Source organism: Rhinoraja longicauda, chromosome 34 (assembly GCF_053455715.1).
Source record: "Rhinoraja longicauda isolate Sanriku21f chromosome 34, sRhiLon1.1, whole genome shotgun sequence".
Lineage (NCBI taxonomy): Eukaryota > Metazoa > Chordata > Chondrichthyes > Rajiformes > Arhynchobatidae > Rhinoraja > Rhinoraja longicauda.
This window is the reverse complement of record NC_135986.1, coordinates 20,461,472-20,533,216: the sequence shown is the minus strand read 5'-3', so window position 1 is coordinate 20,533,216 and position 71,745 is coordinate 20,461,472. Positions and strand designations below refer to the sequence as shown.

Below are 71,745 nucleotides of genomic sequence, written 5' to 3'. Positions count from 1 at the left end.
CCGGTGTGTAGGAGCCATTTTGCATATCATTATATTACTTTGTATCCTGCTGTATTATTTTTGGACACCAGGGGTTTGTCCTGAGATGAATGTTGGACTTTACGTAATGGACTGGGAGGTGCCATGGGCGGGGCTAGAATTATGAGTATAACTTGCCCAGCACTGACACGCCAAGAACCTGCTAACATAAGGTTTAAAGGCCATACAAGTCAAGCCTGCTGAGATAATAAGGTTTTAGCAAGTATTACAAGATACAAAGGAGTGTTGGTGAGAAACTAAGTTCTTACTACAAACTAACAAGTTAACGACGGAGATATACTAATCTGTTTTGTATTTTGCCTAACTAACTGCAACGTCATGAAGATCTCTTTGGTGTTGTTATTTGAGTCAAGATCCACCATTCCCATTCCTTCGTCAAACGGTAAGCTTTGGGGCTTCATAAGGAAGCATAAAGCTGGCCGTTACAGATATGTTGAGTACAATTATTGGAAATCAACATTTGAATAGTAATGAAGCAGATAGGGAATGTTTTCAGATTGGTTCAACAACAATCAGACTGCCTGCAAAAAGACAACCAAACCCGTATTGGCATTACTATCTTGTAAGTTAAAATGTTGTCAGTGTTTTGGTTACATTGTAATTGGATGTGTATATTCTTAACATGAATTGATTAAGACCAGTGATAGACAGATTTGATCAAAGCCATTTATTGTACCAGCAACCAGCCCAGATACCAGTCATCATCCTCTGAAATAAAGTGCATAGTTAGCAATTATGAAGTTGCTAAATTCCTTTAAAGGCCATTTATAAGTGCCTGAAAGGACTTCCAGTTGTTCAGAATCAATTAATTCTTCATGCTCACCCTACATTGGTCAATTCTTCATTATGTATACTTCAATTAAACCAACCATTATTGTTCCAAAGAAAACAATATCAGTTCCTCTCCCAAAATATGTTTGCCCTGTCACAGAAATATCATAATCAGGGAGTAATGGAAACATACAGTAATAAACTATTGGCCCACTGAGGCCACTCCAACCATCACCACCCACGTACACTAATTCTATTTTACACTCATTGCATTCCCATCAGTCCATCCACCCAAACACATGGGGCAATATAAAATGGCCAGTTAACCTACAAAGTCATAATGTTTTGGGAATTTAGCTCCAATACTCTCACAATACTGTATGCCTGACAATGAACTAACCTGCATTGACGATGACATCAATTTCCAGCTTTGTGATATCCTCTTGCAAGAGTGAAACCTTTTCATTCAGAACATCACTTTTCTTGTAATGTGTTCTTAGCTGTTTCAGATTTTCGTCTGCAAACCAAAACATTAAAAAATTGGAATAATGTAAAATCATAACTGTAAATCTGGATTTTTAATTATTTTCTGAATGAAAGACACTTTGACAAAAACACCAAGAAAATGATTGCTGGCCTCAATCTCCATAGAACATGCGATAGACAGTACAACACTTTGGGGCACCATGTCTGCACCAACTACGATGCCATGTCTGTACCAACTATGATATCACACCGTATTGGGGGCAGATCTCGAACAATGATGAGACACAGCTCAGAAAGGAGATGGATAGCTTAGAAGCAGAAAGGAGCCGGTCACCGATTTCAGAAAGCGAGGTGCTTGGCAAGGCAACTGCTCTGCCCAAGATGCAAGCCGCAGCAGTCATGGGCACAGCCCAATTCATCACAAAATCAGCCTTCCAAATCCCTGTTCTCAATTGACTCCATTTACATATTTATACTTCATGCTGCATTGGGAAAGCAGCCAACATTATCAAGGACCACGCACACCGTTGCCATTCTCTCTTTAACCCTCCCCTGCCAAGCAGATGATACAAAAGTTTGAAAGCATGAACCCCCATATTCAAGAACATCTTCTTCTCCACTATTATCATATTTTAAGGATATATTCCCAATCTTCTAATCTACCTTGTTTTGGTGTTGCAATTTTTTTTGTCTGCACTTTCTCTATAGCTGGAACACTGTATTCTGCACTCTGTTTCCTTTCTGTTCATGCATTTCCTGTTGTACTCATATGATCTGTCTGGACAGCATGCAAAACAAACTTTTTTGAATCTCGATACACATGACAATGATAAACCAATACCAAAAAAGTCCAGCGACCAGAACTGCAGACAATACTCCAAATGTGATCTAACCAAGTTTTATACAAGTGTAACATGATTTCCAAACTTCATTACCTAATGCCCCCAATGAATGATGGCAAGCATGCTGTGCACCTTTACCAGCATATTCATTAATGTTGCTCGTATCAGTGAGTTTTAGACTTCCATCTTGAGATCCCTTTGTACCTCTAAGGGTCCTGCCATTAATTATCAACTTCCATCTTACATTTGACCTCCCAAAATGCATTAAGCCACACTCATCTGGGTTAAACCCCAGCTGCATTTCCCTACCCAAAATTTCCAACTGATCTATACCCTGCTGAATCCTTTGATAAGGTGAAAATCAAACTGGCTTATTTGTTTTTTTGGTACCTCCCAAAATATTTTAAAGTCAATATAGCACTTTTAAAATGGAAACAGAAAACAAAAGAACATGGGTGTACAACAACTTTTGCTCAAGGCTTCAGTAAGTGCCTAAAATCATGGCATGCACACGGTGAGCTTGTTTTCTCTATTACTACATTTGCATAGAGTGCAGAACTCACAATTACCAGGGCACCTTCTCTAAATACCTTTAGATTTACTATGCAAACTAATAAAGAAGCTATTCTTTAAAAAAGAACCACTTTAGAACTGAAAACCTACAATTATTATTTCATCTACTGTATTCCATCCAAGGGTATCTTTGGAGTGCCAAGAACCTGTAACTATACTTAAAAATAGCAGCTTTAAGATTGGGTGACTAAATAACTCACATGCAAAGAAGTTATTATTAGTAGTTTACAAGGCAATCGAGAATGAAATTATTAAATACATTTGAACTCTGGCCAAAGCACTATTGTAACAGACACTATATAAATTGAGCCTTAATCTTAATTTAAAATAAATGTTACCTTGGCAATAAACACAATTACGTGATTTATTTTTCCCAATAATATAATGCATGGAATCCACCACGTGGAACATAGTGCTCTCCAATATCAAACTATTACATTGTCCATGTACAATTTCTGCTCCCTATGAACAATTTCTGAAGTACTTTTTTTAAATTTCAAGGACTGTGAAGTCTCCTAATTATGACATTAATTCAAACCACATCTGAATGATTCTCTTAATGGTTTCTGTTAAACCTTCCATAAGCAATTTGATCAAATTAATAATGTCTTTACAAGCGTTTATGTAACGCTTACCAAATTCTGGAAACCTATTGATCACTACCAAGTGATACAAATGAATCTGTTAGCAGTAAAACCAGTGTTCATGTTGCATTTCATTAAATCATTAAATCATTAAATCATTAAATCATTAAATCATTAAATCATTAAATCATTAAATCCATCCATCCATCCATCCATCCATCCATCCATCCATCTATCTCTCTATCTCTCTATATCTCTATATCTATTATATATACGACTAAAGGGGGAGGGGAGAGTGGGGGGAGGAGGGGGAAGTGTGGGGTGGGGAGGGGGGGGAGGGGAGAGTGGGGAGGGGGGAGGAGGGGGCAGGGGTAGGAGGGGGTGGGGGAACAGTGGAGGTAGGGGGGAAGGGGACAGTGGGGGGCAGGAGAGAGTGGGAGTGGGGAGGAGGGGAAAGGGGGTGGGGGGAGGGTGGGGAAAGTGGGGGTGGGGGAGGGGAAAGTGGGGGTGGGGGAGGGAGGGAGGGAGGTGGGGGTCAGGAGAGGGGGAGGGGGGAATGCGGCTCACTCAGTGACGACACCCTCTCCCCTTCCCTGTCCCCCCTCTACAAGGAATGGGCCCAACGGGTCCACTTGGTCTAGTAGTTTAATAAAATTCTATTGACTTTATGATATTTATGTAAAATTCCTTTCCTTTCGTGCGAGTGCAATAAAAGTTAATTCAAACAGTTATACAAATATTAGAATGGGTGCCTATTCTAGGATTTATTCCTGAGGTGTTTTAAAAATGAAATAGAGATTCCTTGATGTTGAATTAATTAGACTGTACTCTAATTCATGTTAATTTATCTACTTTCAACACTTTCTACTGTACTTGGACAAAAGTGTTACAAGGGAGTTCAGTGAAGATATGCTCAATGCAACGGCATAATTTTACATACACAATTTCCAGAATAAATATAAAGGGGGAGATAAGAAGATAGCTTGAAAAATTGAAGATAAGAAATGTAGAATCTGGTTCTGGTTCTTGTTGATTACTGCGAAACACCTCATAAGTGGTTATCTCGCGCAGGTCGGAGTGAGTAGAGTAGTGATTAAATTTTGAAGTGGGCCTTTTTGACCAAGTTGAGGAGATCTAGTTGCTCAATACCCTTTTTAAATGACTTAACATTGGGAGCAGCACGTGTGTTGGGTGGTCACATATTCCATTCCCTTATCGTCCTTGGGTAAAGGGAATATTGGTAGCAAAGTTTATTGAAATTTAGCGAGTTGATGATGTAGGGACCGGTATTTTGTCTTGTTTCATGGCAGTTGATGCTCTGGGATGACGGAAGATTTGATGGGGCATCAAAATTAATGTAAACAATATTTGTTGTATTGACACTACAAGAATATTTTTTCACCTTAACAATATTAAGATTGCTTTAAAATCATGCAATAATTATATTTGCAGTGAACGTCAGGGTTCAACAAAAGCAATCAAATAAATTGTTGTAATCCCAAAGATAATCACCTAATAACTAGTTGAGCACAAATATAAAACATGACAAATACAATCCAAACTGGTATTCTTTGTTTGGATGAACTTCGCCTTCTGAAGGGGGATGGGGGAGCAACATTATTTCTGAAGGTGTTTCATTTACAAGACAGCAATAGAATGAAAGGTAGAGACCCCAATTTCAATTCAAATAATCTGGCCCACAGGCTGACACCAGGAAAACAATTATGATCGCAAAAGGTAAGGTGCATTTTTTTAATCAATGGTCTGCCTATGTCTACAGGAAGAAGAAATTGCAATTGCCAACCTGGCCTGGCCAATATAATTCAATATCAGAGTACACACCTTGTTTGTGAAAGACTAGACTGATAACCAAATCATTTCTGACACAATTCAAGTGATACAGGTTTTATTTTAACCATTCATAATTATCCAATACTGATATTTTCACTCACTGATATAAAGATACAAACGTAGAACGCATTCACAGTTTAGATTGTACTCAGATTCCCACAAAATAAGCCATAATTGTTCCCTTTTTTTTTAAATGGAGCAAATTAAGTTTGGTATTTGAAAGTATTTGACAGTATAATTTTATTTGAACTTATTTTATAGTTCTTATTAGTCCTGGAGATTCAATTAAACACATTTTCAAAAGATTTTGCCAAAATATTACTGCCCGTTGCTGACAGCAACTTATGAACATCCAGATGAATGAAAATAAGATGGTCAGTAGTTAGATGCTGTGTCTGATTAATAACTGTTTAGGATGAAAACTGCAAATGTGGAGTGGGGACAGAAAGGCTACGTGAGATACATAGTAACAAAGATTCCATCATAAGTTTCAAGTAGTACCTGGAGCAATTCAGTAGTGCATAAGAATATAAGAAAAAGAAGCAGCAATAGACCACATGACTCCCAAGCCTGTATGTAGGTAATTAATGTAGATTGTTAATGGATGATATTCAGGGACTGATCCTTGTGACACCTCATTAGTCACAGCTTATTATTCAATCCTCGAGCTACACAAATGTAATTTATCCCCAATGCCATGAGGTATTTCCTTGCGCAGTAACTTTTTATGTGGTACCTTGTTAAATGCCTTTTAGAAATCCGAATACTTTACATGTACTGGTTCCTCTTTAACCATCCACAAAAAATTGCAGAAGTGATTTCCCTTTCACACGATTACAATCTTTGCTGCTTTCAGTTACAGTTTAATTTATTGTCACGTGTACAGTGAAAAGCTTTTTCATGTGTGCTAACCAGTTAGCAGAAAGACAATACATGATTATAATCAATCCATTTTCAGATACTTGATAAGGGAATAACATTTAGTGCAAGGCAAAGCCAGCAAAGTTAGCAAAGGATAGTCCTGCTTCACTCCAGTATGATTTTCTTAATGTCCTACCATTACTTCCTTAATTCCATCCTTTTCCTAACCACGTAGACTAACTAGCCTAGTTTCTTGATTTCTGTATATCTTCTTTATAACCAATATACCTGCGCTTTTTCCAATCTGTTGAGAATCTTCAGAGCTTTGGAAGATCATAATCAATACATTTCCTACCTATCCCTTGACCATGACCCCACCGACAAACACCAGACCTTTATCATCAGCACCATCACGGACCTCACCATCTCCGGCGATCTACCCTCCAATGCCTCCAAACTTATAGTTCCCCAGCCCCGCACGGCCCGATTCTACCTCCTACCCAAAATCCATAAACAGAACTGTCCCGGCAGACCCATTGTCTCTGCCTGCTCATGTCCCACCGAACTTATTTCCACCTACCTCGACTCCATCCTATCCCCCCTGGTTAAATCCCTCCCCACCTACGTCCAAGACACCTCACACGCTCTCCATCTCCTCGATTACTTCCGGTTCCCAGGACCCCACTCCCTCATCTTTACCATGGATGTCCAGTCACTCTACACTTCCATCCCCCACAAGGATGGTGTGGAAGCCCTCCGTTTCTTCCTCGACCGTAGAACCAGCCAATCCCCATCTACCAACACTCTCCTCCGCCAAGCAGAGCTGGTTCTTACCCTCAACAACTTCTCCTTTGACTCCTCCCACTTCCTCCAAACCAGAGGCGTAGCTATGGGCACTCGCATGGGCCCTAGCTACGCCTGCCTCTTTGTCGGGTACGTCGAACAATCCCTGTTCCGGGCGTACACCGGCCCCATCCCCGAACTCTACCTCCGCTACATCAACGACTGCATTGGTGCTACCTCTTGTACCACTGCAGAACTTACTGACTTCATACACTTCACTTCCAATTTCCATCCTGCCCTTAAATATACCTGGACTATCTCCGATATCTCCCTCCCGTTTCTGGACCTCACCATCTCCATCACAGGAGACAGACTAATGACGGACATTTACTATAAACCCACTGACTCGCACAGCTATCTGGACTACACTTCTTCCCACCCGGTCCCCTGCAAAAAGTCTATCCCCTACTCCCAATTCCTCCGTCTACGCCGCATCTGCGCCCGGGATGAGGTGTTTCACACTAGGGCGTCAGAGATGTCCTCATTCTTCAGGAAACGGGGCTTCCCCTCTTCCATTATAGATGAGGCTCTCACTAGGGTCTCTTCTACATCCCGCAGCTCCGCTCTTGCTCCCCCTCCCCCCACTCGCAACAAGGACAGAATCCCCCTCGTTCTCACCTTCCACCCCACCAGCCAACATTTCCATCACCTACAATGGGACCCCACCACTGGCCATATCTTCCCATCCACACCCCACTCTGCGTTCCGCAGAGACCGTTCCCTCCGTAACTCCCTGGTCCACTCATCCCTTCCTACCCAAACCACCCCATCCCCGGGCACTTTCCCCTGCAACCGCACGAGATGCAACACCTGTCCCTTTACCTCCCCCCTCAACTCCATCCAAGGTCCCAAACAGTCTTTCCAGGTGAGACAAAGGTTCACCTGCACCTCCTCCAACCTCATCTATTGCATCCGCTGCTCTAGGTGTCAACTTATTTACATCGGCGAAACCAAGTGCAAGCTCGGCGATCGCTTCGCTCAACACCTGCGCTCGGTCCGCATTGACCAAACTGATCTCCCGGTGGCCGAGCACTTCAACTCCTCCTCCCATTCCCAGTCTGACCTTTCTGTCATAGGCCTCCTCTAGTGCCATAGTGAGGCCCACCGGAAATTGGAGAAACAGCACCTCATATTTCGCCTGGGCAGCTTGCAGCCCAGTGGTATGAACATCGACTTCTCCAACTTTAGATAGTTCTTTTGTCCCTCTCTTCCCCTCCTCCTTCCCAGATCTCCCTCTATCTTCCTGTCTCCACCTATATCCTTCCTTTGTCCCGCCCCCCTGACATCATTCTGAAGAAGGGTCTCGACCCGAAACGTCACCCATTCCTTCTCTCCCGAGATGCTGCCTGACCTGCTGAGTTACTCCAGCATTTTGTGAATAAATACCTTCGATTTGTACCAGCATCTGCAGTTATTTTCTTATACTATATAATCAATACATTAATTATTTCTGCAGTTATTTCTGTTTTAATACACCTCGATGCAGGTCAATGGGTCCATGGAACTTGTAAGCCTTTAATCCCATTGTGTTACATTGTACTTCTTCAATGATAGTTTTGCTTATCCCTTTGTTTTCACTGATTTTCTACTATTGCAGAAAAGCCATTTCTTTAAGTTCCATTATTCTTTCCATCATATCATTCCTTAATGTTTTATTACACTTGTTTGGCGGCTCCAACTGTCTGTTTCTATATTTTTTGCCAATTTACTCATGCGATCTATTTCCTCCTTTACTTGTGTGGGGAGTGGATGGGAAAGTGGGATAACAGAGAACAAGTGTGAACGGGAGATCGATGGTCGGCGTGGACTTGTTGAGCCAAAGGGCGTTTCATGCCGTATCACTAGACTAGATTCAACAAGGCTGAAGCATTTACCACCACCGTCAGACAGAAGTGAATCTGTTTCCTCCCGAGAATCCCACCATGACAGAAGACAGTTTTCAGAAATTTGTTTTAACTAAATGTGATAACTAGAAAAAGACAAGGACATTGGAAACAGCAGAGATAGGGGGAACAGACAACATTTTGGCTGTAGTACTGAAGATCAGAATTAGATACAACTCCAGTCAAGCTGTTCCACTATAATTACAACAATGGCATCAGCCAACCATGTGGAAAATTGCCCATATCCATAAAAAGCTGCACCTAATCAAACACTTGGTCCTCTGTCTAATCCCAATCATCATCAAAATAATGGAATATGTCATTGACAATGCTATCGAATGACATCAAATGGCTATTACTCACCAACAATATGCTCACTGAGGACCAGTTTGAGACCTCACCACAGCTTTGGTCCAAACATGAAACAAAGAGTTGAATTCCTGAGCTGAGGTGAAAGAGTTTACCGTTGACGGGAAGGTCGCATTTAATTAAGTGTAGCATTGTGGAGTTCTGGTAAAATTGAAATCAATGGGGCTCAAGAAGAAAGTACCTAATGTGTTGGGAGCCATATTTCACATAAAGGAAGCTGATTGTGGTTGTTGGATGTCAAATATCCCAGACCTACAACATCACTAGTTTTCTCGGCAGCAAATAATTTTCATATATTTTATAAATAATCTGCCTTTCATCGTATGATTATAAGCATTTGTTCCTTCTTCCAAACGCCATGACAACTAAATCCCCAAAAATAATTTGAAGAAGTTCATCAAAAAGACCCCAGTCCAGTATCCTGCATTCCCATGTCTGCACAAATCAGCATTATGTTACTTGGTAGTTCAGCCAAGTGTGAAACAGGATGGTGGAAAAGTCAGGATTCAGTGGATTTGGACAACTAACTTTATCAAGTGACACGTGTTTGTAAAACTCTCAAGTGACACATAATTGTAAGTAAATTCAATCTAAAGCAAATGGATGGTTTAGAAAGCTTATTGGTTTTGGCTAGAAAATCAAAAACTATTGTTAATTAATCAATACAGGAGACTGCAAGCTTCTACAGAAATTGTCATGCGAAGACTGTATAGTACTAGGTTGAATATACCTTTGGTAAGAGCAAGGCGGGAGAAGAATACAAAACTGAAGAATAGAACACATATCGAAGTGAAAGAATGGCATTGGGAAGATTGCCAGATAGCACAGTATTCTGACATTAATGGTTGATATTGGGCTGATTCTCCCCAAAAAATGTGACCTGATAAGGAAAGCTGGTAATAATCTATATACTAAAACTCTCATTTGTTTGTTTGTTTGCTCCTGAACTACAGCCAAAACGGTACACGACAGCGCAACATTTTTAGGCCCACCTTTGGTGCTAATGGTAGAAGTTTAATTGAAATTGGTATTATATTTTTAAAGTTATTCACATTTTAAAGTTTAAATCGATCTCCTTGGGAAGGAGAGAGGGAGGATAAGGGGGGATGGAGTGGGGGGGGAGGGGGAGGGGGGTGGAGGGATGGGAAGAGGGGTGGAGGGAGGGGGAAGGGGAAGGGAGGGGGGAGGAGAGGGTGCTGCACCAATACAGGAGAGGTTTGGGCCCAACGGGTCCACTTGGTCTAGTATTTATTTGAGAATTAAAGGGTCTTATAAGTCCTTTAATATAGAATATAAAATCTTTTTTTAAAGAGAAATAATAAAGAATGTTAAAGTGAGAAACTAAGAAACAATCTCTTTACTCTAAAAAAAATGTGGATTAATGCAATATCTAATATCATTTACTGTCAAAGAGCTTAAAGGTCCCATATTCCATCCTTATTTCCCATTGAAGTTCTCACAGATCACAGAACGTTTCACCTGTTCTCGATGAACTGCAAGTACATTGAATGACACAGGTCTCGTGCTTCCAATTTATATTTAATGCCCGCTAATATAAATATACTGCACACTTGAGTAAAGCAATTGTAAAAATTACGTAAATCAGGAATAGACATACGAAAGATAGACACAAAAAGCTGGAGTAACTCAGTGGGACAGGCAGCATATCTGGAGAAAAGGAATGGATGATGTTTCGGGTCGAGATATATAATAATAATAATAATAATAATGCATTACATTTATATAGCGCTTTTCAAACACTCAAAGACGCTTTACAGGGATTACTAGAACATAGAGAAGAAAATAAATAGATAAATAAGTAAACAAACAGAAAAAGGAGACAGAAGGTGAGGTGACGGTCAGTGGTTGAAGGCAGTGCTGAACAGGTGAGACTTCAGTGATGTTTTTGAATGTGGTGAGTGAGGAGGAGTCTCTGACGGTTTGGGGTAGTGAGTTCCAGAGGGTGGGAGCAGCGATGGAGAAAGCCCTGTCCCCCCCAGTTTGGTCCGGATGGGGGGGGACAGAAGGTTGGCAGCAGCAGAGCGGAGCGTGCAGGTGGGAGTGTGCCTGTGGAGGAGGTCAGTCAGGTAGGATGGGGCCAGGTTATGGAGGGCTTTGTAGGTCATGAGAAGGATTTTGTACTGGTATAGGGACACAGGGATTGGTCCAGACCATCGAACCCTCTGATTGGTAGAAGGGGTGAGGTGGTGCGCAGGTAAAGGGACTGGGCAGTCTCGTTTAGTCCTCCGAAGGAGACAGTAAGATTTATGGTTGTCTGTCGTTTGGTGCGTTGATTGTCACGGTTGTTAATGTTATAATAAACGTCTACCTCAACGTACTTCGCCTACGACTCGCCATAGTGGTGACCCCGACGTGATCACAGATCACCAAGAAACCGATAAGTATGCGGGCCTCAAGTCGCTGCTGCTGAAAACCTTCGGGCGTAGCCAACAACAGCGGGCCAGCACACTCCTGCACTTACCTGAGCTCGGGGACCGACCGCCGTCGGTCCTCATGACGGAGATGATGACTCTAGCGGGAGAACACACCAAATGCCTCATGTTCGAGGAGGCATTCCGCGAAAAGATGCCAGAGGACGTCCGCGTAGTCCTAGCAGACGTTACTTTCGGGGACCCGATGGATTTCGCAGAAAAGGCGGACGCACTGGTCGCGGCAAAAGCGAGGCGCCCCGGGTCAGTAAATCGGGTTTCAACACAGGCGAGCGACCGACCGCGCGGCCAAGATGGTGCCCATCCGAGCGCCACTTTTCAAAAATCCCGCCAAGCTGCTACGTCGACGGCGGCCATTTTGAAACAGGCCCGCGACACAGAAACACACCAGCGCGGCTGGTGTTTCTTTCATAGAAGATGGGGAGCAGCGGCACGCAACTGTAGAAGCCCCTGCACATTCTCGGGAAATGCCTCGGCCGATCAAATGTAGAGGCAATCTCGATCGGCCAGAACCATCGCCTCTACCTGGCGGAGCAACATACGGGTACCGTTTTCCTCGTGGACACCGGGGCGATCATCAGCATTGTGCCTCCATCCTGCCAAGAAGCGCGATCAGGTAAGACCGGCCCCCCACTCATTGCGGTCAACGGCAGCCATGTCCGTACCTACGGAACACGGGACATGTCCCTGTCCTTTGGTTCCAGGACCTACAACTGGACTTTCATCATCGCAGATGTAGGCCAGGCAATCCTGGGCGCGGATTTCCTTTGGGCTTTCCCGTTAATCCCTGACGTCCGCGGGAAGACCCCGCAGCCGTCGTCCAGTAGCGTTGACCCCCCCGCTCCTTCGGTTTCCGTGTCATCCAGCCCGACCGTCCAGGCCGTCACTACGACCTCCGACCCGTTTGCTGCGATACTCGCTGATTTCGCGGAGCTCCTAGTCCAGCGATTCGACACACCTGCTGCCAAGCACGGAGTCGTGCACTTCATCCCCACGGAGGGACCGCCTGTTTTCGCCCGAGCCCGACGCCTACCCCAGGATAAGCTGGCAGTCGCTCGCGAAGAGTTCCTCACTTTGGAACGACTGGGGATCATACGCCCGTCAGACAGCCCGTGGGCCTCACCGTTACACATGGTCCCAAAAGCATCTGGGGGGTGGAGACCATGTGGCGATTACCGACGCCTGAACGCCATCACCACGGCTGACCGATACCCGATCCCGCATATTCAGGATTTTTCTGCCAGCCTAGAGGGTGCCACGGTTTTCTCAAAACTGGACTTAGTCCGAGGGTATCATCAGATCCCGGTTCGCCCCACAGACATTCCTAAGACCGCCACCATCACCCCGTTCGGGCTTTTTGAGTGGCTGCGGATGCCTTTCAGCCTCAAAAACGCCGCCCAAGCGTTCCAACGTCTCATGGACCATGTGGGTCGGGGTATGCCTTTTGTATTCATATATCTAGACGATATTCTCGTGGCAACTCGGTCGGCTCACGAACACCGGTCCCACCTGCGCTCCATATTCCAAAGGTTGCAGGACCACGGTCTGATCCTACACCCGTCCAAATGCCAATTCGGACTATCCTCAGTAGATTTCCTGGGCCATAGGATCACACAGGCAGGTGCCGTTCCCTTGCCCGAGAAGGTGGCTGCTATCCGCTCTTTCCCTCGCCCCGACACTATCAAAGGGTTACAAGAGTTTGTAGGTATGGTGAATTTTTACCACCACTTCGTCCCGGCGGCAGCCCGGATCATGCGCCCCCCTTTTCCAATGCCTCGCGGGTAACCCCACCGAGCTCGTGTGGTCCCCTGCTGCCGACGCGGCTTTCGCGGCAGCCAAGCTGGCCCTCGCGAACGCCACCATGCTCGTCCACCCGCGCTCCTCTGCCCCCACCGCCCTCACCGTCGATGCCTCCGGCGTGGCGGTGGGGGGCATCTTAGAACAGCAGGTTAACGGCCTCTGGCACCCTTTGGCCTTTTTCAGCCGCCAGCTCACTTGCCCCGAGATAGCTTACAGTGCCTTTGATCGGGAACTCCTGGCCCTCTACCTAGCGATCCGTCATTTTCGCTATTTTTTAGAGGGCCGCTTTTTCGTGGCGTTCACTGACCACAAGCCATTGACGTTTGCTTTTTCGAAGGTTTCCGATCAGTGGTCGGCCCGCCAGCAGAGACACCTCACTTACGTTTCGGAATTTACCACCGACGTTCGGCACATTGCGGGTAAACTAAACGCCGTGGCGGATGCCCTGTCCAGACCGGCGGTTTCCCCGGTTGCCGAGGTAAGTTCCGGGGTGGATTTCCAGGAGCTCGCGGAGGCTCAGCGCCTGGAAGACACCCCCTCCCTGTACCCCCACACCACCTCGGGATTGCGGTTGGCACAAGTAGCCTGTAGTCCCACGCGTACTAAACTCTGGTGCGACGTTTCCCTGCCGCGCACCTGACCAGTAGTACCCACTTGCATGCGGCGCCAGGTTTTTGACACTATTCACGGCCTGGCACATCCGTCCATACGGGCCACTTCGGCTCTGATTGCGGCTCGATTTGTCTGGCACGGGCTGCGGAGGCAGGTGGCCGCCTGGGCCCGCTCCTGCATTCCGTGCCAAACCTCCAAGGTCCACCGGCACACTCGGCCCCCCGTCCAGCAGTTCACGGTCCCAGCAGCCCGATTCCTCCACATCCATGTGGATCTCGTCGGCCCGTTACCCCACTCCAGGGGCTACACCCACCTCCTCACGGTAGTCGAGCGATTCACCCGGTGGCCAGAGGCGCTCCCGGTGGCCAGAGGCGCTCCCGTTGTCCGACATCTCAGCAGCCTCTTGCGCGCGGGCTCTGGCGCTAAATTGGATTGCCCGTTTCGGCGTCCCGGACGTCATCACTACCGACCGGAGCGCCCAATTCACCTCATCCCTGTGGGTGGCTCTGACTCAGCTGTGCGGGTCCCGTTTACAACAATCCACCGCCTACCACCCCCAGGCCAACGGGATGGTGGAACGGTTCCACAGGCAGCTTAAAGCCTCACTCACGGCCCGCCTGTCCGGACCCGACTGGGCCGACCAGCTCCCATGGGTTCTCCTAGGTATCCGCACGGCTCCAAAGCACGATCTCGGAGCTTCCTCGGCAGACCTGGTCTATGGCTCGCCCCTATGAGTACCAGGCGACGTTCTCCCTCAATGTTCCACCCCCCCCTCCCTCCATGTCAGCACTCTTAGCCGCACTCCGAGCGCGGGTGGGGTCCCTGGCCCCCGTCCCTGCTTCTCGTCACGGGGATCCCCCTTCACACGTCCCGCCGGCTTTGGGCGACTGCGAGTTCGTTTTCCGGCGCATTGATGCCCACCGCCCCCCTTTTCGGCCAGTTTACCAGGGTCCGTTCAGGGTAGTGAAGAGAGGCACAGTCACCTTCACGTTAGAAGTGGGTACACGACAAGAGGTCGTCTCGGTCCCGCCTCAAGCCCGCCTATTTGGACCCAGACCAGCCCGTCACAGCGGCTCAACCTCCTCGCCGGGGCCGCCCTCCGGCCGCGGCTCCCGTACAACAGTTTTCCCCCTCGCTGCCCCCGTTCGGGACCCCGCTTCCCCCGGTCTCCTTGCCACTGCCGCCTCCGGCTCCGGCAATTTCCCCTCCTCCCGCGGTGCCGGTTTCCCCGCCCCCACCCCAGGCAGGGCCCCCCTCTCCTCTCCGCACCCGCTCCGGTCGGGTGGTCCGGGCACCTGCCCGGTACCGCACCGAGGGTTCTGGGGGGTCATGTAGGGACACAGGGATTGGTCCAGACCATCGAACCCTCTGATTGGTAGAAGGGGTGAGGTGGTGCGCAGGTAAAGGGACTGGGCAGTCTCGTTTAGTCCTCCGAAGGAGACAGTAAGATTTATGGTTGTCTGTCGTTTGGTGCGTTGATTGTCACGGTTGTTAATGTTATAATAAACGTCTACCTCAACGTACTTCGCCTACGACTCGCCATACTGGATTCTCTGGGGGATGGGGAGCCAGTGGAGCTTGTAAAGGACGGGGGTGATATGGTCACGGATCGGGGAGTGGGTGAGTAGACGGGCAGCGGAATTTTGAATGTATTGAAGTTTACTGTTTAAATCTTCGGTTTAAACCAGCATCTGCAGTTCCTTCTTACACAAGGACGTACGGATGCTGTTCTAGAAAGGCATATGTGGCCCTATCACCAGGAAGGGTGAAAATGTGTGGAATGTCAAGAGTCAAGCGAGTCAAGTGTTTAATTGTGAAATGCTCCAAAACGGAACAATGACATTCTTACTTGCAGCCGCAAGAATGTAAATTAATATTAACAAAATAAAGGACTATAGAAATTATTGATTTTAACATGTCCCATACAGTCCAATGCTGAACAACGAGACGTAAACGCAAGCACAAATATTTATCTGCTCAGCAACCAGAATTTACCAAACAAATTATTGCATTGCTTAAGAAAAATGTCAATCAAATAATCCCGGCTATTTCCTGTCACGTGAAAAATACTTGCCCTGAAGGGAAGTAGTGAAAATTGAAGCCGATTCTGGTAAGGGGTGTAACGTAAATGCGAGACTATTTATTTTGCAGGTTTATTAATTGAATTCAAAGGGTGAAACTTTATTTAAGCCTACCATTTGCAAAATAGTAATTCTTCATCTTTAGATGGTCAAGTTGGTTTTATTTCCATTTTCAGTCAACGGGAATTGGCACCCCAGGTCGATGGAGGAGGAATCGAATCCCGCATCAGCATTTGACAAAGATCCATTCGAGCTCACAGTTGAACATGTCTATGATATTTCTTACATTATTGGCCGCGATTTAATGAAACTCGGCAGCTCGGAAGGTTATAGCAGGGTTTCCGAGATGCAATATAAGATAATCAGAGTCCTAGAAATGCTGGAGTGTCTGGTGAACAAGCACAATTTAACGGTGGAAACACTGAAAATTGAACGAGACAATCTAAGAACCGAGACGGAAAGACTTAACAGAGAACTTCAACAAGCAGTAAGCAATTCAAAACTAAATTTCGGGTCGGACAAACTTGTGGTAGACATCGATGACCCAGATCGCCCACGTTTCACGATGCAGGAACTGCGAGATGTATTGCAGGAACGGAATAAACTGAAGACACAGCTGCATGTTGCACAAGAAGAACTTGAGTGTTATAAGAACGGATTAATCGGAACAAAAGAATCTCAAATCGGAGAAATAAATAACTCTGGTCCGAGTGGTGGCAGTGAACAAACTATGATTAAAAAGCTATTTTCTCTTAGACATAGAAAACATACTTAAACCACTTGGACTCGGATGTTCGAAAGATTTGATGAGCACTTATAGAAAATAATTGTCTAACAGAATTTCAGTACTTTGAAACGATTGTATAGTGTTGTGAAAAGAATTTTTGATGTTTACTTTTTTACACAATTTTGCAGCTTGTAAATGATCTGCTTTAAAAAAAATTGGAGCAGAAATAAAAGGATAGCATAAAGAAACTGAAATTGTTTTAATTTCCAAGTAACTACTTTTAATAATATAAAACAAACTAGTAATTGCAGATTTTTCCTGTAAACGACACAAGTTATTAATACAGCAATGTTTCGCTCAACTGAAGCAATCTGATTTGATATGTCAAGGAGAACTTTAGAAAGCAAAATCTATGATGCAACAATACTTATTCAATGGGACTTTAACATTGAGGTATCTCCCAGTGTGTTTTCAACAATACAACTGTGGCACTACAGTTTTGCCACAAACACCAATTGGAGACTTATTCCTGCGTGCAATTCTGAGGAACGAACAAAACAAACCTGAATTGATATCAACAAATGTTTGGAAAGGTTGAAAAGATTTTTATTTAACTTCATGTCAAGTGAGGTTATCCTCTTGCTGGTTTATAGCCAAAATAATGTGCAGCTACTTCCTGCAAATGGGCACACAATTAGTTTAGTTTATTATTTAGTTTAGTTTATTGTTGTCACATGTATCAAGCTGGAAAAACTTTTTTGTTGCATGCTATCCAGTAAGTGAAAATAATATTTTCCAGTGTAAATAAGCATGATTATAATCATGCTGTCCGTAGTGTACAGATACAGGGAAAAGGGAATAGCATTTAGTGTAACCAATCTGAAGAAGGGTCTCAACCCAAAATGTCACCCATTCCTTCTCTCCAGAGATGCTGCCTGTCCCGCTGAGTTACTCCAGCTTTTTGTGTTTATCTAACATTTAGTATATGATAAAGTCCAATTAAAGGTAGTGGGAGAGTCTCCAATAAGGTGGATGATAGGCCAGGATCGCTCTCAAGTTTGTGATAGGATGGTTCAGTTGCCTGATAACAACGGGGAAGAAGCTGTCCCTGAAACAAGAGGTGTGCGTTTTCACACTTCTGTACCTTTTGCATGATGGGAGAGGGGAGAAGAGGGAGCGACGGGGTGAGACTCATCCTTGTGGCAGTGTGAAGTATAGATGGAGTCAATAGAAGGGAGGTTGGTTTGCATGATGGTCTGAGCTACTTCCATAACTCTCTGCAATTTCTTGCGGTCTTGGATGGAGCTGTTCCCTAACCATGCTGTGATGCATCCCGATAAAATGCTTTCAAAGGCGCATCTGTAGAACTTGGTGACAGTTGTTGGGGACATGCCGAACTTACTAAGCCTCCTAAGGAAGTAGAGGCGTTGGTGTAGAGACACTGGTATTTAATTTACAGTGCAATATATTTTCAGCATAAATGGTCAGTTTTAATACAGATAAAAGCAGAAATGGCTAGTTATGATACAGACAGCAGCAGAAATGACCAGTTATAACACAGACAGAGTTACCCAAAGATGGAGAATTCAATATTGCAATGGGAAGATTACAGTAGTTTTATGGGTTTGGTTTTCCAACTTACAAAAATATTATCTAATACACGTTGGTGTATAAAGAATAATTAAACTGACTTATCAGTGTCCACAACTTATCAGTGCATTCAAGAGAGAGCTAGATAGAGCTCTTAAGGACAGCGGAGTCAAGGGGTATGGGGAGAAGGCAGGAACGGGGTACAGATTGAGAATGATCAGCCATGATCACATTGAATGGCGGTGCTGGCTCGAAGGGCCTCCTCCTGCACCTATTGTCTATTGTCTATAACATGGACTTGAGAGAATTAGACTTGATTCCCTCTTCAGTTACCAGAATTAGACAAGGTTATTCTGAAGTTACTTAATCGCAAGCCAGCCCATAGGAAAAGATAGTGACATATCTTATGCAGAGGTCAACTTGGAAATGTAACGTTGATGAAATTGGTTTTATTCTACGTCTTTATGTTATGCATCTTCTGGAGAGAATGTAGACTACACTGAATGGTTTGGGTTCTTCTGTGTAATTTCCACTCTTTATTTATCTCTGATAATAACAATCGTGTTGTTGAAAGCAAATCCAATCTTGTGCTCTCCAAACATTCACACGTGCTAAGATTACGCCAGGGCCTTGACCAGGAACACCCGGTTAATTGTTTCCACCATTGCTACCTTTTATTAATGCTTCGGAACTAGTTATAAACTGGTAAGAGTTCTTTTAGATTTGGTGAAAGATCACTGGCATAAATATTAACAGTATTCTTCTCTTTCTACCTTGATCTTTTCCTGCTGAGGAATTCCATCATTTTCTATTTTGTTCTCTAAATTACTTCCTGATTCAAAGACATCGAGGCAAAATTGTTGACACATCTCTCCCTATTTTCTTCATGCCTCAGTACCGCAACACATATTTAGTGCTTACAAAATCTAATTTTTTTTAAGGTTAAAATACAACAACAACAAAATTCAGATTTTGAGGATGAAAGAAAATTTATGGAATCACTAGCCCTATTTTTTTAATTACCATCAAGTTTATTTTCCTTTTAATATCTTAGTCTATGACTTGCCTGCAGAAAAGTCTTTCCATGTTTGAATTTGATCAAGAGTAACAAATCTCTCTGCTTTGTAGTAACTCCGTCTCTCTGTACGATCACTTTTCTCCAAGTGTTCTTAATAAGGAAAAAAAGAGAAAGACATTTTGTTGATTTCTGGCCTTTTTTGGGAATTTCATTATTCCAGTTTAGTTTCTTCCACATGTCAGGCTCCCAACAATAATCAGTCAACTATTTGTTTATTAATTTTTGATAGCACTTTAGTTAGATGCTCAAAGATAAATTCACATTGTATTTCATGGATCGATATATTCTTCTGGGCTTGACATTGCACATGTGAATAATTTGTACATGGATGGAAGCATTTCCCAAAACAAACACTATATTTTAACAAAGTAAATTTAAATGAAATGTTTGCTAGTTACAACTTACATTGCAGAAATTTTAACAACAGAATTTTTCAGTTATATTTCTGTTAAATTATCTGCATCCTCTCTCCAATGTAATTATTTTCATTTAGAATATTGTGTTGCATTTAGAATATTGCGTTCAGTTCTGGACACCATGTTATAGGATATTGTCAAGCTTGAAAGGGTTCAGAAAAGATTTACGACGATGTTGCCAGGACTAGAGGGTGTGAGCGAAAGGGAAAAGTTGAGTAGACTGGGTCTCTATTCCCTGGAGCCCAAGAGGATGAGGGGTGATCTTACAGAGGTGTACAAAATCATGAGAGGATTAGATCGGGTAGATGCACAGAGTCTCTTTCCCAGAGTGGGGGAATCGAGGACCCTTCAAGATGAAGGGGAAAAGATTTAATAGGAATCCGAGGGGTAACTTCTTCTCACAAAGGGTGGTGGGTGTATGGAACAAGCTGTCAGAGGAGGTAGTTGAGGCTTGGACTATCCCATCATTTAAGAAACTGTTAGATAGATACATGGATATGACACGTTTGGAGGGGTATGGATTAAGGTGGGACTAGTGTAGCTGGGACATTGTTGGCCGGTGTGGGCAAGTTGGGCCGGAGGGCCTGTTTCCACACTGTATCACTCTATGACTCAAATCTGATCCTTTGCTAGGATTACAGATCAATGAATGGCAGATGCTCTGAAATGGCTGATTCACGCCCTTTTTAAAACTTATTTTTTGGGATGAAAGTACAGATGGAAAGATCAACACGTAATTATAAATCCTAGTTGCCCTAAGAAGATAATGATGCAACTGAGTGGTTTACTAGATAACAGGGACAGTTGAAAATTAACCCAGGCCACTGCAGAATTATAACAACAGGTTTTGCCCAACTGCTTTTACAGTTAAATCAATGAGAACCAAGGATCAAATAAATTTAAATGTGATTGCATAGTGGAATTAAAATATCTAATTTAAGGTTTTTATCAAATATGTTCACTTAAAGGTTTCTGTGACTTTCAAAAGCTTGACAGTATTTAATGGCTCTGTCAAGAGCTATTAAAATGGAAGAGACAGAGTGTTCAACGTGTCAGGCATCATCGCGGGAGAATATCATTAAGATAGATTCTCAATAAGCAAGGAGCAAAAGCTTACCACAAGTAAAAGATAATGTAGAGCTGAAGTTATAATCAGCTCACCCATAAATTTATTAAACGTCCGGGCAAGCTCAAAGGGTGGAGTGCCCAATTCCTGCTCCAGTTTTGTATGTTTATACATGTTTCTACATGTAAGGATGAAGGAATCCAAAAGCTACCAGTAAGAAGTGTCATTAGAGAATGTGGAACACACAGGCCACTTTGCCAACTTGGTTAAGGAGGAACTACTTTCCTCTAAGTGTGCTGAGAACATGGAACTCAGAATTTGAACGCACTACTACAGGGATTGCTTGAGGAAAATTGTATTACCTGCTTTGAAGGAAAAGCTAGAAAAGCATTTGTGGGAGAAAGAAATAGAGAGAAAAAAAGGCACAAAGTACTCGAGTAACTCAGCAGGTCAGACAGCATCACTGGAGAACATGGATATGTGACACCTAAGGTCGGAAAGGGTCCCAACCTGTTCTCCAGGGTTACTGCGTGACCTGCTGAGTTACTCCAGCACTTTGTGTCTTTTTTTGTAAACCAACATCAGCAGTTCTGTGTTTCTACAATAATAGAATTATGCTTTTAGAGTTAGATGAGAATAATTAAGGCAGCATCTGTGCAGGGAAAATATGCCCTGCACATTTCAGACCCTTCTTCAGACTAATGATTAGAGTTCCTCCAGTACTTTATATTTTGCTCAAGACTTCAGCATTGCAATCTCTTGTGTATCAATGCCTGCCTCTGCAATCTTATGCAAATGAATTTAATCTTTTAAAATGAAGATGCCCAATGCTACATGCATTAATTACACAAAAACTTTTATTTGGTGCCTTTTACATTGACAGCTCTCACTATATTGCAATATCAGGTGTATTATTTAAATATATTGCAATATCAGGTGCATTTTATAGTAAGGAAAGCTCTCAGAATATTTGTAAGCCAAGGTGCATACTTATCAAGGCAAAAATCTTTTATTGGCTGTATTTTAGAAAACTGATAACCTGTTCAAAAAGTCACCTTAGAATAGAAAGCTATAATACTTTTTATCGGGGCAAGCCTACCGTGCGGGTTTTGGTATACCAGTTGCAGCGTTAATTGGAAACAGTAACCATTAAACTTTGTCATGGATAGAGTGGATGTGGAGAGGATGTTTCCACTAGTGGGCGAGTCTAGGACCAGAGGTGTAAGAAAATAACTCCAGATGCTGGTACAAATCAAAGGTATTTATTCACAAAATGCTGGAGTAACTCAGCAGGTCAGGCAGCATCTCAGGAGAGAAGGAATGGGCGACGTTTCGGGTCGAGACCTTTCTTCAGACTCGACCCGAAACGTCGCCCATTCCTTCTCTCCTGAGATGCTGCCTGACCTGCTGAGTTACTCCAGCATTTTGTGAATAAATACCTTCGACTAGGACCAGAGGTCATCGCCTCAGAATTAAAAGGACGTTCCTTTTGGAAAGAGATGAGGAATTTTGTTTAGTCAGAGGGTGGTGAATCTGTGCAATTCTTTGCCGCAGAAGGCTGGAGGCCAAACCAATGAATATTTTTTAAGTCAAGTCAAGTCAAGTCAATTTTATTTGTATAGCACATTTAAAAACAAACCACGTTGACCAAAGTGCTGTACATCTGTTTAGGTACTAAGGAAAAAATGAAACATACAGTAGCACACAAACATAACAGCACATACAAAACAGTTCACAGCGCCTCCTCAATGGGCCTCAAACGCTAGGGAGTAGAAATAGGTTTTGAGCCTGGACTTAATAATAATAATAATAATGCATTACATTTATATAGCGCTTTTCAAACACTCAAAGACGCTTTACAGGGATTTCTAGAACATAGAGAAGTGAATAGATAAATAAGTAAGTAAACGAACAGAGAAAGGAGACAGAAGGTGAGGTGACCTTCAGTGGTTGAAGGAGGGGGCAGTTCTGATGGGGAGAGGGATGCTGTTCCACAGTCTAAGAGCTGCAACCGCAGTCACCCCTGAGCTTAAGCCTAGACCGCGGGATAGTGAGTAGCCCCAAGTCGGCCGACCTGAGGGACCTGGAGTTAGAGAGGTGGGTTAGAAGATTTTTGATGTAGGGCGGAGATAGATAAGATTCTTGATTAGTACAGGTGTCAGGAGTTATGGGAAGAAGGCAGGAGAATGGGGTTAGGAGGGAGAGATAGATCAACCATGATTGAATGGCGGAGTAGACTTGATGGGCTGAATGGCCTAATTCTGCTCCTATCACTTCTGACCTTAAAAATAATATTTTGTGGTGAGGGAATAAATAAATATTTATTATCTGAAGGGTGTCGACCCCGAAACGTCACCCATTCCTTCCCTCCAGAGATGCTGCCTGTCCGGCCGAGTTACTCCTCCTGCATTTTGTGTCTTATCTTCGGTGTAAACCAGCAGCATCATGCATGAATAAATTCAAGTCTTTTTAAAAAAAAAATCTTTGTTGTAGTTTGTGCTGTTGTGCGTGGTCAACGCGACACATGCCCGTCTACTCACACACACCTCGATCCGTGACCATATCACCCCCGTCCTTTATAAACTCCACTGGCTCCCCATCCCCCAGAGAATCCAGTACAAAATCCTCCTCATAACCTACAAAGCCCTCCATAACCTGGCCCCATCCTACCTGACCGACCTCCTCCACAGGCACACTCCCACCTGCACCCTCCGCTCTGCCGCTGCCAATCTCCTATCCCCCCACATCCGGACCAAACTCAGATCCTGGGGGGACAGGGCTTTCTCCATCGCTGCTCCCACCCTATGGAACTCACTACCCCAAACCGTTAGAGACTCCCCCACACTCACCACATTCAAAACATCGCTGAAGTCTCACCTGTTCAGTACTGCCTTCAACCACTGAAGGTCACCTCACCTACTGTCTCCTTTCTCTGTTCATTTATTTATTTACTTATTTATCTATTTATTAATTTCCCTATGTTCTCAAAATCTCTGTAAAGCGTCTTTGAGTATATGAAAAGCGCTATATAAATAAAATGTATTATTATTATTATTATTACATGCTCTGTTGTTGTGACATTTCTGCAGACTTTTGGTTTCAGAATAAACAGGGATTTATCTGGAAGGTGGTAAATAAACCACACCACAGTCAGTAGTAGTAGTAGGCGAGCGGATTGTGTGGAAGGGAGCTCAGAAAACGGTCTGGGTGAGTGGACCGTTTTGAAAAGCAAAAAACAAACTAAAATAACCTTCCGAACATAAAGTCTGAAGAAAGGTCTCGACCCGAAACGTCACCCATTCCTTCTCTCCCGAGATGATGCCTGACCTGCTGAGTTACTCCAGCATTTTGTGAATAAATACCTTCGAACATAAAGTTTGCGCGTTCAGCAGCCAAAAGTCAGAGCAAGTTTGACGTTTGTGTGAGGAATGAGCTTGGGGGGGGGGGGGGGGGGCAGAAAAAAAATGTATTTGTTTTTTTTACTTTTGCGTGTGTCAACCTGCTTCTGCGGTTATTTTTTCCCTTTTTGTTTTTTTGTTGCGGGAACACACTTACTTTTGGCCACTTTCCAGTCGGTGGTGGGGTAAGTCGGGTTAGAGTCCGGCGTCGAGGACATGTTGGCGGAGAGGCGGGAGACGCCGGACGGCAGCGGGCGCGCGGGCGGCCGTTGTTGCCGTTGGCCTCGCGAGCCGTTTGAACCGGCGGCGGCGGCGGGCGGCGGCCGCCTCGCGCTCGCCGCCTCCCTCCGCCACTGGCACTGCAGCGGCGGCGGCGGCGGGCCCCCGCGCCATTTCCAGCTCCTCCTGCGAGCCAGAAGACAAGCTAACTGTCTCCCGATCAGCATGGAGACAGCGTTTTACGCACACAACGTCGAACGGTTGTCTAAATTATATATTTTTTAAAGAAAATGGTATTTAACAGCGTCCTAGGGTTTACTTCCTGTCACGTGCTCACCAGGCTGTCCAATTGGAGGCGAGAACGGCGGGTTATCGGCGCAGGGCCCCCTGGGAGTTGTAGTCTCGGGTTATGTTCCATTTCCATCCCCGTCCCCGGGCACTTTCCCCTGCAACCGCAGGAGATGAAACACCTGTCCCCTTACCTCCCCCCTCAACTCCATCCAAGGACCCAAACTGATGAATGCATTCAAGAGAGAGCTCTTACGGATAGCGGAGTCAGGGGGTATGGGGAGAAGGCAGGAACGGGGTACTGATTGAGAATGATCAGCCATGATCACATTGAATGGCGGTGCTGGCTCGAAGGGCCGGATGGCCTCCTCCTGCACCTATTGTCTATTGTCAAACAGTCTTTCCAGGTGAGACAGAGGTTCACCTGCACCTCCTCCAACCTCATCTACTGTATCCGTGCTCTAGATGTCAACTTCTTTACATCGGCGAAACCAAAAGCAGGCTCGGCGATCGTTTCGCTCAACATCTTCGCTCAGTCCGCCTTAACCAACCTGATCTCCCGGTGGCTGAGCACTTTAACTCCCCCTCCCAGTCCCAGTCTGACCTTTCTGTCATGGGCCTCCTCCAGTGCCATAGTGAAGCCCACCGGAAATTGGAGGAACAGCACCTCATATTTCGCTTGGGCAGCTTGCAGCCCAGCGATATGAACATTGACTTCTCCAACTTTAGATAGTTCCTCTGTCCCTCTCTTCCCCCCCCCCCCCCTCCCCTTTCCCAGTTCTCCCTCTAACTTCCTGTCTCCACCTATATCCTTCCTTTGTCCCTCCCCCCCTGACATCAGTCTGAAGAAGGGTCTCGACCCGAAACGTCACCCATTCCTTCTGTCCTGAGATGCTGCCTGACCTGCTGAGTTACTCCAGCATTTTGTGAATAAATACCTTCGATTTGTACCGGCATCTGCAGTTATTTTCTTACACTTATGTTCCATTTAAGGACGGTCTCGACCCGAAACGCCACCCATTCCTTCTCTCCTGAGATGCTGCCTGACCCGCTGAGTTACTCCAGCATTCTGTGTCTACCTTCAATTTGAACCAGCATCTGCAGTTATTTTCCTACATATACTAATGTTCAATTAAACGTGTGTGAGGAAAAAAAACCTGCAGATGCTGGTTTAATCGAAGGTACACACAAAATGCTGGAGTAACTCACAGCGGGTCAGGCAGCACCTCTGGACAGAAGGAATGGGTGACGTTTTGGGTCGAGACCTTTCTTCAGACTGGTTGCCTGTCCTATTCATCAGTCTGAAGAATGGTCTCAACCTGAAATGTCTCCAGAGATGCTGCCTGAGTTACTCCAGCTTTTTGTGTCTATCATCGGTTTAAACCAGCATCTGCAGTTCCTTCCTACACATTTAATCTAGCAGATGATTTTGTCTGTTAAAACACACACAGTATTGGAGTAACTCAGTGGGTCACTCAGCTTCTTTGGAGAACATGGAATGGGTTGGAACATTGATGAATTATTTCTTCCCATTTCAGGCACAACTGTGTGCAGTTTTGGTCTCCAAATTTGAGGAACGATATTCTTGCTATTGAGGGCGTGCAGCGTAGGTTTACTAGGTTAATTCCCGGAATGGCGGGATTGTCATATGTTGAAAGACTGGAGCGACTAGACTTGTATACACTGGAATTTAGAAGGATGAGAGGGGATCTTATCGAAACATATAAGATTATTAAGGGGTTGGACATGTTAGAGGCAGGAGACATAGTACGTCCAAAGACGTACAGGTATGTAGGTTAATTGGCTGGGCAAATGTTTAAAAAAATTGTCCCTAGTTTGTGTAGAATAGTGTTAATGTGCGGGGAGCGCTGGGCGGCGGGGACCCGGTGGGCCGAAGGGCCTGTTTCCGCGCAGTATCTCTAAATCTAAAATCGAAACATGTTCCCAATGTTGGGGGAGTCCAGAACCAGGGGCCACAGTTTAAGAATAAGGGGTAGGCCATTTAGAACGGATATGAGGAAAAACCTGTTTCTTGAAAGAATGACAAATCTTACTTCCTAACATTTCTAAGAGATTTTGTAAGTTGTAGCCAATATCAATATTTGCTCATTTTGTAATGGTGAGGTTGTGGTAGCTCCAGGATGTCATTTACTACATATGACAAATTGACAGATGCAAATTACTTTGGATGGCCCATGGACATGAAAAAATTGATATTAATGCACATATATAGCATTTACTTGTGAATACAATTCTGTCTCTTACAAGCTTCTGAAGAGCGATGTAATATTTGTTGCCCCTGCTCCCCACCATCGAAGGGATCTACAGGAGGCACTGGAGAGGCAAGACAAAGAGTGGCAAGTGAGGGTTTTCTTTGATAAGCAGATGAATGGATAAAAAGACCAGAGATTAAAGAAGAAGGTGTGAGACAGAGGGATTGAAGAGTTACAAATCGTGAAGCCAGAAGGAGGAATATAAGAGATGGGGAGAAATACACACCTATTTCTCCCCACCCTTCCAAAATTCCAAAGTCACCTCTCCATGTTCTCCAGAGATGCTGCCTGATTTACTAAGTTAATCCAGTACATTCTTCATAAACTCATGTCATACTTGCAGCTTAGGCCATTCACCCATTCCTCTCCAGAGATGCTGCCTGTCCCACTGAGCGTTTTGTGTCGATCTTTGGTGTAAACCAGCATCTGCAGCTCTTTCCTACACAGGAATATGTGAAATTCAGCTTTAAAAATACCCAATGACTTGGCCTCCACGGCAGTCTTTTTGTCGTCTTTTTTTTGTGAGCCAGCATCTATATACTAAAACTCTCATTTGTTTGCTTGTTTGTTCCTGAACTACAGCCAAAACGGTACACGATAGCGTGACAATTTTAGGCCCACCTTACTCACTGTCGTCCCGTTGGTGCTAATAGAAGAAGTTTCATTGAAATCGGTGTTATATTTTTTATGTTATTCACATTTTAAAGTTTAAATCTATCTCCTAGGGAAGGAGGAGGGAGGGGGTGGAGAGGAAGGGGGGAGGATATGGGAAGGAGGGGAAGGGAAGGGGGAGGAGGGGAGAGGGGGGGGGAGGAGGGGGGGGAGGAGGGGGGGGGGAGGGGGGGGAGGAGGGGAGGGGGGGGGGAAGGAGGGGGAGGGGGGGGAAGGAGGGGGTTGGGGGGAAGGAGGGGGAGGAAGGAGGGGGAGGGGGGGGAAGGAGGGGGAAGGAAAGGGGGTTGGGGGGGAGGGGGAGGTGGAAGAGGGGAAGAGGGGAGGGGAGGGGGCAGAGGGAAGAGGGGAGGGGGGAGAGGGGAGAGGGGAGAGGGGAGGGGAGAGGGGAGGGGAGAGGCTGCTGCACCAATGCAGGAGAGGTTTGGGCCCAACGGGTCCACTTGGTCTAGTCTGCATTTATTTTTGGAAACCAACACCTGCAATTCCTTGCACGACCTGGGTTTCGATGGGGGACACCTGACAAGCAGCGAGGATGTCCACAGCCTCAGTCCATCACACACTTGGCCAGGTTGGCCAAGGTAGGGGTTGCCATCAGGAAGAGAGCACACGCCGCTGATTGGTCAATTCATCCGAAATGTGAGGCCGCACCTGCATTGTTTCCAGCGGTCCTCGATCCTCATTGGACGCCGCCCGGTGATCGGCGGCGGCGGGCGCGTTTCTCAACCAATGAGAGGCGGGAGCTCGTCGGTACCCGCCCACTGGCGGCCTACGTCCGGCCCCGATTGACGGGTGTGCGGACCAACCAGAGGCGGGCCCGTCCGATGCCGGGCCCAATGAGCGGGCAGAGGAGGCGGGATCTTCGAGGCGAGTGCTAGTAAGTTCGAGAAGGTGCATGGTCAGTCGGCGAGGCTCGCTGTTTGGCGATGGATCTTGCGGAGGTGAGCCGAATAAAACCAGGCAATGGTTACAAAAATTAAAATTAAAACACCCCCAACAGTTATAAACTGGAGTTGAGTTGGGAGGGAGAGGCGCTGGAAACGGTTAGCCGCGATTTATAGTATAACACGGTTAAAAATGGGGTGTGTGGAGGAAAAGCCACGTTAAGGAATTAAATGATCAACTGAATTAATAAAAATCATTCAAATTAACGCCCATGGCACAATAGTTAACTTGTGGCGAGCTCCCTGGGTTAATGTCATGCTTTTAATTGGGTGGGCAAAAGAGTTTGTTTTAATTTATTTGCATTTTGTTTAACTACTTCAAATGTGTTTTATAAAGTCCCCCATACGTGTAACTTGTTCTTTTCTTGACAGGTTTTTAACACCTTTTTAAAAAAAAAAATTGTTTATAGGCATGCTTGATTCCCTTATTTGAAGTGATTGGGACTTCAAGTTTGGTGTTCTGATTGGTTTTAATATTATGGATTTAAATTGAGATTTAAATAAAGATTTAGATGTTAATCTTAATTCCTTTATCCAAGTAAAAGTTGAAAATGACTAAGAACCGGGGTTGAGGAGGTTGAATCAGGTTTGTTCTAAAAAGGTAGTGATTAATGTGCACAGTTATGGAGAGAAGGCAGGAGGAGAGATGAGTTAAAGCTAGAGGTGGAATGAGCTTTTACTTTGCTGTATCTTGTTTTGACTCTGAATAAGAAAAAGGGGATAACATCCTTCAGTATCAGCCCTGACAATTTCTAAACTATTTATAGTTGGGTCTCTCTGTTGTTGGCACACAGGGGAAGAATAGTCCATGGTGAGTATTTTTGGTGCTTTACCCGTCTCCAACCTCAACCCAGCATTCCCTGCTGTAAATTCCAGAAATATATGCTTGTCGGTTTTTAGAACCCAGCACTGTAACAAGCCCTTTGGCCTACAATATCTGCCCTGAACATTATGCCAAGTTAAACTAATCTCTGCCTGCACGTGATCCATATATCACCATTCCCTGCATATCCTTGTGTTTATCTAAAAAGCCTCTTAAATGCCACTATCATATCTGCCTTCACCATTGCCCCGGCAGTGTTTTCCGGACACCCACCACTCTGTTTAAAAAATAACCCTGCCGCAAACATCTCCTTTGCCCCTTTCACCTTAAAGCTATGCCCTCTAGTTCTTGAAACTTCCATGCTAGGAGAAAGGTTCTGACAGTTTACCCTATGCCTCAACTTTATATTTCTAGCAGGTTTCCCCTCAACCTCTGACATTGTGGAGTAACTCATCCAGGTTTATCCAACCTTCTATCTCTAATCTAGCTTTTGACCAACAATAGCAGCACACTAGATTGTGATGTTTCATTGCTAATGTTTTCTGGAAATCCTTGGATAGACCTATACATTCCAGATTTCCCTTGGAAGAAATATCACTCTTGTTATCTAACTGTGTTTGAATGCCCTTGTTTCTAATAAGCTGATATCAAAAATTATCCATAAATCCAGAGTCTGCCTTATGACTTCATTTTCATAAATTCCAGGGGAAGAGTATTAAATTGTGTGTTTTGAACACCCATGGTCAATGAAGTCCGATTCATGTTTTCATTTTATTTAAAGTTTTAACCTTAACTGTGTAGGCTCTTGGCCCTTGATTCATTTTATTGGCGGCTTTTCCTGAGAGAAATCCTGTATCCCTTTCCTCAACAGCTTTGAAATTTTCATTGTTGTAAATGCACAGCATAAAATTGGTGTTTGTTGTCTTTACTGTCAGAAGAGAACATGAAAAAAATCATAGCTGTGAATGATTGCAGCTACACAATTTTTGGAAAAATACAAGGAGTTTCATATTTCATCAGCTCAGGGTGTTGGTTTGGGATGATCATAATTAGTAGTTAGATATTAAATAATAGTAGCAAATTGTAAAAGTGTGATCATATTCTCTTGTTATTGCTTACGTTATCATTTCAGTTTTTTTAAAAGGTGAACTAATGACTGTTCTTAAAATTAACCACTTCTACATCACTGCTTTACGGTCAGAGTTTCATGGTCCAAACTTAGAACGATGTAGAGGATATCTGAGATATTCCTGTTGCCTAATCTATTCATCCCCCATTCAGAACAACTTGAAGCGTGTACTTTTACTCTTTTAGATTATTTGGAAGTGGCATTGGCCTGTAATGCTAACTTTCTTTACAAATGCTTGCATGCTGAATGTATCCAGCATTTCCTATTTGTTTCTCTTGTGAAATATCAATTTAACAAGAAATTTCCAATTAACCCATCGCCACACTTTACACGGGACTGAAAACATTTATTGTTGGTTATTTGAATTACCACAACTGTTTGCTGATTTTAAAAATTTAATTTAAAGCTTTGCTTTTCAATTTGTGTTTCTTGATATATGCACAGATATGCCGCCTGGCTTAATCTCAAAATGCTTAATTCAGATGCTACACGGTATTGGTGGCAGAGGGAGATACAACACGAAAAACTGGCTCTTTGGCCTTCCAGTTTCCGTCAACCATCCAATCAAGCTTTAATACCATATTTTTATTTTCCCAACATTTTCATCAACTCTCCCAGATTCTACCACTCACTCTAGGGGCAATTAACAGTAGCCAATTAACTTAGCAATAAGCATGGCTGTGGGTATAAACGAGAGTGCATGGGGAAGGCAATGTGGTCAGACACAGTAGCAGAAAACAGAATCGAACCTGCGCTGAGGGGCAGTGGCTGTACTAGTTTGGGAGAAAGACTGGCCATTCACCTTATTTATGCCACTCGTGGATTTTTTTCAACCCCCTCAGGCAAAGGTCACGCCTTTGCTTCCTTCACTTCAGGCACAGCAGTCCTGGACTATTTCATTTCTCCTTATAACTCAAACCTTCCAGTCCCAGTAATATCCCTGTGAATCTTTTCTACACCTTTACCTTAACAACATCCTTCATAATATTTGGTGACCATAACTGCCTGCAATGCTCCCAAATGCCATCTCTCTTCATGAACCAAGTTCCTAATTCTGCCAACTTTGCCCTTCATTCTAACAGGAACCTTCTGACCCTCTCCACTTCTTAAAAGCCTCCGACTTGCCAAATGTCCCTTTACCTGCAAAAAGCTGTTTCCAATCAACCTTTGCAAGTTCCTGCCCCAATTTAGGCCTTTAACTTGTGGATCAAAACCTCATTGGGGGAAAAATGCAGTACTCCCACTGACTCCTGGAGATCGCTGCCCCGTGACATTTCTAAGTGAGGAAGGAGCACTCGGGATTGTATAGAGAGTGAAACATCAGAAGCCCTGTGTTGTTTGCAGGAGGAATACTGCACCTTGCAAATTAACTGCCCACCCACTTGCCCTCATCTTGCACCTCTGGCTCCATCTGTAAAAGTGCTGCAGTTCCTATATTGGTCGCCTCTAAACCCACAAAACGTGAACGACACCCTTCTCAAACCTAATGGGCTGATTAAGAGTTATTTATTATATCACCTGGTGGAAGGATATTTCAATTTTACGAAATTGTATGATTTGGCTTAATGTAGTAATGCACCTTAAACAGTATTTACAGTTGTTTATGTCTAAACCTATTAGTTTTATTTTATGCAGTGTTTATTCATATTAAAGTGACAGTTTGCAGTCAGAGTTTGAATTTCCTGCCAAGTGCGATTATAGGTTTAAATCATGTTCTTGAGTTACCCTCTGTCAAACCAACCATCTGTTTCCTTCCATGTTTAGGTTTAATATAAAACACCTAACACACATGCTTTTTGTTGCAATCATGGAATAGTCACTGTTGTAGTCTGAATTGCACAAGTTTTTTACATTTGTACACTGTAACACTTTGACATTGGAGCGTGTTTGGTTCATGAATTGACACTAAGAATGACGATGTTTATGTTGCTAAACCCTTCTCCATCTGATTATAAAGAAATAGAAACATACGAACCAAATATACAGTTTTGCTTCACGTTCAGTCAAATGTAAGAGGAAGCTTAATGATACAATTTTCATTAAAATAGATTCAAATTTTGTATGCTAACAAATTTTGATTTTTTAATTGTTAGCTGAGAGTATTGTGCTGGATCAAATAGAGTTGCTGGGATAGATGTGTCAGAATCAGTAGGAAATAATATTTTGTTAGGAAAGGTCCAAAAGCTTTCTAACTTTCACCCATTGACCTGGATACATTTGAAGATAAATGTCCAGGAATTACTTCAACTGAATATTCGTAAGCAATGGTGTTTATGAATGTATGTAATGTTGTTCCGGAAACAGAAATGGCCGAGGAGGATAAGTTGTATGAATAAACAGCAAGACTGGAATCGGGTCTTTGAATTTAAATAATTAACTTCTCTTTACACAGCTACACCTTATGTTTGTCATGGTTCTTTAACACAAAAACAATTTCGTTTGTGGTTTAAATCGCCTGTTCACTGGAAGCTTTGTTGCAATAAAATCTCTCAGTGATCCCAAAGGACCCCAGTACAACAACTGCAAGCGGCTTCATCAAAACCCAGGCGCTTTTTACCTTGAATTTCAGATTTCTGTGCTGACCAGTAGCCAAAATCATCTTCCTGCAAAAAAAAGTTCACAATTAATACCCATGCCTGTAGAGTGAGCACGTAAAATTGTCTGTCTTTAAAGTGACTGTGTGTTTCTATCAATGAATTTGTGAGTTTCAGTCTATGGTTTTTGGGTAAATGTTAATCATTGTTTGTCTGCTCCCAGGTAAGAGAGGATGCCGGACATTTTTGAAACATATCTTCATTTGGCTGTATTGTGCCTTCATTACAAGGCAATGTCCTAAAGCAATAGGCTTATGGATATATAGGTACCATTACAATAGGCATTGAACCTTAACGGAGAGTAAAATTAAAATATCAGTTGTGTAAATTTCAGTTTAAAGCTAAAGAATTGATCAATATGGTTAAATAGTAACAGATGCCAAGCTGGTAAATTTAAAATAAAAGCACAAAACTTTATTCTAAAACAATACTATTTTTCTTTACCCATAGGTGAATGAACTTAAGGATAAGGGTAATCAAGCCCTCAGCACTGGGAAGATAGATGATGCCATCATATGCTACAGTGAAGCCATCAAGCTAGACACCAAGAACCATGTACTGTACAGCAACAGGTCAGCTGCTTATGCCAGAAAAGGGGAATACCAAAAGGCCTATGACGATGGCTGCAAAACAGTTGAACTTAAACCAGAATGGGGCAAGGTAAGCTCTCGCGAGGGGAGAGTGAGAAAAAGACACTTCTGTGCTGTCTGTGGTGTGTCCAGAAGTGTTTTTTCGTGAACAGATATTTTTGATATGGCAGCAGTCAGAATGCAGACAATACTGTTGCCATTTTGTTCACTGCAACATTCTACAAAGAGCAATGTAAATGGAAAAAGTCTGTTTTAGTGAAATTATGGACCTTGTTCTTCACAATCAGGGCAGAAAGATGAGGCTTTCCTTCAAAATCTCATGTACATCGTCCCTCCTTTGATGTATTGTATCACTTGTTTATTTTACTTTGTGTATGTGCTCTAATCTCCAAGATGGAACTTGAACCCACTACTCAAGTTTTTGGAAGTTTTGGCCTTTGATCAAAATTCATAGCAATTACCTGGGGAAATCATTTCACTTTTTTATTTATTTTTGTATGGTATTTGGAAAACCTCAGATGTTATCCAAGGATCGTTCCTGTAAGTTGGTTTTTGATGCTTTTGTTTGATTGTATCACTGACAGTCATCTACTTGAAATTCAGTTCCTTTTTCAAATAATGCTACAGGATCATTGTAATTCACATAGTCCACTAGATCACACAGGCAACTTAATTCCCAAACTGAAAAATATATTTAAGACAAGGCAAAAAGACACTTATTCAATTTAGGATGATTATTGGTTTATTATAACATGTACAGAAATACAGTGAAAAGCTTTGTGTGCTATCATTATTATACTGTACAATTAGTATTATCAAGCCATTCACGAGTACACCAGGTAGTGCAAATAGAAACGTAACAATGTGCAAAATATTGTGTTACAACATTCTAGTGTTTCAGTTACAGAGAAAGTGCGGATAAAAAGAAAACTGCGGGGTCTGCAATGAGGTAGATTGGAAGATCAGGACTACATCCTAGCTTATGGTGGAGCAAAGATACTAAGAGTACAGGAGAAAGTTGGCTTTGAGAAGTGAGAGCACAGACCATTCAAGCTCTTGAATGATGGAACAATCTAGGACAGCTGTAAAGTCTATTTCTATTGACTTATTCCAAAAACTATGGGGGTACGTTACTCTGGACATGGGACTTGAATTCTATTCCCAGTACTAACTGATCAACAATAGACAGACATCATCACTCCAATATTAAGTATCTACCCCATTGAGTATCAGTGTAAATTTCTTAAATGATGACTGCTGCTATTGGTGTGCATTGTCCATCTCCCTGTTCTGTTGATTAAAAGGATTCTGATACTTCAGAGCAATAAATTCTCCCTTTGTCTAGGTCAATATCACCCGAAAATAAACACTGCTCAGTTTCCTATTCATCCAAAACAAAATTATCTCAAAACCAATGTGTAAATTTTGTTCACTCAACCCTAACTTTCAATCTGTTTTTTCAAAAGCTTCATAAATATTCACATTGTATAAATATTACATTGAATACTGCTGCAGGGACCCTAACTTAACTAGCCTCAGGTTAAAGCCAAATGGTGTAGAGTAGTTGATGGATGAACATACACAAGTTATGTTATTCCTTCAAATTTTAGCAGTAGCTTGTTTTTAGACCCTTAACTTGTTTTGTAATTAATTGTGCCATTTAGGGTTACTCCAGAAAGGCTGCAGCCTTGGAATTCCTCAATCGTTTTGAAGAAGCAAAGAAAACCTATGAGGAGGGACTAAAGCATGAACCAGGAAACCAACAGCTAAAAGATGGAATGCAAAATGTGGATGCCAGGCTAGCAGGTAAGAAGTTAAGTGGAATTTTACGACCCCAATGTTTGATCAGAATTGCAGTATCTTTTTATTTAATTCCTTCCAACTCTCAAAAAAAAAAAGTTGCATGATTGAAAGAACTTATTTGTCACAAAAATGGATGTAGTGTGAAATTCTAATGTAGGGTATGGAATAGATCATTCTTCAGTTTATGGTTTCATTCTTGAAGTTGACCTGACTTCAGAAAGGAAGTGCTGACAATCAAGCTTCATTGCAAAAAAAATCCCTCAAGTTCAATTGTGCTTTTCCCAAGTGCCTTGAAACGGATCATTAAATCTTGCATTGCATTAGGTTTGAAACCAGTTGGAGGTTAAGATACTAAAGCAGGTCATTATGCAACATGATTTTATGGTATTTTGATTTAACGTGTAGATGTCTGTCTTCAATGCTTGAGTAGTAAGAGTTACTAATCAACTGATTGTCATCTCATCACAATCGGTGGAATTAAAATTGCACTGGTCATGCCTTACTGATGAGGGAGAAGAAGTGAGAATCTGCATACTTGCATTGCTATTTATGATCTATTCCTGTCTCATTAGGATTAATTATCATAGTTTATTTGAATTCTGAAAATGCTCTTGTGATGCTTTGCTTAATTAACTTAGCTGAATGATTCATGTTTATAGTCAAAATGACTTGCAGAAAAATGATTCTACTGGGTCCTGTAGTAATCCAGTTTGTTTTCTTTTCAGAAAAGAAGTTCATGAACCCATTTGCTTCTCCAAACCTGTACCAGAAACTGGAGAGTGATCCCAGGACAAGGGCATTACTCAATGACCCAAGTTACAAAGAATTGATTGAACAGTTGAAAAATAAACCAGCCGACTTAGCCACGTATGTGTTGTCTGGCATTTAAGGTTTTACATTATCATGCGGGAGGTTTTTTCACTCGTGGAAATAAGTTTACGTTTGGGATGACTTGTAAATGTTGTTTTTCTAACTTGCAATTCGTGTCAAATTTCATGACATGAAATGTAGCTCTAGTTCTAAATACACGGTCATGGAAGAAACAATTAAATCTGGTGAAGCAAATACCATCTGGTGGATATTGAAGGCAATAAACTCAATTGAGGTAATTATAAGCACGTGTGGAGAAATTTGATCTCTTTACCTATCTTGTCTCCTCTGTGGAAGATGCTGAATTTCAGGAGGATGATTCAAAGTATAATTTGCGGCCCATAGTTCGTGTGTTTAAACATGCAACTTTTGGCAAGCCATTAACTTGTCCATGGGTGAGTGGGAATTGTCCGTCTACACTTCCTTAAGAGACCACACATTGGGATGGATAATTCAATTTTTTCATTCCTAATCTTAGAGCCATTTCCCATTGCCAAAAATTATGAATTGGACTGGATCTTCCTTTCCTTCTGGTATTTCCCTTGTTACCTATCTGAAACGTTCAGGTTATGTCAATCCCAACTTGCAGTGTTTTTTGAGGGAGGCTTAGAAATGCACATTTTTTAACTGCTTTTATGCCTTTCGAAGAGTGGCATTACGTTGACTGGAATGTTAAAATAATCTTCTTTGGGACTTTTTCTCTTTCTAGAAATTTAACCAAGAACTTCCAATATGATTCGCCCTTGTGCACCTGATATAATTATAGACAATAGAAAATAGGTGCAGGAGAAGGCCATTCGGCCCTTCGAGCCAGCACTGCCATTCAATGCGATCATGGCTGATCATTCTCAATCAGTACCCCGTTCCTGCCTTCTCCCCATACCCCCTGCCTCCGCTATCCTTAAGAGCTCTCTCTTGAATGTATTCAAAGAATTGGCCTCCACTGCCCTCTGAGGCAGAGAATTCCACAGATTCACAACTCTCTGACTAAAAAAGTTTTTCCTCATCTTTGTTCTGAGTGGCCTACCCCTTATTCTTAAACTGTGGCCCCTGGTTCTGGACTCCCCCAACATTGGGAACATGTTTCCTGCCTCTAACGTGTCCAACCCCTTAATAATTTTATACGTTTCGATAAGATCCCCTCTCATCCTTCTAAATTCCAGTGTATACAAACCTAGTTGCTCCAGTCTTTCAACATATGACAGTCCCGCCATTCCGGGAATTAACCTAGTAAACCTACGCTGCACGCCCTCAATAGCAAGAATATCCTTCCTCAAATTTGGAGACCAAAACTGCACACAGTACTCCAGGTGCGGTCTCACTAGGGCCCTGTACAACTGCAGAAGGACCTCTTTGCTCCTATACTCAACTCCTCTTGTTATGAAGGCCAACATTCCATTGGCTTTCTTCACTGCCTGCTGTACCTGCATGCTTCCTTTCAGTGACTGATGCACTAAGACACCCAGATCACGTTGTACGTCCCCTTTTCCTAACTTGACACCATTCAAATAATAATCTGCATTCCTATTCTTACCACCAAAGTGGATAACCTCACACTTATCCACATTAAACTGCATCTGCCATGCATCCGCCCACTCACACAACCTGTCCAAGTCACCCTGCAACCTCATAGCATCTTCCTCACAGTTCACACTGCCATCTAGCTTTGTATCATCGGCAAATTTGCTAATGGTACTTTTAATCCCTTCATCCGTCATTGATGTATGTTGTAAATAGCTGCGGTCCCAACACCGAGCCTTGCGGTACCCCACTAGTCACTGCCTGCCATTCTGAAAGGGACCCATTTATCCCCACTCTTTGCTTTCTGTCTGTCAACCAACTTTCTATCCATGTCAGTACCCTACCTCCAATACCATGTGCTCTAATTTTGCCCACCAATCTCCTATGTGGGACCTTGTCGAAGGCTTTCTGAAAGTCGAGGTACACCACATCCACCGGCTCTCCCCTGTCAATTTTCCTAGTTACATCCTCAAAAAATTCCAGTAGATTAGTCAAGCACGATTTCCCCTTCGTAAATCCATGCTGACTCTGAACGATCCTGTTACTGCGATCCAAATGCTCAGCAATTTCGTCTTTTATAATTGACTCCAGCATCTTCCCCACCACTGATGTCAGACTAACTGGTCTATAATTTCCCGTTTTCTCTCTCCCTCCTTTCTTGAAAAGTGGGACAACATTAGCTACCCTCCAATCCACAGGAACTGACCCGGAATCTATAGAACGTTGGAAAATAATCAATAATGCGTCCACAATTTCTAGAGCCACCTCCTTAAGCACCCTGGGATGCAGACCATCAGGCCCTGGGGATTTATCAGCCTTGAGTCCCATCAGTCTACCCAAAACTTTTTCCTGCCTAATGTGGATTTCCTCCAGTTCCTCTGTCACCCTAGGATCTCTGGCCACTTGAACATCTGGGAGATTGTTTGTATCCTCCTTAGTGAAGACAGATCCAAAGTACCGGTTCAACTCGTCTGCCATTTCCTTGTTCCCCATAATAAATTCCCCTGCTACTGTCTTCAAGGGACCCACATTTGCCTTGACTATTTTTTTCCTCTTCACATACCTAAAAAAGCTTTTACTATCCTCCTTTATATTATTGGCTAGTTTACCCTCGTACCTCATCTTTTCTCCCCGTATTGCCTTTTTAGTTATCTTCTCTTGCTCTTTAAAAGAGTCCCAACCTCTGGCTTCCCACTCTTCTTTGCTATGTTATACTTCTTCCCTTTTATTTTTATGCTGTTCTTGACTTCCCTTGTCAGCCACGGGTGCCTCTTACTCCCCTTAGAATATTTCCTCCTCTTTGGGATAAATTGATCCTGTAACTTCTGCATTATTCCCAGGAATACCTGCCATTGCTGTTCCACAGTCTTCCCTGCTAGGGCCTCCTTCCAGTCAATTTTGGCCAGCTCCTGCCTCATGCCTCCGTAATCCCCTTTGCTATACTGTAATACTGACACCTCCGATTTTCCCTTCTCCCTCTCAATTTGTAGATTAAAACTTATCATATAACTTATCATATTCACACAACAATAGTGTATGGGATGACACAATTCTGTGTCTCACATAGATATTGTGAAAGAACTTGGACCTTACATTTAGGACTGCCTGTTGCGCTATGCCAGATTCCTATTGCCCTTGAATATCCTGACCTTTCAAAAAATGATCGGCTTCCACTTTACCTGCTTCTATGCTGCACTCTCATCTGGGGCAATATTTAGCCTTCCGAACGTGCTCAAGTACCCTTGTGTGGTCTAACTATGGCTTAATATAGCTTGAGCAGTATTTAAACAGTCAACTATCTGCACATAAAAGCCAGCACTTCATTAACTTTAATTATTTGTTCCACTTGGTCAAACCCCACAACTGAGTCAGAATTGTAGAGATTCACCATCCTCTGAGAGGAAATTTCTCCATACTTTGGTTTAAAAATTACCAGCCCTCATCTTGAAACTACATAATAGGCATTCAAGATTCTCCCACAAGTGAAAACATCTTGACATCTACTCTTAGGATTTTTCATCTTTCAGTTAGGATAACTGAGAGTTGTCCTAGAAAGTTTTCTAGAAACAAGGCACTGCAGATGCTGGTAGACCAAAAAGAGTAAATGGCTGGAGTAACTCAACAAGTCAAGTCAAGTCAAGTCAAGTCACAAGGCAGGCAGTATCTCTGGAGAACATGGATTGGTGCCATTTTGTGTTGGGATTGTTTATCCATGTTCTCCAGAGATGCTGCCTGACTCATTGAGTTACTCCAGCACTTTATTTACTTGTTAGTTTTCTAACTCAAGTGTCATGCTCAATTCAGCTTTAGACTTGAAAATGAAACATGTTTTTAATGGTGTTTTGCAGCAGTAGATCCATAATCTAAATGACAGGCTTGCAGTGCACATCCATTGCACCTGTTTGGATGCACAAGAACTCCAGGCAAATAATTTGGGTGGAGTAGAAGATCCAAATCCCTAAAAAATATAGGCAGACTATCGGTCTTCCACAAATACAGACCAAAGGTGTTAAATATGCATGGAAAGCAGCTGTTTCTGTTTTCTCAGGAAACTACAAGATCCCAGAGTTATGACGACTCTAAGTGTTTTGCTTGGAATTGATTTGCAAGCTACAGAGGACGATGAAGACGAACCTGCTGCTGCTCCACCACCTCCTCGGCCCAAAAAAGCAACTAAACCAGAGCCTATGGAAGAGGATCTTCCTGAAAATAAGAAAAAGGTACAGCACCAAATAAAATTGCTCTCTGACAGTCTTGGAATTCAAAATCAACTTTTCTTGGCCATTATGAAACAAGTATTTTTTAATTAATTTCTAGGCACTTAAAGAGAAAGAATTGGGCAATGAAGCCTATAAAATGAAGGACTTTGCAGCAGCAATAAAACATTATGATCAGGCAGCAGAACATGATCCTACAAGTATGATCTATTTAGCCAACAAATCAGGTGAGAAAAGCATTGAATTATTTTTTAAGGGTTTTGTTGAACAAAATGAATTTGATGCGAACAAAATTTGTGGCAGTTACTTTTTTGATCTTTGTTCTGGCCAACTTAAATTCCATCAAAGGCCAGGAGATGTCAGCTTTCTGAAGGAATCTTGCTGTATTCCTGGGCTTTTGAAAGTGATGGGTGTATACCAGTAACTAAGGAATCAATTTTAGGTGGATGGTACATAATCCCCTCTTGCACTTTTCTAAAAACTCAAGAGGGCCACCAGCTCCCTCAAACATGCCCTGCCTTCAGTCTAATTGTGGCTGACCTCACCCAGCCTCAACTCCTCTCTGAGCCAGTTCCCCATAAGGTTCTGATCTTTCATATATTTATCTATATCCCCCTTCAACCTCAGACAGAGAATTCCAGAGACTTGTTAATCTCTGAGAGAAGAATGGGGAAATGACTGCGTTCCTTGAGCATTGAACCCCTTCTCGACTTCCATAATGTGGAAGTGACTGGATACTTGCACCTTGATAACTGGATGGATTTTATTTTACTCGTTCATTTACCGGTTGTTTTAAGGTAGCAATCTTAGAAACTCGGGAACAAGTTACTTGGTGCACTTGATTACATTGCATAATGTCTGAAGATCGAAAACTCGGGGACAAAATTATATCCATCCTATTTTCATGTTAAAAAAAATCTTCCATGAGAATCAGCTGGATATATGCTCTTTTTACACAGCTGTGTACTTTGAGCAGAATGAATTTGACAAATGCCGTGAAACCTGTGAAAAAGCTGTTGAAGTTGGAAGAGAAAACCGTGAAGATTACAGACAGGTTGCAAAGTAAGTGACCATTTGTGCAGTCAAAATGTCGTCTATAAAATTTATGATAATGATAATATAAACATACACCATATATCTCTTGGACTGTTGTCAATTTTTAGACTCTGGGTATTGGTGTACTTTGTAGGGAAGTGTCTTGGGCATTTGTTTTGAATTGAGGATGACTTGCATCCACTGGAGAAGGCTAATGGAGGCCATTACGGAAACTGCAAACTCCTACACAAGGAGTAGGTGATAGCTGATTGTGTGTTGGAGTTTTTTGTAAAGTGGACCTCTCTCACTGTTGATTAAGTTAGATCTCTGAACTCTCCTAGTGCATGGCTTTAAGTTCCTTTCTAAATGTTCTTTTTCTAAGCAATCGTGGATGAAAGAGTCCTTGGAGTCGGAGATGTTACATAGAAACAGAAAAATAGGTGCAGGAGTAGGCCATTCGGCCCTTTGAGGCAGCATTGCCATTCAATATGATCATGGCTGATCATCAGTACCCTGTTCCTGCTTTTTCCCCATATCCCTTGATTCCTTTAGCCCTAAGAGCTAAATTTAACTCTAACTCTTGAAATCTGTTATTTTTATTCAGAGAAGCACTAAGCACCTCTGCCCACCTAACAATCTCTTCCTGTGACAGAATAAGAGTTGGTTTCATAGAAACATAGAAAACATAGAAAATAGGTGCAGGAGTAGGCCATTCGGCCCTTCGAGCCTGCACCGCCATTCAATATGATCATGGCTGATCATCCAACTCGGTATCCCTTGTCTGCCTTCTTTCCATACCCCTGATCCCTTTAGCCACAAGGGCCACATTTAATTCCGTCTTAAATATAGCCAATGAACTGGCCTCAACTACCTTCTGTGGCAGAGAATTCCACAGATTCACCACTCTGTGAAAAAAAACGTTCTCATCTCGGTCCTAAAAGACTTCCCCCGTATCCTTAAACTGTGACCCCTTGTTCTAGACTTCCCCAACATCGGGAACAATCTTCCTGCATCTAGCCTGTCCAACCTCTTAAGAATTTTGTAAGTTTCTATAAGATCCCCCCTCAATCGTCTAAATTCCAGCGAGTACAAGCCGAGTCTATCCAGTCTTTCTTCATATGAAAATCCTGCCATCAACAGTTCATTGTCTACCATACAAACAATATGGCCTGCCCAATGTCACTGATTAAATGTAACAAGGGCCTTAATTCTAGAGATCTTGATATGGGGAGAACACTGACATTGGTTGGATTTTTTTATTGACAGTGGGTGATGGTGGGAAATGCAAACAAATATACAAGTATTTTTAAAATTTAAATGTGAACCATTAAAATATTTTATTCTGCATCTTTTCAGAGCATATGCACGAATTGGCAACTCCTATTTTAAGCAAAACAAATATAAAGAATCCGTTCAATTCTACAACAAATCCCTCGCAGAGCAAAGAACTCCTGAGGTCATAAAGAAATGTCAACAAGTGAGCTTTTTGTTCTTATCTTCACTATTGTGTTGAAGTTGGGCAGACTTAAAAAGGTAATGTGGGAATCAATAATATAGCAGTTGTTTTTACTGCTACATGATTTGGCTTGGGAGTTTTTTTTCCACTGCTACATCGCTCGGCTTTTTAACTGGGAAAGAGGGTATTTCAAATCAATTTAGATTAGAGATACAGCATGGAAGCAGGTCCTTCAGCAGGCAGTCCCCACCAACCGTTGATCACCCGTTCACACTAGTTCTATGTTATTCCCACTTTTCCATCCACTCCCTACACAACAGGAGCAATTTAGAGATCAATTAATCTACAAAATCTTTGTAGGAGGAAACGTACACGGTCAAGGGGAGAAAGCGTCGCAATGGCGGTAGCATTGCTGCCTTACGGCGGCAGAGCCCTGGGTTCGATCCTGACTACGGGAGCTGTTTTTCGTAGTTTGCACATTCTTCCCATGACCTCGTTGGTTTTCCCTGGTTGTTCTGATTTCCTCCCACACACCAAAGACTTACAAGTCTGCAAATTGTAAACTGTCCCTATTGTGTAGGATTGTGCTAGTGTACTGAAGGATGAGGAGAGGGCAGCGTACTGGTCGGCGTGGGCCGAAGGGCCTGTTTCCACGCTCGATCTCTAAAATAACTAATGTACTAAAGTAAATGCACAAACTCCCTACTAACACCCGAGGCCAGGATTGAATCCGGGGTCTCTGGCACTAAGGCACAGCTTAAGCTGTACTGTTAGGGAGAGTCACTTCCAGTGCACTGTTGCACTTGGTCTGCCTGCTCCTCAGTTACAAGAGTCCTTTATTGACCTGTACTTGCTCACCTTTTTCTCAGGGCTCTAATTTACAAAATAACCTGCTGTTTTCCAGGCTGAGAATATCCTGCAGGATGAGGAGAAGGCAGCGTATGTTAATCCAGAACTTGCTCTGGAAGAGAAAAACAAAGGCAATGAATTCTTCCAGAATGGTAATGTCAAGTTAAAATTTGGGTTCTGATGGTGTTACAATGCAGATGAAAAAGAGTGCAATTAATTCCACTATTTAATAGTTGCCTTATTTCTACTGCAAAACATATTGAAGTTCAGTTGCAGTAATCGTGTAGTAGGGATTCTTTAACGCTAGAGGGAGCTGCTGAAGAACATGTTGCTACCAATATCAAGTTAGTTGAACAGGTCATTCTTTTTGCTGCCTGCCATGTTTAAGTGGAGTTTTTTAAAATTCTCAAGCTCTTGACAATAAAGTGAAATTGTTTTTCAGTTGAAGCAGTTTAAATTGGGACTGGAATCCAGGGTCAAGTCTATGTACATTGTGTAGGAAGGGACTGCAGATGCTGGTTTACACCAAAGATCGACATTGTGTTGGTGGGGATGCAGTGATATTAATACAGTTTTGTAATCTTGCCTTAAGGGAGGACTCTGGCCTAACATACCAGATATCATCTGGAGCTATTTGATGGCACCATCCAATTAATTTAATTCCCGTTTGATCTCTATCTGTAGAGTTAAACATATTTTCAATTGTGTGTCAAGTTATATCCATAATTGATGACCGGAGTAGACTGGGAATTAGCTAAGTGACCTAATTCTATTCCTATGACTTATGAACTTATTCAAAGTATACAGATGTCATAAATGTTGTTAATTGCTCCGTCACCCTTTTTCAGATAGTTTCCAAATCTTTGCATGCCCTGGGATTTTTAAGTTTCCAACTGGCACTTTCTTGCCAATTTGTCTTGCTCTGCGCAGTCAAACATGTTTTTGCAAGTGGAAGCAGTCTCCCTTTATTATGTAAAAATCTTCGTTTTCAATTTGAAAGATTCCTGGTTTTCTTAAGTCTTTTATTTTGAGTGAAGAAACAGGAAAATAGACGCAGTAGATCTAAAAGCAAAAGGTAGTTGCTGGAAGTCTGAAACAAAAACAGTTTGCATGAAATACTCAGCAGGTCAGGCAGCATCTGGTGAACAGAGCAATGTTAATCTTTCAATGGATTTTCATTGGAACTGAAGTATGCTTCAAGTTGCAGAAAAGTTGAGAATGAAAGGACAAAGGGAATATTTTCACTGTACCTCGGTACAAATGACAATAAACTAAACTGAACTGAGAATCTAGATGGTGTTGATGCCATCTGCGTGGGTGATGGTTAATCATCATGGATGTGTAAAAGAAAGGGAAAGAACTTGAGTGATGAGGTGGAGCATAGTTTTGCAACGTGGAAACAGGCCCTTCGGCACAACTTGTCCACACCGGCCATCATGTCCCATCTGCACTTGGCCCACCTGCCTGTCGGGAGCAGGGAAACTGGGACCAAATGAGAATGTTGAATTTTGGAAATGTGTAAAACAGGCAGCATCCTTGGAGAGAAGAAAAACTGAGTTAACAATATCGACTTGCCTTGTATCGAAACTAGTCATTTCGGATACAAACTAGAAAAATTGTCTGTCGGAAACTGCTGAATTCGGTATTAAGACCCATGGGCTGCAATGTGCCATGAATGAAGATGAGGAGGTACTCCATGCAATATTTGTTCAGCAATCCCCAGGGCTACGAGATCTCCACTCCAATCACTTGAAACTCTTAAGTGCAAGGGATGAAAACCAGATGCAAGTTTTTGCTAGTAATGGTAAAATGATCTGAAGAAGGGTCCCAACCCGAAACGTTAACCATCCTTTTTCTCCTGAGATGCTGCCTGATCCGCTGAGTTACTCCAGCACTTTTTGTCTATCTTTGGTATAAATCAGCATCTGCAGTTCTTTGTTTCTACATTCTTTATTTGGTGTTTGTTCGCTGCCACTTGTAAATGTGCAGAAACCTTTTTTTCTGCATGAAAGTGGATGATGCCTAAGCAATATTAAGCCTGAGATTTTTCTTATAAGATCTAATGAATTATGTGCATTTGCTTCTGTGTATATGACATCTAACGTGAGTGATTCTCTCACAGGCGATTACCCACAGGCTGTGAAGCATTACTCAGAAGCTATTAAACGCAATCCTGATGATGCTAAACTCTATAGTAACCGAGCTGCCTGTTATACCAAACTCTTAGAATTCCAACTAGCTCTAAAGGTAATGTTTTTTTAAAAGAAATGCTTATCCTTGGTTATTCACAGTTGTCCACTAGTAGATTGCTAATATGCATCAGAATAATACTAGCACTGGGCATCAGAGTAATGCAGGTTAGGCGGGTTTTGGTTTAATACTTGGTTTAGTTAACAACTAATATCTTTAGTTGTGAAGGGATTTATAAATTGGACACGAGGAAACTGTTTTGATTGTAGGAAGGCCTTCATAAAATACCTAATAGCAGGCCATTATGAGGAAAAAAAAATTCATATGAGTGCAATTTCATTGCAATGATGGCTGATTTTATAATTTTGAAGCCTTTGAAGTGCCATTCTGAGTGCATACTGAAGAAAAGCAGAGGTACCAAGAACAGGATGGGAAAGGTATAAGGCAACATTTGCTCCATGAGAATAGGTCAAGGGATGTACTTTGTTTCTCGGCGGTAGATTCCACATAATGAGCCGTTGCGAATTGCAGAAGAGAGAAAGCAGTCAGGTTACTGTTAGGTCTGAGATGGGGATGAGGAATTCATGGTTTTTAATTGTCCATTTCCATGTTGAAGAACAGGTGTGCATGTGAATTTGGAATAATGGCTTTGGACTGGACTCCGACCCTACACCCAACCTAGATTGAGATGGATAAATAACTAGTGCTGAAAAGCTGATGCGTTCAATATCTCAGTTGCATCAGTTTTAAAAGGCAAAACTTAAATTTTCCACTCTTGTAGTTGGAGAATGAGCTTCAGGTAACTGATATCAAGGCTGCAGAAGAATAAGAGAAAAGAAACGGCTGTTTTTGAAGTTGATTCTTTATTGGAAGAAAACAGCACCCTACACTTAATAATAATAATAATGCATTACATTTATATAGCGCTTTTCAAACACTCAAAGACGCTTTACAGGGATTACTAGAACATAGAGAAGTAAATAAATAGACAAATAAGTAAACGAATAGAAAAAGGAGACAGAAGGTGAGGTGACGGTCAGTGGTTGAAGGCAGTGCTGAACAGGTGAGACTTCAGTGATGTTTTGAATGTGGTGAGTGAGGAGGAGTCTGACGGTTTGGGGTAGTGAATTCCATAGGGTGGGAGCAGCGATGGAGAAAGCCCTGTCCCCCCAGGATCTGAGTTTGGTCCGGATGGGGGGGGACAGGAGATTGGCAGCAGCAGAGCGGAGGGTGCAGGTGGGAGTGTGCCTGTGGAGGAGGTCAGTCAGGTAGGATGGGGCCAGGTTATGGAGGGCTTTGTAGGTCATGAGGAGGATTTTGTACTGGGTTCTCTGGGGGATGGGGAGCCAGTGGAGCTTGTAAAGGACAGGGGTGATATGGTCACAGATCGGGGAGTGGGTGAGTAGACGGGCAGCGGAGTTTTGAATGTATTGAAGTTTACTGATGATTTTTGAGGGTGAGCCATAGAGGAGGCTGTTGCAGTAGTCCAGACGGGAGGTGATGAAGGCGTGGATGAGGGTTTCTGCAGCTGTGGAGGAGAGGCACTTGAGGAATTTCACCCCCTACTGACATACAATTGCTTGCTATAAAGTTGTAATCGACTTTGACAGTATGATGGATTTTCTGTCTTAATGCCTCCCAAGCTGCTGCTTTCTGCCTTATTGAACACCAATGAAGAGTGGATATTGATGGGTGTTTGCAATTGGACTGAGAATTTGTCATGTAGGCACTTCCAGTGTTGCAACTTTTGATCAATAAATAGCATTTAGCCATGGGAACAATTCCTCAGCCACATCTAAATTTGTGTGGCTGTCGCTGCTCTTGTGAGAAAAGTTACAACCAAAAGCAACCACTGGGAACAGTGTAGAAATCCTCATTCTGTATGTCTTTGTAATCACACAACAAAGCTTCCTTTTTTAATGTTTAAGAAAATGTACTTGTGGAATTTTAAGTAATTCGTATTGCTCAATTAATGTAAGTGAATAAATGACATTTACTTGGAATATAATTTAATCTGTTATTAGTACGCAAATCACAATAGCAAATCATTTCACTTTCTATTCTGATAGGATTGTGAGGACTGCATCCGCCTCGATCCCACGTTCTGTAAGTAGCAGTTTTGTTCTGGGATCATTGTCCTGTTTCCTTGCGGAATGGTGATGCTGGTTATCTCTAGCCTTTGTTCCAACCCTCACCTATATCCACCTATTACCTGTCACACTTTGTCCTGCTTCTCTTCACTTCCAGCTTTCTTTCCCCCCCCCCATGATCAGTTTGAAGAAGTTCCGGACCTGAAACATCACCTATCCATGTTCTCCAGAGATGCCGCCTGACCCGCTGAGTTGCTCCAGCACTTTGTCTTTTGGTGGTTGTTAAATTTACCTGCGTAACAAGCATCTCCAATTCAAAGTCACCTTTCAAAATTCAAGGGGTTTATTGTCATGCCAGTTCCATACATGGTACAATCCTATGTGAAAATCTTTATGCTGGAGGGTTCCGTTCAGTAAATTTAGCATTAAATTATAGACAGAGTCCAGTTCAGGTGAGTTTCGGGGCTGGTTGGTTCAGAAGCCTGATTGCCTGGGGGTAAAAGTTGTTTGAGTGTCAGGTGGTACAGGAGCTGATGCTCCAAAAGCTTCTGCCTGAGGGTACCTCCAACCTTTGTTCATAAACTGTGGCCCCAACTACCTTGACATGTATGTGCTTAAGCAATGTTTGCTTATCTGGCACTCCTCAGTAGCTGAGGTATTTTAAATCTTTTGCCCTCTCAATGCTTACTTTGTAATCATCGCCTCTGCAGAATGGGTTGGACTACATTGAATGCTCTTCCATGTTTCCACTGCAGTATAGAATTATAACCCATCTAATTGGTGTGGAGGTGCTACATGGGTGTCCATGATCCTTGCAAGTACAGTTTATCAAGACCCATTTATATACTTGACATCTAAGATCTTTACTATAGGGCGGCACGGTAGCGCAGCGGTAGAGTTGCTGCTTTACAGCGAATGCAGCGCCGGAGACTCAGGTTCGATCCTGACTACGGGTGCTGTACTGTAAGGAGTTTGTACGTTCTCCCCGTGACCTGCGTGGGTTTTCTCCGAGATCTTCGGTTTCCTCCCACACTCCAAAGACGTACAGGTATGTAGGTTAATTGACTGGGTAAATGTAAAAATTGTCCCTAGTGTGTGTAGGATAGTGTTAATAGTGTTAGTGTGCGGGGATCGCTGGGCGGCGCGGACTTGGTGGGCCGAAAAGGCCTGTTTCTGCGCTGTATATATGAAATATGTAATATATTTGGTACTGGTATTGAGTGATTAGCATAACCCACTTGAGTGGGTGGGCTATCTTTGAAACAAGATTAATAAGACACTAACCTATATAATATTTAACGTAAGCTATGCTGAGCAAGCAGAGAGTTGGTCAGAATTCTGGTGCAAGAAAGGGGTTTCCAGATGCTTTTAATTAGCGTTCAACCAGTGCAGAATACGACCCACTCTACATCAATGGGGTCTGTGTGGAAAGGGTACCCGCTTTCAGGTTCCTGGGTACGCACATCGCAGAGGATCTTACCTGGTCTACCAACACCATCACCACAGTGAAGAAGGCACAGCAGAGACTCCACTTCCTGAGGATCCTCAAGAAAACCAACCTGCAGGAGAAGCTCATGATGTCCTTCTATCGCTGCTCCATCGAGAGTGTGCTGGCATACTGTATAACCACATGGTATGCCAGCTGCTCAGAAAAGGACAGGAAGGCCCTTCAGAGGGTCATCACGACGGCCCAGAAGATCATCGGCTGCTCACTGCCCTCCCTGGAGCACCTGTTCAGCCTACGCTGCCTCAGTAGAGCAGGCAAAATAATAAAAGATCCATCCCACCCCGGCCACCGTCTGTTTGTTCATCTGCCCTCTGGTCGACGTTTCAGGTTGATCAAATCCCGAACAAACAGACTTAACAGTTTTTACCCCAGGGCCATATGAGAACTGAACACTACCTTCTGCACTAGGCAACACTGTTAAAACTTTTGTACTTAATATAATTGTATTTATTTGTTTTTTGCATTTATTGCATAAATGTTTTTACGCACCGTCAGGATTGGCTATTTTTTAAATTTCGTTGTACTCGTTGCAATGACAACAAATGAATATTATTAAATGAAAGGGGGTAAAAAAATGTCTACGTTTTCTGACTGTAAAGAGGACTGCTGTTAATGGCAATGAGATATTACAAGTGAGTTTTATTTTTGATTTTTGTTTTTTGTAGTCAAGGGCTACTCTAGGAAAGGTGCAGCCCTGGAGGCCTTGAAGGATTTCTCCAAAGCTGTGGATGCTTACCAGAAAGCACTTGAACTGGATTCTAACTCCAAGGTACAGCTAAAGTATCCATATTCCCTCTTCTCTGGCTGCGTTCATGTAGTGAACGACCGCCCCAGTTTTGGGTACCAAGACAGGGTTGATTATTCTGAGGAGGAGGGGAGAACTTACGTGAGAACTTAACTGGATTTCTCAAAATACGAGGAAACCTGATTGCATAGTGAGTGGACTAGTTAAAATCTACATTTTGGAAGGCGAGAGTTGCTGTAATGTATGTATGGGCAGGTGAAATATTGTGAGCATTTGAGACTTTCAAATTCCATGATTCGAAATTTTGAGATACAAGTGGCATGTTGAAATCTCCAATGTAGAGTACTTTACATGCCATCAATATGCAGGTCCACCACCGATTTTTCCAGTGACTGATGGTATGGCACCTTTAATCCAGACAAAATGACAAAAGTGCACTTGAAGTCTCATTGAAAATGTGGTACCTTGGCCGGGTGAGGTGGCTGATCTCTTCCTCATCAGGGCTTCTGCGGCAGATTGAATTTGTCCTGGATTTCCGGCTGGAGCCGAGGCTGACTTTGCGGGCTGGTATCTCTGCTCCCCCCAGCGGCCTAGGTGGATTATTCCAGTACTGTCCGACTCCTCTGAGGCCATGGCCTGAGCGTTTGACGGCACTGGGCCTGTACTCGCTGGGGTTTGGAAGGATGAGGGGGGGGGGCCTCATTGAAACCAACCGGATAGAAAACGGGTTGGATAGAGTGGATGTGGAGAGGATGTTTCCACTAGTGGGAGAGTCTAGGACCAGAGGTCATAGCCTCAGAATTAAAGGACGTTCCTTTAAGAAGATGAGGAGGAATTTCTTTAGTCAGAGGGTGGTGAATCTGTGGAATTCTTTGCCACAGACAGCTGTGGAGGCCAAGTTAATGGATATTTTTAAAGCATAGATAGATAGATTCTTGATTAGTGCGGGTGTCAGGGGTTATGGGGAGAAGGCAGGGGAATGGGGTTAGGAGGGAGAGATAGATTAGCCATGATTGAATAGCGAAGTAGACTTGATGGGCTGAATGGCCTAAATCTGCTCATTACATGACCTAATAATCTGGCAAGGCTCTGAAATAAAGGGTGATGAAAAATCAGTGGTGGTGCTGTACTGAATTTCCCAGACAATGTGATGGCCGGAGGTTACTGTTGACAAGATGGCCTAACAGAATATCTTGTTTGCCACTTCCATAGGAAGCTTCCGAAGGTTACCAGCGTTGCATTATGATGCAGTACAACCGAAATGATACTCCAGATGAAGTAAAACGGCGTGCTATGGGTGACCCCGAGGTGCAGCAGATCATGAGTGACCCTGCAATGAGACTGATCTTGGAGCAAATGCAGAAAGACCCACAGGCATTAAGCGAGTAAGTTGTTCATTAATGTACATAGAGCAGTACAATACAGGATCGGGCCTTTCAGCCCACAATATCCGTGCTGAACATGGTGCTGAAATAAACGGATCTCATCTGCCTGCTCATACACGATCCATAATCCCTCCATTCCCTGCATATCCATGTAATCTTTTCAATTTCCTGGATGCGTTTGGGGCTTCTTTTTATTATGCTTAGTTTAATTACTAACTTATTCTAAAGTGGTGAATTGTTTCATTTAGATCTATTTTATAATGGTGTTGTAATCTTTAATGTGGAAAGAAAGATATTGAATGCAAAGTGCTGGAGTATCTCAGCTGGTCAGGCAGCATCTCGGGAGACATGCATGGTTTCAGATCGCGTTTCAATCTGAAACGTCGCCTACCCATGTCATCAGAGATGCTGCCTGACCTGCTGAGTTACTCCAGCACTTTGTTTTTTTGTAAACCTGCATCTGCAGTTCCTTGTGCCTCAAGTCTGCTTATGCTCTCCTATTGTACCCACTACTAATGTTCTCCCTTCTATTTTCCCCAGCCATTTGAAGAATCCTGTTATAGCCCAGAAGATTCAAAAACTCATTGATGTTGGTCTCATTGCAATCCGGTGATGACTATCTAGATTTTGCCGAGACGGTCCTTCAGGAGCATACCCTCCAGGAATTTTGGAGTTTATGGTGGGGTGGGTAGGGGAAGACCATGGTTGAAAAAAAACTAAACCGCCAAACTACAGCATCTCATCTTGTAACATCAAATTATTTAGTGAGATTTGATATTTAGTTTATCTTGATATACAAAAAAAATGGCTTGTGCACTTGTAATTTTAATTCCTTTTTCATTTGTAAGGTGACTGTGAAATGTGCATCTCTGTTGTCACCTTGCAGAGATGTTCGTTTTCAGAGGTTTTGCAGTTTCTCGCATGCAGAGAGTTGCAATAAAGCATTGTATCCAACCATATTTCCATTTTATCTTTATTCATTTCTGCTGCTGTTAAACTGGCAGTTCAGACCACAATCTGCCTTAAACAATGCTCACCCTCTTGGTTAACAATTAAGGTGGAGGATTATTTTTAGTCCATTGAACTTTTTTTGAAGAAGTTTCTTGAAGCCATTGCTTGTGGAAGACAGATCTGGTGATGCCAGGACAGCATTTGACCATCTACGAGAGAAAAAGTGTTTGTAGGTTCAGCCTTAAACCAAGCACAAAATTCATTGTCTAATAATCTCTAACTGTCTGTCTCTAATCACTTTAGGAATCCATGTTGTAGCACACAACTTGGGTAGTTCCACCATCTCCAAACAAAATCAGCAGGTTAAATAAACTCAACATCTCATTATCTCCTCCCAGGATAATAACCTGGATGTTAAGGCTCTAATTATACTTGGGCTGACCATGTTATTCAGATGATCACTTCAAAACAAGCATCTGAGTGTTGTCACGCGGTTACGCACTTGAATCGCCAAAGATAGAAGATTATGGATCAAATGCTGGATAAGTGTAGCTAGGGATTTGATGACTGACGTGGAGGTGGGCTGAAGGGCCTGTTTCTGTGCTAACTAATATTTCTATGATTATTCATTATTTGAACATAGAACATTGATACACTATGGTACAGGAACAAGCTCTTTGGCCCACAATGCCCATGTTGAATATGATGTTGTTACATTCGCATGCCTGCTTGTCTCAAAAGATACTCTGGTCAATTGAAAGTTTGAAATTGTTTACTGATTTTCTTTAAATTACTTAGTGTTTGACTCTCGTACCAGGTTTGGCTGAGACATGCACGCCCCAGGATTCCTTACCAGAAAACCAATGTAAGCCTGAAAGAACATGGGGTGGTGCAGTGGTAGAGTTGCTGTCTTACAGCGACAGAGACTCTGGTTCGATCCACATTATGGGTGCTTTCTGTCTCGAATTTACGTTCTCCATGTGACCGTGTGGGTTCCTCCAGGTGCTCTGGTTTCCTCCCACACTCCAAAAACATGCAAATTTGTAGGTCAATTGGCTTCTGTAAAAACAATTGTAGATTGACCCTGGTAGGAAAATTCTAGTGTATGAGGTAATCGCTGTTTGGTAATCAGCGAGGGTTGAGGCACCTGTTTACACTATCTCAAAACAAGGCCATTAGAATGTGAAATTGTGATTGAATTTGTCCAACCTGTTCAAATTGGAAATAGGTACTTTAGTCAATGATAAACCTCAAACTTCTATTTGCTATAAAAAGTAGAGAAAAGTTCATGAGGAAATGTATTTTGTCTGAATATTGCAATTCTTGTTTTTAAAAGCATTTGGAAGAATTATATGCATAGCAATAGACTCGTTTCCCTTATTTGCTATGTTTTAAGAACACAAAATCACCCAAATCTGTCAGATAGAACTTGCAACTCGTTCCATTGAGTAGGAATATTGTTCTTAGATAACACCGTAAATGTAATTTTGAGAAATGGCAGATACCCCAACGACCAAGCAAAGTACAAATTCCACAGGAGAAACAAAGACAACGTAAAAAGCTGGTGTAACTCAGCAGATCAGGCAGCATCTGGAGAAATGGAAGAGGGTCGAGACCCTTCAGACTGAGAGACACTTGGTGTATAAAACCTTTGAAACACTACTATCATCTTCCATTGGAGGTCACTATTGATCATAAAACATAGCCACACCAGTTACTTAAGTGCAGTTAGACCACAAGCTGGAGCAACTCAGTGGGACAGGCAGCATCTATGAAGAGAAGGAATGGGTGATATTTTGGGTCGAGACCCTTCAGACTGGTTAGGAATAAGGGTAACGAGCGATATAGATGTTGATGTGGAGAGATAAAGAACATTGAATGAAAGATATGCAAAAAAGAAACAATGATAAAGGAAACAGGCCAGTGTTAGCGGTTTGTAGGGTAAAAATGAGAAGCTAGTGTGACTTGGGTGGGGGAGGGATAGAGAGAAAGGACAAGGCGGCAGAGTACTCACTAGAGTCGGTGCAACTAGATAGCCATTTCTCACTGGTACTTCTGGCTGTCGGTTCCAGTATGCGAATAGACAAAGTTCTCCAGCTTGCTGCCTGTGATATGTCCACTCGGCCACAATTTTGGATGCTTATTAAGTGATAAAGAGGGGGAAATTCCCTTGCTCTTCCATCAGCTTGAGGCAGTAGACACAACCTTATTGGGAATATATTCTCCACGTATATTCACCTGGAGAATATCTCCCATAGGCTGCACGGGCTTGTTCATTGAACTTTCCCCACCACCTGCTGATTTTGGTTTAGTTTATTGATACAGCGCGGAGCCTGCGCCAACCAGTTATACTAACGCTATCCTACACACTAGGGACAATTTATAATTGTCACTGAAGGCATTTAACCTGCAAAACTGTACGTCTTTGGAGTGTGGGAGGAATACGGAGCACCCGGAGAAAATCCTTGCAGGTCGCAGGGAGAATAAAAGCCATCGAACCCGGGTGTCTGGCGCTGTGAGGCAGCACCTCTACCGCTGTGCCACGGTGCCTGTGTATATAGGGTAGTAACTGCAGCCACTGCAACACTATCCTTGGCCCTCCCACTCAAACATGAATTGCAGAAAAAATTATGGGGAACGGCAGAGGAGAGACTTTTTTCCTCAGGCCAGCTGTCGAGAAATGATGCCTCAAAAAAATCACTGACGATGGAGAAAACATTGCACCAGGAGCAGAAGTTGAAAACCACAGCCTGCTGGATGTAAATTTTAGTGAGAGTCGGTAATGCATGAGCAAATACGCTTGACTTGTGAATGGTTTGACCAAGAGCTGGATGGGAAGAAGATAAGGGTTTAGGAAACGAGTTGGGAAAATGATTTATTCAAGTTTAAAAAAAATATAGGAATGGATCACAGAAGAAAGCGTTACTGATCAAAAAAAAGGATAATTAAATTTGTCCAATGGTGAGAGTCTGCCGACCAGCGATCCCCGTGCACTTGCACTATCCAACAAGCCAGGGACAATTAACCTACAAACCTGTACGTCTTTCGATTGTGGGAGAAAACCCACAAGGTCACAGGGAGAATGTACAAACTCCATATAGACAGCACCTGTAGTCGAACTCTGATCTCTGGCGCTGCAAGGCAGCAAAATTACTGCTGCGCCATCATGCTGTCCTGAGTAGAGTAGAGATATCCAGTAAAATGGGGTGTGGGGAAAGGGTGTGGCAAGAGCTAAGTATCTCCAAGTGCAGAATCAAACTGCGAATGTTGGGTAATACACAAAAACACAACTCAGCGGGTCAGGCAGCAAAGGTCTCAACCTGAAACATCACCTATCCTTGTTCTCCAAGGATGCTGCCTGACCCGCTCAGTTACCTCAGCACTTTGTCTTTTTCTAACTATTTCCAACACACTCTCCAACAGTCCAGATGAAGGGTCCCGATCCGAAAGGTCGACTGTCCATTTCCCTCCACAGATGCTGCCTGACCTGCTGAGTTACTCCAGCAGTTCTGTTTTTCTTTTGCTCCGGATTCCAGCATCTACATTCTTTGCTGTGTCCATTTAAAATCTCATGTTCGTATGACCTTATTCAGCCACTAAAAATATTGCAATCGCAAGAGGAAGTGAGAAATCAGCGTCACAGAGTGTCAGGACTACTATCAATCAGTGCATGATGTACAATGTACAGTGTCGTAGTCTCATCTGATGCCTATGTATTACCTGCATGTTTCTATGAACAAATCACCTGCATTTGAAGCCATCCGAACGACCTTGTTTAGGAAAAAATAACTGCAGAATCGAAGGAAGACACAAAATGCTGGAGTAACTCAGCAGGTCAGGCAGCATCTCTGGAGAGAAGGAATGGGTGACGATTTGGGTCATTCTGAAGAAGGGTCTCGACCCGAAATGTCACCCATTCCTTCTCCCCAGAGATGCTGCCTGACCCGCTGAGTTACTCCAGCAGTTTGTGTCTACCTTAACAACCTTGTTATTAGTTTTAGCTGAGTTTATTGTCAAGTGCACCGAGGTACAGTGAAAAGCGTGCGAGCCAGTGAGCAGAAAGATTACTGCTTATAATTGATTACAATCAAGCCATCCACAGTGTACAGATACATGACAAAGGGAATAACATTTAGTGCAAGATAAAACCAGTAAAATCCGATCAAGGATAGTCCGAGGGTCTCCAATGAGGTAGATAGTAGTTCTGGTTGTGGTAGGATGGTCGTTGCCTGATAACAGCTGGGGGGAAAACTGTCCCTTGAATCTGGAGGTGTGCATTTTCACACTTCTATACCTCTTGCCTGATGGGAGAGGGGAGAAGAGGGAGTGACCGGGGTGAGACTGGTCCTTGATTATGCTGGTGGCCTTGCCGAGGAAGCATGAAGTGTCAATGGAAGGGAGGTTGGTTTGTATGATGGTCTGGGCTGCGTCCACAATTCTCTGCACTACCAGAATTGGAGATGTTAAAGTTCCAGTGAAGAATACAAAGTGGCTGGAGTAACTCAGCCGGTCAGGCAGCATCTGTGAAGAACATGGTGTACAGTATTAAATCATCAGACAAATAGATTCAGTAGATGCAGAGTCTCCTGCCCAGGGTAGAGGAATAAAGAACCAGAGGACATAGGTTTAAGGCGAAGGGGGAAAGATTTTATAGGAATCTGAGGGGTAACTTTTTCCACGCATAGGGTGGTGGGTGTATGGAACGAGTGGCCGGAGGAGGTAGTTGAGGCAGGGATTGTTGCAATGTTTAAGAAGCAATTAGACTGGTGTATGGATAGGAGAGGTTTAGAGGGATATATGGGCCAAATGCAGGCAGGTGGGACTGGTGTGGATGGGACATGTTAGTCATTGTGAGCCTGTTTCCACACTGTCTGACTCGATGACTCTCTGTGACGTTTCAGACTGATCAGTCACCTACACACGTTCTCCAGAGATGCTAGACATAAAATGCTGGAGTAAACTCAGCGGGACAGGCACATCTCTGGAGACAAGGAATGGGTGACGTTTTGGTTTGTGTCGAGACCCTTCTTCAGACTTAAAACATCACCCATTCCTTCTCTCCAGAGATGCTGCCTGTCCCATGGAGTTACTCCAGCATTTTGTGTCTATCTTGATTTAAACCAGCATCTCCAGTTCTTTCCTACACCTTCTCCAGAGATGCTGCCTGACCCACTCAGTCACTCCAGCACTGTGTATTAACAAGCATCTGCAGCTCCTCGTTTCTACTTCCTCCCTCAGTAAGCACATTACAACAGGCTGACATAGACACCTCCTGTTTTATGCACAGTCCACAGAAGCCGCTGGTGATGGTTAAATCTTAGACCTGAGCTTACACGCCACACAGCCGCTAACATTCGGGTAACCAGAATTCTTCACAACCCCTCAATGCATGCCCGGACGAGGCAATCCATTTTACAAGTCCCAACCTACACTGCATTCCTCCATATTTTTTTTCTCCCCAAACAAATTTGATTTGTGAGTTTGTAGTTTTAAATGAGCGACCAAATTAGGGGAACATTTCAGTGGTCACAAGTAAAACGGCGAAAGGGGAAGTGAGAGAGAGAGGGGAGTGTAGGAGAGAGAGGGGAGTGTGAGAGAGAGAGGGGTGGGAGAGAGAGGGGAGTGTGAGAGAGAGAGAGGGGTGGGAGAGAGAGGGGAGTGTAGGAGAGAGAGGGGAGTGTGAGGGGGAGAGAGGGAGTGTAAGAGAGAGAGAGAAAGAGAGGAGGTGGAGGGAGTCTAAGAAAGAGGAGGGGGCGAGGGAGTTTAAGAGAGAGAGAGAGGAGGGGAGAGGGAGTTTAAGAGAGAGAGAGGGGAGGGGGAGAAGGAGTATAAGAGAGATGGGGGGAGAGAGAGTATAAGAGAGGAGGGGGAGAGAGAATGTAAGAGAGGGGAGGGGTGGAGAGAGGGAGTGTAAGAGAGAGGAGGGAGGGAGAGAGGGAATGTAAGAGAGAGAGGAGAGAGGGAGTGTAAGAGTGTAGCGGAGAAGAGAGAGAGTATAAGAGAGGAGGGGGGGAGAGGGTGAAAGAGAGAGAGGAGGGGGTGGGGAGAGGAGGGGGGAGAGAGAGAGAGGGTGTGAAAGAGAGGAACTTCAGCCTAGTGACCCGAGAGCGTTGCTTCAGGCGGAGACAACACGTTGCCCGCAATATTCTCTGCAACATTGCACAGTAACAGGTCTCTCTGTCCTGTCTCTGCAACATTGCACAGTAACAAGTCGTGTTCAAGCACTTCTTCCCGACAGGTATTTTCTCGGGAAGGTGGAGCTGGTTGTCGCTGCCCACGTTGTGATGGGTTGGTGGTGAAGCAGAGGGCAGGAGGAGGGCAGAGGCCGAGTAGGTGTGTGTGTGTGTGTGTACGTGCGTGTGTGACACCAGAAGTGTGACTCGAACTTCTTACTCAACGGAAACTCTCGCAGTGCAAAGTCGGTAACGCCCTAAAGAGCAGCGAAGCCAGGAACACAAGAGACCAACGAGTCCAAGACGGACGGAAATTTGCTGCTTTAACAAGTGGGAGACGAGGACTACTGGACTGGATTCCGCGTCAACTGGTGAGAGCAAAAGTTACACTGTGTGTACAATGTGAGACCTCTGCCGGAGGTCCCCGTGTCGTTGTAGCTGAGAAAACGATAGAATGTGTCACTTGTTGCAGCTCATGAGAGGGCCATTTGGCCCATTAAACCCGTACTAACTCTTTTAAAGATTTCTCCATTCACCAAGCCTTACACATTTCTCCCCTTGAATTAATTCCTCCATCGACCCGTTGTGTATTAAATCACGAGAGGGGTAGCCTCTGGCCCAGAGTTTGGGGAATTGAAAACCAGAGGACATAGGTTTAAGGTGGGGGGGGGAGATTTAATAGGAATCTGAGAGGTCACATTTTCCACACAGAGGGTGGTGGGTGTATGGAACGAGCTGCCAGGGGAGGTAGTTGAGGCAGGGACTATCTCAACGTTTAAGAAACTGTCAGACAGGTACATGGATAGTGCAGCAAAGAACTGCAGACGCTGGTTTAAACCAAACATAGACACAAAATGCTGGAGTAACTCGGCGGGACGGGCAGCAGCTATGGAGACAAGGAATGGGAGACGTTTCAGGTTGAGACCCTTCTTCACATTGATGGATAGTGCAGGTTTAGAGGGACATGGACCAAACGCAGGCAGGTGGGACTGGTGTAGCTGGGATATGTTGGCCGGTGTGGGCAAGTTGGACCAAAGGGCCTGTTTCCACTCTGTGTGACTCTTTAAATTAACTGTTTACATTTTTTAAAAAAAGTTTTAGTTTAAATTTATGTTTATTTTCTTCCTCCTCCTCCTCCTCCATGTACCTTTTCATACCTCTAGTTTCCCCCTCCCCTGATTGTTAGTCTGAAGATGGGTCTCCAGAGACGCTGCCTGTCCCACTGAGCTTTGCCTATAGAGAATAGGTGCAGGAGTAGGCCATTCGGCCCTTTGAGCCATCACCACCATTCAATATGATCATCCAAAATCAGTACCCCATTCCTGCTTTTCCCCCCATATCGTCTTGGAAGAAAACTGCAGATGCTGGTTGAAATCGAAGGTAGACACAAAATGCTGGAGTAACTCAGCGGGACAGGCAGCATCTCGGGAGAGAAGGAATGGGTGACGTTTCGGGTCGAGACCCTTCTTCGAAGGGTTAGGGTTAGAGTTTGGGGAATTGAAAACCAGAGGACATAGGTTTAAGGTGAAGGGGGGGGGGGGACTAGAGGGCCTATATTTAAGGTGAGAGGGGAAATGTTCAAAGGAGATTTCTTTGGACTATCCCAATGTTTAAGAAACAGTTAGACAGGTACATGGATAGGATAAGTTTAGAGAGAAATGGGCTAATTTTAGGCAAGTCAAGTCAAATTTATTTGTATAGCACATTTAAAAACAACCCACGTTGACCAAAGTGCTGTACATCAGTTCAGGTACTAAGAACGAACATACAATGGCACACTAACATAACAGCACATACATAAACAGTTCACAGCGCCCCCTCAGAGGGCCTCAAACGCTAGGGAGTAGAAATAGTTTTTGAGCCTGGATTTAAAGGAGGCGATGGAGGGGGCAGTTCTGATGGGGAGAGGGATGCTGTTCCACAGTCTAGGACTGGTGTAGCTGGAACATGTTGGCTGGTGTGGGCAAGTGGGGCTGAAGGGCCTGTTTCCATGACTCAAAGGGGAACTGTTGATATTTCCACTACGTTGTACCCCATTAAGATATGGTATGGTTTATGCCGGAACTCTGCTAAATCTCACTGCACCAGAGGCCTCACCAATCTTCTGGTGACAACCGTTTTAAGTGATTGTTAAATTAGGTTGCTCAGCTTGCAATGCAATAAGCTTTCAGTGTGGGACAGTGTTTGTAGACGGAAGCAATCAAACAGTGCAGTCACAGTCAGAGTGATAACAAGCTTTACTTTGGCGCGTGGGAGGAAAAACACTTGAAACCACATTGAGAATTTGAATCATAAGTTCATAAGTGATAGGAGCAGAATTAGGCCATTCGGCCCATCAAGTCCACCATGGCAGATCTATCCCTCTCAACCCCATTCTCCTGCCTTCTCCCCATTACCCCTGACACCCGTACTAATCAAGAATCTATCTATCTCTGCCTTAACAATATCCACTGTGGTAATGAATTCCACCCTCTGACTAGAGAAACTCCTCCCCATCTCCTTCCCAAAGGAACGTCCTTTAATTCTGAGGCTGTGCCCTCTGGTCCTGGACTCTCCCACTAGTGTAAACATCCTCTCCACATCCACTCTACCCAGAATCAAGGAGCAAACATTTGGCCCATTGTCTGTGTTGGTTCATCTTTCAACTATTTAGTTTAGCTCAGTTTAGAGATGCAGCGCGGAAACAGGCCCTTCGGCCCACCGAGTCCATGCCGACCGGTGGTCCCCACACTCTAACACTATCCTACACACACTAGGGACAATTTACATTTATGCCAAGACAATTAACCTACAAACGTGCATGTCTTTGGAGCGCGAGAGGAAACCGGAGCACCCGGAGAGAACCCACGCAGGTCACGGGGAGAACGTGCGAACTCTGTACGGACAGCACCGGTGGTCGGGATTGAACCCGGGTCTCTGGCGCTGTGAGGCAGCAGCTCTACCCGCTGCACCACCGTGCCACCCCAAACTTTAATCGGCAACTTTCAAAAAGTAAATGACCAGCAGTGTTGGTTCTAATGAACATTGTGCTTAGGAAACAAACTTGGCTGGTTATCTCCCATGAATGTTCTCTGATTATCAGCCCTGCTTTTATTGAAAGGTTTCCCTTTCGCAGGTTATTTTTTAAAGGTAATTTTATTTCCCAAGGGAGAGATTTTCTTGCGACGATCTCCTGTAGCTGCCATGTTTATGAATATCTGCTTCCTCACCAAGGCCTTATCTGAGACGTCTATTATGTGAGCCAGGAGCTAATCAGTAGTTAATCATTGCTAACAAAACCAGCCATCCAAGTACAAAGGGACTTTATATTTCTCCCAGTGCTGTGGACACATTGTACAGCCACCTGCATTGTATTGAGAGCAGTTTTAGGCCCCGTAACTGAGGAAGGGTGTGCTGGTGCTGGACAGGGTCCAGAGGAGGTTTACGAGAATGATCCCAGGAATGAGTGGGTTAGAAACATAGGAAATAGGTGCAGGAGTAGGCCACTCGGCTCTTCAAGCCAGCACCGCCATTCATTGTGATAGACAATAGACAATAGGTGCAGGAGTAGGCCATTTGGCCCTTCGAGCCAGCACCGCCATTCAATGTGATCATGGCTGATCATCCAGAATCTGTGCCCCGTTCCTGCTTTCTCCCCATATCCCTTGATTCCGTGAGCCCTACGAGTTCTATCTAACTCTCTCTTGAATACATCCAGTGAATTGGTGTCCACTGCCTTCTGCGGCAGGGAATTCCACAGATTCACAACTCTCTGGCTGAAAAGGTTTTTCCTCATCTCATCTGCGCGGTGGCGCGGCGGTAGAGTTGCCGCCTTACAGCGAATGCAGCGCCGGAGACCCGGGTTCGATCCTGACTACGGGCGCTGTCTGTGCAGAGTTTGTACGTTTTCCCCGTGAATTTTCTCCAAGATCTTCGGTTTCCTCCCACAGTCCAAAGACGAGCAGGTTTGTAAGTTAATTGGCGCAGTAAATGTTAAAAAAATTGTCCCTAGTGGGTGTAGGATAGTGTTAATGTGCGGGGATCACTGGTTGGCGCGGACCCGGTGGGCCGAAGGGCCTGTTTCCGCGCTGTGTCTCTAAACTAAACTAAACTAAAAAAGACTCTCGACCCGAAACGTCACCCGTTCCTTCTCTCCAGAGTGACTCCAGCATTTTGTTTTTTGTGTCTATCTTGTGTCTGTTAGCCAGCATCTGCAGTTCCTTCCTACACAATTCAAGGAACAGGCCGAGAGGTCCCGGTATAGATGTCAGTTTATCAGGCTGACAGGCCACAGCATCCTGTCACGGCGCATGAGGAACAGTGATAGTAGCAGAACACTGTAGGCATATCTGGATGGTTGCGTTTCCGTGGCTATTTGTGTTGCCCAATCCCTTTTCAACAGTGTCTTTCGCATGTGTCAGTTGTATTTCTACTTTTAAGTGACTTCTGCAACTATAAATGGACTTGCAACGGCCTTTCTATCAAGTTCAATGCTCCTCTGTTATTAGTGTTTAGAGACCCAGTCTTTTCAGTTCCAACTCTGATCCTGAAGAAGGACTAGGACATTTTTCTCCGAGAAGATTTCAGTACCAACTCTGATCCTGAAGAAGGACTAGGACATTCTTCTCCGAGAAGATTTCAGTACCAACTCTGATAGACAATAGGTGCAGGAGGAGGCCATTCGGCCCTTCGAGCCAGCACCGCCATTCAATGTGATCATGGCTGATCATTCTCAATCAGTACCCCGTTCCTGCCTTCTCCCCATACCCCCTGACTCCGCTATCCTGAAGAGCTCTATCCAGCTCTCTCTTGAATGCATTCAGAGAATTGGCCTCTACTGCCTTCTGAGGCAGAGAATTCCACAGATTCACAACTCTCTGACTGAAAAAGATTTTCCTCATCTCAGTTCTAAATGGCCTACCCCTTATTCTTAAACTGTGGCCCCTTGTTCTGGACTCCCCCAACATTGGGAACATGTTTCCTGCCTCTAACGTGTCCAACCCCTTAATAATCTTATGTTTCGATAAGATCTCCTCTCATCCTTCTAAATTCCAGTGTATACAAGCCTAGTCGCTCCAGTCTTTCAACATATGATAGTCCCGCCATTCCGGGAATTAACCTAGTAAACCTATGCTGCACGCCCTCAATAGCAAGAAGAAGGACTAGGACATTCTTCTCCGAGAAGTTTAGTTTAGTTTAATTTAGAGATACAGCAGGGAAACAGGCCCTTCGGCCCACTGAGCCCATGCCGACCAGCGACCACTCCAAACACGAGTGCTATCCTAGACAGGATGGACAATTTGCAGAAGCCAATTAACCCACACCATCATGCGCACACGAGGGGCAATTTACAATTATGCCAAGCCAGTTAACCCACAAACCCGCACGTCTTTGGAGTGTGGGAGGAAACCGGAGCGCCCGGAGAAAACCCACGCAGTCGCAGGTAGAATGTTCAAACTCCGCACAGGCAGCACCCGTGGTCAGGATCGAGCCCGGGTCTCTGGCGCCGTGAGGCGGCAGCTCTACCGTTGCTCCACCTGTGTTGAGAGAATAAGTCAAGCTTATAATAACAGTGCATGCTGACAGGATTTAGAAGACTGAGGAAGTGAACATTGGTATGTGCCCTAGGATTAGGCAGGTTGTGTTTCACTGACGTTCAGAGTCACACCCTTAGGGAAGACGAATGATGGTCTATGGCTGGAAGCTGCAGTTGAGATAAACAGAACTGCCTGCAGGTCAGGCACACATCTATGCTACCAACAACATGAGAGGAATAGATCGGGTAGATGCACAGAGTCTCTTGCCCAGAGTAGGGGAATCGAGGACCAGAGGACAAAGGTTTAAGGTGAAGGTGGAAAAGATTTAATAGGAATCTGAGGGGTAACTTTTTTAGATTTTAGATTTAGAGATATAGCGCAGAAACAGGCCCACCGGGTCCGCACCGCCCAGCGATCCCCGCACATTAGCACTATCCTACACCCACTAGGGATTATTTTTACATTTGCCCAGCCAATTAACCTACATACCTGCACGTCTTTGGAGTGTGGGAGGAAACCGAAGATCTCGGAGAAAACCCACGCAGGTCACGGGGAGAACGTACAAACTCCATACAGACAGCACCCGTAGTCAGGATCGAACCTGAGTCTCCGGCGCTGCATTCGCTGTAAGGCAGCAACTCTACCGCTGCGCCACCGTGCTGCATTTCACACCGAGGGTGGTGGGTGTATGGAACGAGCTGCTGGAGGAGGTAGTTGAGGCTGGGACTATCCCATCATTTAAGAAACTGTTGGACAGGTACATGGATAGGACCGGTTTGGTATGGACCAAGCGCAGCCAAGTGGGACTAGGGTAGCTGGGACATTGCTGGCCGGTGTGGGTGAGTTGGGCCAAAGGGGCTGTTTGCACACTGTATCACTCTCTGACTCTATGATTAAGCTGAGCTCCAGGATCAGGGCTTGGAGACCTACTCTGGCCCTCGACAACGGACAGTAGTGGTGGAAGGGAGGAGCAGCTTCACCGGGCACCTCCCCACACACTCGCCCCTCGACTACACACGGTGGCGCAGCGGTAAACATAGAAAATAGGTGCAGGAGGAGGGCATTCGGCCCTTCGAGCCTGCACCGCCATTCAATATGATCATGGCTGATCATCCAGCTCAGTATCCCGTACCTGCCTTCTCTCCATACCCCCTGATCCCTTTAGCCACAAGGGCCACATCTAACTCCCTCTTAAATATAGCCAATGAACTGGCCTCAACTACCTTCTGTGGCAGAGAATTCCACAGATTCACCACTCTCTGTGTGAAGAAATGTTTTCTCATCTCGGTCCTAAAAGACTTCCCCCTTATCCTTAAGCTGCGACCCCTAGTTCTGGACTTCCCCAACATCGGGAACAATCTTCCCGCATCTAGCCTCTCCAACCCCTTAAGAATTTTATATGTTTCTATAAGACCCCCCCTCAGTCTGCTAAATTCCAGCGAGTACAAGCCTAGTCTATCCAGTCTTTCTTCATATGAAAGTCCCGCCATCCCAGGGATCAATCTGGTGAACCTTCTCTGTACTCCCTCTAAGGCAAGAATGTATTTCCTCAGATTAGGAGACCAAAACTGTACGCAATACTCCAGGTGCGGTCGCGCCAAGGCCCTGTACAACTGCAGCAGAACCTCCCTGCTGCTATACTCAAATCCTCTTGCTATGAATGCCAACATACCATTGGCTTTCGTCACTGCCTGCTGCACCTGCACGCTTGCTTTCAATGAGTTGCTGCCTTACGGAGACCCGGGTTACATCCTGACCAAGGGCGCTGCCTGAACGGAGTTTGTTTGTACGTTCTCCCTGTGACCCGTGTGGGTTTTCTCCGGGTGCTCCGGTTTCCTCCCACACTCCAATGACGTGCAAGTTTGTAGTTCAATTGGCTTCGCTAAAATTGTAAACTGTCCCTGGTAGGGTAGGGTAGTGCTAGTCGGCTGGTCGGCGCGGATTAGGGCTTGTTTCCATGCTATATCTCCAAACTAAACTATAATCTGATGTCTTGCACATAATCTTATGGAATGAAAATCGGGCCACAGCTTTCCAGATCTGCTTTAATGGGAATTCTGTATGTGTGTATGTGTGTAGACTTTGGGAATGCCCAGAAACGGCTCCAATCTGGGATCTCTCCTCCTTGGTTGCACTTTGGGAGATCAAATATAAGGGGGAAAATATAGAGTCGTCGAGCATGGAAACAGGCCCTTCAGTCCACCTTGCCCGTACTGGCCAACTCTGAGGGAGCCACAAAGTGCTGGAGTAACTCAGCGGGTCAGGCAGCATCTTCTGGATTCCTTCTCTCCCGAGATGCTGCCTGACCCGCTGAGTTACTCCAGCATTTTGTGTCTACCTTCGATTTCAACCAGCATCTGCAGTCTTTTTTTCTACACATTAGTCCCATCTGCCTGCGTTCGGCCCATATCCCTCTAAACGTGTCCCATCCTTGTACCCGTCTAAATGTTTCCTAAACGATGAGATAGTCCCTGCCTCGGCTACGTCCACAAAGGTCAGTCTGAGGAAGGGTCTAGACCCGAAACGTCACCAATTCCTTTTCTCGATATTTTGGATGCGACTCCAGAGAACACTAAAGAAGGTTCTCGACCCGAAACGTCACCCATTCCTTCTCTCCAGAGATGCTGCCTGTCACGCTGAGTTACTCCAGCGCTTTGTGTCTATCTTCGGCACTTAAGAGACTTTTGGATAGGCACACGGACATGCAGGAAAGGGAGGGATACGGATTATGTGCAGGCAGATAATAGTTGGTCTTGGCATCATGTCCAGCACAGACATTGAGGGCCGAAGGGCCTGTTCTTGTGCTGAAGTGATCAATGTTCAATGGATAGACACAAAATGCCGGAGTAACTCAGCGGGACAGGCAGCATCTCTGGAGAGAAGGAATGGGTGACGTTTCGGGTCGAGAACCTTCTTTAGTGTTCTCTGGAGTCGGATCCAAAATATCAACTGATGAAGGGTCTCGACCTGAAACGTCGCCCGTTCCTTCTCTCCAGAGATGCTGCCTGACCCACCGAGTTACCCCAGCATCTCGTGCCTGACCTTGAGTGTCGAGGGCTTGCTCCCCTCCCTCCTGACCTGCCATCGCTGTGCGTCTGCCCCCAGGGACCGTTGTTTCTCAGTGGCTGCTCTCCCGTTGACAGGCATGTTGGAGGATGGCGCTGGGTGGCATCAAGACTGCGAGCGGGGACTACATCGGCGCGTCCTGGGAGCTGAAGATCGCCGTGGAGGAACTGGGCGAAGATGCCGACCCCATCACCCTGAGAGTCACGGGCGACATGCACATCGGTGGTGTCATCCTGCAACTGGTGGACAAGATTAGTAAGTACTGCATGACGCTCCACGTGGGCACATAGAAACATAGACATTAGGTGCAGGAGTAGGCCATTCGGCCCTTCAAGCCTGTACACACCGCCATTCAATATGATCATGGCTGATCATCCAACTCAGTATCCCGTACCTGCCTTCTCTCCATACCCCCTGATCCCTTTAGCCACAAGGGCCACATCTAACTCCCTCTTAAATATAACCAATGAACTGGCCTCAACTACCTTCTGTGGCAGAGAATTCCACAGATTTTCACCACTCTCTGTGTGAAAAAAAACTTTCTCATCTCAGTTCTAAAAGACTTCCCCCTTATCCTTAAGCTGTGACCCCTTGTTCTGGACTTCCCCAACATCGGGAACAATCTTCCTGCATCTAGCCTGTCCAACCCCTTAAGAATTTTATATGTTTCTATAAGAACCCCCCTCAGCCTTCTAAATTCCAGCGAGTATAAGCCTAGTCTTTCTTCATATGAAAGTCCTGCCATCCCAGGGATCAATCTGGTGAACCTTCTCTGTACTCCCTCTGTACTCCCTCCACGGCAGTGCCCCTTTATGCTGAGGGAGAGGAGGGGCAGGACAAAGTGTGGCCGGTCATGGGTGAACACTAGTGTTGCCAACTGTCCCGTATTAGCCAGGACATCCCGTATTTTGGGCTAAATTGGTTTGTCCCGTATGGGACTGCCCTTGCCCCATAATAGGCCCGGGGGGCGCTGTAGGCCCAGACCCTGTAGGCCAGGGTAGGCTGTAGGCTGTAACCCTGTAGGCCCGGACAGTGTAGGCCCGGACGCTGTAGGCCCGGGTAGTGTAGGTCTGGAGTCCCGGGCGCCGCCTAACGGAGGTTGCATGGCAACCCGCCTCCCGACCCTGGGCGGCTGCCATTGGTCGAGCAGAGGCACGTGGCCGCTGGCTGGATGAGGTCGCGTGGGACGCGGGGCGGTGACGTTGCCTTGTCCCTTATTTGGGAGTGAGATAGTTGGCAACCCCTAGTGAACACAGGCGAGGGGGGGTTGAAAAGCAGATGGTTGGACAAAGGCCAGAGATGAAAAACACGTTCTTAGGTTGTAGGAGCAGACGTGGGTCATTTGGCACAGTGGCGCAGCGATAGAGTTGCTGCCCCCCAGTAAGTCTCTATAATCTGGGCCAAATGCAGACAGGCGGGGCTAGTATAGATGGGGCATGTTGGGCGGTGTGGGCAAGTTAGGCTGAAGGTCCTGTTTCCACACTGTAAGACTCTATAATCTGGGCCAAATGCAGATAGGCAGGGCTAGTATAGATGGGGCATGTTGGGCGGAGTGTACAAGTTAGGCTGAAGGGCCTGTTTCCACGCCGCACGTTTCTATGACTATATCTCCATGGGTGCAAACATTGACAGCAGGAAGCATAATAAAGTCACTGGTGTGGAGATGGTTCTTGTGTAATGAGGTGGTTTAATCTTGTTCTAAGCCTCTGAATCCTATCTCTGGTTGATTGCGGCCCTGGAGTGAAACGTCGCTATGCACGGTTACTTATTTTCTCCCCCCCCACCCCCCGCCCTCTTGCGACCAGGCTTAAGGAAGTGGTTAGCTGAACCTCTGGTGCTGGGATGAGTAAGACGTACACCGGAAGTTGCAGTGCATTGCTGCTCAGCGGAACGCTGATTGATGAACGCTCCAGTCTGTGCAGAACGCGGGCAGACCAAGGAGGGGGCAGGCAGGCAGGCGGGCGGGCAATTCCTGCCAGGAGCCATCTTATCTGGTTCCCCACAACTCGGCCATTTTGCTTCGAGGCTGGAAAGGGGAGACGGGTTTAGTTGAGTTTGGAGATTCAGCACTGTGACAGGCCCTTCGGCCCGCCCAGTCCGCGCCGATCCCCACACATTAACGCTACCCTACACACACTAGGGACAATTTTTACATTTACGCCAAGCCAATTAACCTACAGACCCGTTCGTCTTTGGAGTGTGGGAGGAAGGCGAAGGTGTCAGGAAAAACCCACGCAGGTCACGGGGAGAACGTGCAAACTCCGTACAGACGGCGCCCGTAGTCGGGATGGAACCCGGGTTTCTGGCGCTGCAAGCGCTGTAAGGTGGCAACTTTACCGCTGCGCCACCGTGCTGCCCCGTCACAGAGTAGGGGCCGGTGAATGTGGTCGGTATCCAGACCTAGAGGCGACTTAACGCTTCCAAAGATGGCTAGACTGAATTAAGGATTAATGCAGGTGGACACAAAACGCTGGAGTAACTCAGCGGGACAGGCAGCTTCACTGGAGAGAAGGAATGGGTGACGTTTCAGGCCGAGACCCTTCTTCAGACTCTGACATGAAGCGTCACCCATTCCTTCTCTCCAGAGATACTGCCTGTCCCGCTGAGTTACTCCAGTGTTTTGTGGCTTTTTAGATTTAGATTTAGATTTAGAGATACAGCGCGGAAACAGGCCCTTCGACCCACCGAGTCCGTGCCGCCCAGCGATCCCCGCACATTAACACTATCCTACACACACCAGGGACAATTTTTACATTTACCCAGCCAATTAACCTACAAACCTGTACGTCTTTGGAGTGTGGGAGGAAACCGAAGATCTCGGAGAAAACCCACGCAGGTCACGGGGAGAACGTACAAACTCCGTACAGACGGCGCCCGTAGTCAGGATCGAACCTGGATCTCCGGCGCTGCATTCGCTGTAAGGCAGCAACTCTACCGCTGCGCCACCGTGCCGTGCTTTCTTCGGTGGAAACCAGCATCTCCAGTTCCTGCCTCCACATTAAGGACCAATGTCAGTGGTTTGACTCTAGTTTAGTTTAGAGATGCAGCGGAGAATTGGGCCCGTCCACCGATCCACGCCAAGCAATGGTCACCTGTACACTAGTTCTGTTATCCCAGTTCCACATCCGACACAGGCAAGGGGTAATTCAATGAAACCAATTAACCTCCATGTCCTTGGAGTATGGGGAGAAACCAGAGCTACCGGAGAAAACCCACGTGGTCACAGGGAGGATGTACAAACTCCGGAGCAGAGAAACATAGAAAATAGGTGCAGGAGTAGGCCATTCGGCCCTTCGAGCCTGTACGCACCGCCATTCAATATGATCATGGCTGATCATCCAGCTCAGTAGCCTGTACCTGCCTTCTCTCCATACACCCTGATCCCTTTAGCAAAAAGGGCCACATCTAACTCCCTCTTAAATATAGCCAATGAACTGGCCTCAACTACCTTCTGTGGCAGAGAATTCCACACTTATCAACATTATATTGCATCTGCCATGCATTTGCTCACTCGCAAGACGTTCTTGCCTTAGAGGGAGTACAGAGAAGGTTCACCAGATTGATCCCTGGGATGGCGGGACTTTCATATGAGGAAAGACTGGATAGACTGGGCTTGTACTCGCTGGAATTTAGAAGACTGAGGGGGGGTCTTATAGAAACAGATAAAATTCTTAAGGGGTTGGAGAGGCTAGATGCGGGAAGATTGTTCCCGATGTTGGGGGAGTCCAGAACCAGGGGTCACAGCTTAAGGATAAGGGGGACGTCTTTTAGGACCAAGATGAGAAAACATTTCTTCACACAGAGAGTGGTGAGTCTGTGGAATTCTCTGCCACACTGACTCTATGACTAAGCTGAGCTCCAGGATCAGGGCTTGGAGACCTACTCTGGCCCTCGACAACGGACAGTAGTGGTGGAAGGGAGGAGCAGCTTCACCGGGCACCTCCCCACACACTCGCCCCTCGACTACGCACGGTGAACATAGAAACATAGAAAATAGGTGCAGGAGTAGGCCATTCGGCCCT

At 44.5% G+C, this 71,745-nt stretch overlaps 4 protein-coding genes across 4 annotated transcripts in view; 3 read left to right on the top strand and 1 right to left on the bottom strand.

Annotated features, from left to right (window-relative positions):
• Positions 1-24,817, bottom strand: part of LOC144609245 (ADP-ribose glycohydrolase MACROD1-like) — a 794,541-nt gene extending 769,724 nt beyond the window's left edge. The window contains exons 1-3 of the mRNA XM_078427668.1: positions 24,478-24,817; positions 19,429-19,530; positions 1,211-1,327 (exon numbers count right to left, since the gene is read on the bottom strand). Coding sequence (XP_078283794.1) covers positions 1,211-1,327; positions 19,429-19,530; positions 24,478-24,766 — 508 coding nt within the window. The 5' untranslated portion in view covers positions 24,767-24,817. The remainder of the gene's footprint in view (positions 1-1,210; positions 1,328-19,428; positions 19,531-24,477) is intronic.
• LOC144609437 (RILP-like protein 2) lies at positions 16,025-16,960 on the top strand. Its single transcript, XM_078427915.1, has 2 exons — positions 16,025-16,074; positions 16,222-16,960. The coding sequence occupies exon 2, from the start codon at positions 16,248-16,250 to the stop codon at positions 16,818-16,820; it is 573 nt and encodes a 190-aa protein (XP_078284041.1). The 5' UTR covers positions 16,025-16,074; positions 16,222-16,247; the 3' UTR covers positions 16,821-16,960.
• Positions 24,818-28,624: 3,807 nt separating the features above from the next.
• On the top strand, positions 28,625-52,987 carry stip1 (stress-induced phosphoprotein 1). The gene is made up of 14 exons (XM_078427911.1): positions 28,625-28,710; positions 33,710-33,919; positions 35,514-35,655; positions 36,378-36,519; positions 40,592-40,763; positions 40,861-40,987; positions 41,720-41,822; positions 43,152-43,272; positions 44,156-44,252; positions 46,223-46,347; positions 48,360-48,396; positions 50,553-50,656; positions 51,845-52,017; positions 52,558-52,987. Exons 1-14 carry the CDS (start codon positions 28,696-28,698, stop codon positions 52,628-52,630), a joined length of 1,641 nt encoding a protein of 546 aa, XP_078284037.1. The 5' UTR covers positions 28,625-28,695; the 3' UTR covers positions 52,631-52,987.
• Positions 52,988-59,100: 6,113 nt separating this feature from the next.
• LOC144609337 (fermitin family homolog 3-like) overlaps positions 59,101-71,745 on the top strand; it is a 52,298-nt gene continuing 39,653 nt past the window's right edge. The window contains 2 exon segments of the mRNA XM_078427763.1: positions 59,101-59,512; positions 67,801-67,978. Coding sequence (XP_078283889.1) covers positions 67,813-67,978 — 166 coding nt within the window. The 5' untranslated portion in view covers positions 59,101-59,512; positions 67,801-67,812.

What these genes read in the sequence shown, in the direction of transcription:
- LOC144609437 (XM_078427915.1), top strand. Translation starts at nt 16,248, where the DNA reads ATGGAGGAGGAATCGAATCCCGCATCAGCATTTGACAAAGATCCATTC.
- stip1 (XM_078427911.1), top strand. An exon ending in TTCCTGAAAATAAGAAAAAG is followed by an intron (nt 40,764 to 40,860) that starts GTACAGCACCAA and finishes ATTAATTTCTAG; the next exon opens with GCACTTAAAGAGAAAGAATT. An exon ending in TCATAAAGAAATGTCAACAA is followed by an intron (nt 43,273 to 44,155) that starts GTGAGCTTTTTG and finishes GCTGTTTTCCAG; the next exon opens with GCTGAGAATATCCTGCAGGA.